General features: G+C 51.2%; 9 protein-coding genes and 1 pseudogene across 9 annotated transcripts in view; 5 read left to right on the top strand and 5 right to left on the bottom strand.

The window, feature by feature from the left end:
• SF3B4 (splicing factor 3b subunit 4) overlaps positions 1-3,834 on the top strand; it is a 5,341-nt gene extending 1,507 nt beyond the window's left edge. The window contains exons 3-6 of the mRNA XM_062192162.1: positions 1-278; positions 590-796; positions 3,082-3,255; positions 3,455-3,834. The exon at positions 1-278 is cut by the window's left edge and continues 265 nt beyond it. Of these exons, the coding sequence (XP_062048146.1) occupies positions 1-278; positions 590-796; positions 3,082-3,255; positions 3,455-3,642 (847 nt within the window). The 3' untranslated portion in view covers positions 3,643-3,834. The remainder of the gene's footprint in view (positions 279-589; positions 797-3,081; positions 3,256-3,454) is intronic.
• A 5,708-nt stretch (positions 3,835-9,542) lies between these two features.
• Positions 9,543-21,040, top strand: SV2A (synaptic vesicle glycoprotein 2A). Its single transcript, XM_062193530.1, has 13 exons — positions 9,543-9,610; positions 12,868-13,815; positions 14,758-14,938; positions 15,712-15,863; positions 15,974-16,107; positions 16,669-16,758; positions 16,959-17,069; positions 17,252-17,340; positions 17,950-18,114; positions 18,318-18,451; positions 19,267-19,473; positions 20,017-20,176; positions 20,512-21,040. Exons 2-13 carry the CDS (start codon positions 13,194-13,196, stop codon positions 20,693-20,695), a joined length of 2,229 nt encoding a protein of 742 aa, XP_062049514.1. The 5' UTR covers positions 9,543-9,610; positions 12,868-13,193; the 3' UTR covers positions 20,696-21,040.
• A 5,898-nt stretch (positions 21,041-26,938) lies between these two features.
• Positions 26,939-28,079, bottom strand: BOLA1 (bolA family member 1). The gene is made up of 2 exons (XM_062192161.1): positions 27,980-28,079; positions 26,939-27,630 (listed from the first exon to the last, which is right to left on the bottom strand). Exon 2 carries the CDS (start codon positions 27,625-27,627, stop codon positions 27,214-27,216), a length of 414 nt encoding a protein of 137 aa, XP_062048145.1. The 5' UTR covers positions 27,628-27,630; positions 27,980-28,079; the 3' UTR covers positions 26,939-27,213.
• Positions 28,080-42,725: 14,646 nt separating this feature from the next.
• LOC133760948 (histone H2A type 2-B) lies at positions 42,726-43,118 on the top strand. Its single transcript, XM_062193529.1, has one exon. The coding sequence runs from the start codon at positions 42,726-42,728 to the stop codon at positions 43,116-43,118; it is 393 nt and encodes a 130-aa protein (XP_062049513.1).
• Positions 43,119-43,263: 145 nt separating this feature from the next.
• Positions 43,264-43,703, bottom strand: LOC133760947 (histone H2A type 2-C). Its single transcript, XM_062193528.1, has one exon. It carries the CDS (start codon positions 43,666-43,668, stop codon positions 43,279-43,281), a length of 390 nt encoding a protein of 129 aa, XP_062049512.1. The 5' UTR covers positions 43,669-43,703; the 3' UTR covers positions 43,264-43,278.
• Positions 43,704-43,974: 271 nt separating this feature from the next.
• LOC133760141 (histone H2B type 2-E) lies at positions 43,975-46,034 on the top strand. Its single transcript, XM_062192160.1, has one exon. The coding sequence runs from the start codon at positions 44,003-44,005 to the stop codon at positions 44,381-44,383; it is 381 nt and encodes a 126-aa protein (XP_062048144.1). The 5' UTR covers positions 43,975-44,002; the 3' UTR covers positions 44,384-46,034.
• An 11,129-nt stretch (positions 46,035-57,163) lies between these two features.
• Positions 57,164-58,045, bottom strand: LOC133760137 (histone H3). Its single transcript, XM_062192155.1, has one exon. It carries the CDS (start codon positions 57,682-57,684, stop codon positions 57,274-57,276), a length of 411 nt encoding a protein of 136 aa, XP_062048139.1. The 5' UTR covers positions 57,685-58,045; the 3' UTR covers positions 57,164-57,273.
• Positions 58,046-58,404: 359 nt separating this feature from the next.
• Positions 58,405-58,957, bottom strand: LOC133760138 (histone H2A type 2-A). Its single transcript, XM_062192156.1, has one exon. It carries the CDS (start codon positions 58,934-58,936, stop codon positions 58,544-58,546), a length of 393 nt encoding a protein of 130 aa, XP_062048140.1. The 5' UTR covers positions 58,937-58,957; the 3' UTR covers positions 58,405-58,543.
• A 3,982-nt stretch (positions 58,958-62,939) lies between these two features.
• Positions 62,940-66,226, bottom strand: LOC133759191 (histone H2B type 1-C/E/F/G/I-like; annotated as a pseudogene).
• Positions 66,227-66,370: 144 nt separating this feature from the next.
• Positions 66,371-66,947, top strand: LOC133760139 (histone H2A type 2-A). The gene has a single exon (XM_062192158.1). It carries the CDS (start codon positions 66,405-66,407, stop codon positions 66,795-66,797), a length of 393 nt encoding a protein of 130 aa, XP_062048142.1. The 5' UTR covers positions 66,371-66,404; the 3' UTR covers positions 66,798-66,947.
• Positions 66,948-67,245: the final 298 nt, after the last annotated feature.

Genomic DNA, 67,245 nt, shown 5'->3' with positions numbered 1-67,245 from the left:
TTATGCCTTTATTAATTTCGCTTCATTTGATGCCTCGGATGCAGCAATTGAGGCCATGAATGGGCAGTACCTCTGTAACCGCCCCATCACCGTGTCTTATGCCTTCAAGAAGGACTCCAAGGGTGAGCGCCATGGCTCCGCAGCTGAACGACTTCTGGCAGCCCAGAACCCGCTCTCCCAGGCCGATCGCCCGCATCAGCTGTTTGCAGATGCACCCCCTCCACCCTCTGCTCCCAACCCTGTGGTATCATCACTGGGATCTGGGCTTCCTCCACCAGGTAAAGCTTTTGGTTCAAAAATATGTTTGTCTTGGGGCTGCAGTGAGGAGAAAAAAGAACCTGAAAAGGAAAGATCTCCTGAGTCAGTGGGTGATGAGAAGGGAGTTGGGAGGTGGTGGGAGGGGGGTGAAGAACTGTCGGGCTTCTCCAGGGAGTTAGGATTATTTGAGTAGTGCAACGTGGCTTGTGACCTTAGAGCACTGGGAGGAGGGGAAAAGAACTCACCCTGCATAGACAGGTCAAACTGGGACAGGTTCTTTAAAGGCATTCTTTGCCCACTGCCATTAATCTTTCTTCTGATTTCTATATAGGCATGCCTCCTCCTGGCTCTTTCCCACCCCCAGTGCCGCCTCCTGGAGCCCTCCCACCTGGAATACCTCCAGCCATGCCCCCCCCACCAATGCCTCCTGGGGCTGGAGGACATGGCCCTCCATCAGCAGGCACCCCGGGAGCTGGACATCCTGGTCATGGGCACTCACATCCTCACCCCTTCCCACCAGGTGGGATGCCCCATCCAGGTAGGTGTTCTTGGCTGGGAAAGGGAGGGATGTGCGTGAGCAAACAAAATGCTCTCTTTAGTTTACTCCCTGCCACCTGTCCTGTTGTGTAAGTCTGTCTGCAGAGTAGCCTGTACTTGCTGTTGTCGTTCCCTGTTGTTTCCCTTCTCTCTGACTCGACCCCAGAGCGGTGGCCTAGGGGATACTTCAGCTTCTTAGATGGTTCGCCCTCTGCTGTACTTGAAACTAGCTATGTCCTCCTGTTTGAAATTCTTGTCTCTTTTTTCATCTGTTGTTTTTTTTTTTATTCTCCACCTGACACCTCAGTTTCAGTCAATTTGATAAACTCATTTTTCTCTGGGTCTAGATTAAGTATACACTGATGATGTCTCCTAGTCTGTATCTCTAGTCCGTGATTATTAACTATCTAGATCTATAATCCTGTTGCTCAGTGGAAAGATCAACTTTTGTACCTCTCCCCTTCAGACCTTTCTGTTTTTAAAAAAATATGTATGGGGGCCAGCGCTGTGGCACAGCAGGTTAACGCCCTGGCCTGAAGCTCCGACATCCCATATGGGCACCGGTTCTAGTCCTGGCTGCTCCTCTTCCAATCCAGCTCTTTGCTATGACCTGGGAAAGCAGTAGAAAGTGGCCCAAGTCCTTGGGCCCTTGCACCTGCATGGGAGACCTGGAGGAGGCTCCTGGCTGCTGGTTTTGGATCGGCACAGCTCCGGCCATTGCAGCCTATTGGGGAGTGAACCATCAGATGGAAGACCTCTCTTTCTCTGCCTCTTCTCTGTGAAGAAAAAAAAAAAAAAAAACCCTAGGGAGTCCAAACGGACTGCACACTCACCACTGCCTCTCTACTGAGCCACCCGCCTGGCCTGCCCAGGTGTAATTCTCTCTATTCAACCTTGTAACCTCGCTCTCCCCCAGTCCCAGCAACTGGGCACTCCGTCTCTTCCGTTCAAAAAAAAAAAATTTATGTAATTATTTATTTGAAAGGCAGAGTTACAAAGAAGGTGAGACAGAGAAAGAGAGCTTCCATCTACTAGTTCAAATGGCTGCAATGGCCAGGGCTGGATCAGCCCAAAACCAGGAGCCAGGAACTCCATTTGTGTCTCCCAGGTGGGTGAGCAAGGACCCAAGTACTTGGACCATTGTCTGCAGCTTTCCCAGGCTCATTAGCAGAGATCTGTAGTGGAGTAGTCAGAACTTGAGCCTTTGCTCCATGTGGGATGCTGTAGTTATAAGCAGCTGTTTGACTTGCTATGCCACAGTGCTGGGCCCTCCCCCTTCAAACCTATTCTTCAAGTCTTCTGTATTTTTCAGGTGCATAATTCATGAGTCTAGGAACTGTGTTTTATTATTCCCTGTCACCTCACTTTCTGCTTTTAAATATTAATTTTATTTATTTGAAAGGCAGAACTACAGAGAGATCAATCTTCCATCTGCTGGTTCACTCCCCAAATGGCTGCAACGTCCTGGGCTGTGCCAGGCCAAAGCCAGGAGCCAGAAGCTTCGTCTGGGTCTCAAACTGGCGCCCATGCAGGATGCTGGCATTGTAGACAGCACTTAACCTGCTGTGCCACAGCACTGCACCCTTGCCTCACTCTTCATACGAACTCTCAGACTTGTGGTATCTGCCTCCCCTGCCAGTGCCCTAGTGCAAGCTCTTAGTTCCTTGTTATTTCACACTTAACTATGCTGATCTCTTGCCATTTTGATTACAGTTTTGTCCTGAATCTATTTTCACAGATTTTTTTCCGACAGGTATTCAGATACCCTTTCTCAAAATTCTGTTGCGCCCTTCTACCTGCAGAGTAAAGCTTCCCCACACACTCAGTACCGTGACTTTCAGGGCGTTTCTTGATCCGGCTCCCGCCATCACCCCCATAGCCACTGCTCCGGATTATTGCTGAGTTACTGCTATTTCCCGAGACGAGAGGTTCTGTGCTCTTTAACAGGCCTGTGATTCCCACACGCTAACCTTTCCGCCTTGGACAGTTTGTTTCCATGTTCTCATCCTCCTGAAACATTCTTGTCCTTCAGGTGGTTGTTGGGCAGCCTGTCCTGTCAATGGAGTCATCCCTCCAGTTGGTACACACTTGTGCATTACCATTCCAGTGCCTTGGTCATTGAGGAACCATGACGTGCGGTAGTTGTCCTGTTGGGGTGGGAGCAGGGACAGGAGCGCTTTGTATTTTCTAGCCCCTTCTCTTCCTGATGTCATTTTCTTTCTCGTGTTGCTCTCTTCTCCATCTTTGTTCTCTTCCTGATTTTCCCCTTGTCTCTTATTTTCACAGGGATGTCTCAGATGCAGCTGGCCCACCATGGCCCTCATGGCTTAGGACACCCCCATGCTGGGCCCCCAGGCTCTGGGGGACAGCCACCACCACGCCCACCTCCTGGAATGCCTCATCCTGGACCTCCTCCAATGGGCATGCCCCCCAGAGGACCTCCGTTTGGATCTCCCATGGGTGAGTGGGCTGTAGCCTCCTCCTGTCTACATATGTATCATTCTCACAGCTTTCTTTGTCAGCTTTCCCATACCCTTTCCCGTGCCTTTTCTTTTCTTTCTGATGTTTCTTTAAGTCACTTTTTCCTCTTCCCACAGGTCTCCCAATATCACTGTCTCCTGTAACTCACTGCTACTAATTTCTGTTTCCCTTTTTGCAGGTCACCCAGGCCCTATGCCTCCACATGGTATGCGAGGACCCCCTCCACTGATGCCACCTCATGGGTACACTGGTCCTCCACGGCCCCCGCCCTATGGCTACCAGCGGGGCCCCCTTCCTCCACCCAGACCCACTCCCCGGCCTCCAGTTCCCCCTCGAGGCCCACTTCGGGGCCCTCTTCCTCAATAAATTCCAATTCTCCTTCCTATTATTTTCAGCTGAAGTTTTTTCGATTCCTTGGACCAATCAGAGTTGCTGTAGCTAACTTCTCTGAGCTCCCCGTTTTTAATGTAATTTTTCCCCAGAAGACTTTTCCTTTTTTATGTTGGTCCTAAGTGTTTTGCAAATGCACATGGAAAATAAAACTGTACTTGTTTATTCTTTGTGGTGTTATCCTTGGCAAAGTAACTTTTCTCTTTTTCTCTAAGACGTGTCGGGTATTGTGAGAGAAATGGATTCTGTGATGTGCCGTTGGAATAGCTGGTGTCTGAGGTGCCCTGGAGTGGCTATTTCCTTGCATAGAGCTTATCTAATTTATCTCATGGGGTCTCAGTATCTCAAGCATAAGAGTGTTATAGTAAGATGAGAAAAGAAGTAAGATGCCTAGAGATAGGCTGGCATAAATAGCAAGTAGAATGCACAAAGCTGTTCATTGTAACACTCTTTGTGGTAAGAGGAGATTGGTAACACCTCACATATCCATCTGGTAAGGGACTGGTTGAATAACTGGTAAATCCATACCATGGACTACCAGGCAGCTGGAAAAGGAAAGGGGAAGATCTTTACGTCCTGTCTGGTGAAGGAAAGAGTGCGAGCAGCAGGTGTGTCTGGTGTGGTGCGTGTGTGTGTGAAGACAGTTTGTATACTAAAATCCATGTCTATGCACCTAATTTAAGAAGATGGAATAATAAAAGCTGAAGGAAATCAGTACCATTGTAAGGAGGGAAGGGATATAGGGAAGCTAGATTTCTCTATGATGTCTTAATGTGGTTTTCGTTTGGAACCATGTAAATGTATTAATAACAGAATAAATTGTGACAGCATAAATGTTCATTTTCTGTTACCACTGGCCACTTTAAGTAGTTGCCTCATTTCTATTTTTGTTTCATTCTTAGTTCTTCCAAACCTGATTTCCATCATGTTTAAATCTGCTGAGAGACTTCAGTCACTAGATCAAACCCATGGCCTCTACCTGCCTTCTTGCCCCTTCTGGCTTTGGTAACTGTGACCCTTTCTAAACTAGTCAAATCTTGAGCCTGACTTCTTGCTCTCTTGCGTCACTTTTGTTCATTTATTTTAATGGTACATACAAAGGCTCCATTCTGCATAGCTCAGGATACAAAGATAAGCAAGAGGGGTTGGTGTTATGGCCAGTGACCTCCATGTGTGACACCAGTGTGGTTTGAGTCCTGGCCTGCTTCTGATCCAGCTTCCTGCTAATGTGCCTGGGAAGGCAGCAGATGATGGCTTAAGTACTTGTGCCCCTGCCACCTACCTGGGAGACCTGGAAGGAGTTCCTTGCTCCTGGCTGCGCTTCGGCTGTTGTGATAATTTGGGGAGTAAAGCAGCAGATGGAAGATCCCTTACAAAAAGTAAGGTAGTTATGTCAAAAGTAACATAAGACAGGCTGGCAATGTGGGTAGTGCTTTAAAGCATGGCCTAAGGTGCCAGCATCCCATATGAGCTCCAGTTCGAGTCCTGGATGCTCTACCATTTTTTTTTTTTTTAAAGATTTATTTATTTATTTATTTGAAAGAGTTAAAACAGAGAGAGAAATCTCCCATCTGCTGGTTCACTCTCTAAGTGGCCACAATGGCCGGGCTGGAGCTAAGCCTATCCGAAGCCAGGAGCCAGGAGCTTCTGGGTCTCCCACGTGGGTGCAGGGGCCCAAGGATTTGGGCCATCTTCTGCTGCTTTCCTAGGTGCATTAGCAGGGAGCTGGATCGGAAGTGGAGCAGCTGGGACTTGAATTGGTGCTGCAGGCCAGGATTTTAACTCACTGCCGTTTTAACTCATTGCTGGCCCTAGATGCTCCAGTTTCAAACCAGCTCCCTGCTAATACGCCTAGGAGGGCAGTGGAGGGTGGCCCAGGTCCCTGGGCCCCTGCACCCACGTGGGAGACCATGATGAAGTTCTTGGCTACTGGCTTCTGCCCTGTGAGATCTTTTGGGGCACAGCCTGTCAACCTTTTCCATGTCATATATCCCAGTCCCAGCACTCTTGAACCTTCCACATGGAGTGAGGATCACACCCTCAGTTGTGACCATTTGGGGGAGTGAACCAGCGAATGGAGGATCTCCGTCTCCTCTCTCTGTAATCTGCCTTTCAAATAAGTAAATCTTAAAAAACAAGCAAACAAAAACTGACACTGTTATTGGGACAGAATACTTTGAGAACATGAAGAAAGATTCTACCTAGCAGGAAAGTCCAGGAAAAGTTCCTAGGAAGAAAGTGATCAGTGAATTTAATCTTGAAGGTAACGTTTCCCAGGTGAAGATGATGGAGAAGTTTCTGACCAGAAATGGGTAGAAAAATAACAACACTGCCTGGTGTTGGAGTCAGGCTGAGGTCGGAGCCGGTTCAGATCGTAGCTTTTTTTTTTTTTTTTTTTTGACAGAGTGGACAGTGAGAGAGAGAGACAGAGAGAAAGGTCTTCCTTTTTTTTTGCCGTTGGTTCACCCTCCAATGGCCACTGCGGCTGGCGCACCGCGCTGATCCGATGGCAGGAGCCAGGTGCTTCTCCTGGTCTCCCATGCGGGTGCAGGGCCCAAGCACTTGGGCCATCCTCCACTGCACTCCCTGGCCACAGCAGAGAGCTGGCCTGGAAGAGGGGCAACCGGGACAGAATCCGGCGCCCTGACCGGGGCTAGAACCCAGTGTGCCGGCGCTGCAAGGCGGAGGATTAGCCTATTGAGCCACGGCGCCGGCGCAGATCGTAGCTTTTCAACTCTTCCACAGTGAGGTACAGAACCATTGGAAACATTGAGGTAAAGGGAGGAGAGCACTTGGGGCTGCAGGTTATTGGCTCGGAATTCCAGCTGCTGTAGCTTGATGTGCTTAGTAGATACTCAGGCAGTGTGTCGAGAAGGTAGACAGCGATTCTGAGTGCGGGCTTGATGGGGAGATCTGGACTGGAGGGAAATGTGGGGAGCAAGTGTTTAAATAGCATGGTCGTAGGACTGCCTGAGTGGAGAGAGACGAGAGTAGGTGAGAAGGGTCACAACTAAGCCCCTAGGCCCTCTTCAGGGGGCCCAGGTAAGGGGGCTGTGGTGCCTGAGGAAAATGATTATCTTCCCCCAGAACTTAAAAGTGTTTCTTCCAAGAGTACAAGATTTCTATTTTAGCAAGTAATGAATCAATAATGGGGAGCAGCGAAGTCCGCTGGAAGAGGAGAAACGGCTCCCTCCTCGCAGGACTTGGCTATAACCTAATTGCAATATTAACATTTAAATAAAGACTGTATCAACCTCAAGGGCCAGCAAGGAAGGCCTAGTAAAGGCAGAGTCCCTGAGGCCCAGTGGGCAGAGCCGTTGCAAGTGCCAAGTACCACCCTGGAAAGCGCGCTTTAGCCATAATTTTTACAGTGGTCCAAGAGCATTGGCAAGGCTGCCCGCAGCACAGAGGTGAGGATAGAGAGTTGTTGCCAGGAAGTTTTCTGGACCCATTGGCATTTGGGGATTGTGGGGAAATGAGGCAATTCAAAGATGGCGCCCAAAGCAAGTAAGGTGTATCTGCGGGGAAATGAGACACACGAGGCAATTCAAAGATGGTGCCCAAAGGAAGTAAGGTGGGCGGTATTCAAAGTCATTTACCACCAAAGCTGATTGGCCGAGCAGCATCAGGGGAGGTGACGACAACTGATGACCAGTGTACAGACATATGGCTGGTCCTGTAAAAAGTCGCCCTGTAAAATGACTTTTTAAGTAATTGGTTGGTCCTTATGCCCTGCCCCAGTAATCCTGCCATCTTGTGTTTTAAAAGGCATTGCTACTTACGCAGTAAATGAGTTCTTGCTTACTTGACTTGACTCCCCGCTGTGTCTGACTGTCCCCTGGATCAGGGAGCTGGGGAACGGGCGAGTGGCGCACTTAGCTTTCTTTGGACCCAGTCCATCCTCGTTTGGGTGGACTAAGACCCTGCAGGGGGATGGCGAGATGCCATTAAAGATACAGATACTCCAGTTCTGTCGTCGGGCATTTATACGTCGACATTGTCATTCTGATTTGGCTTCAAGGAGAAAAGCCACGTAGACATGAATTTTCAGTCTGAGTTGACGGTAAAATTTTCATGGTGGGCTAATCCATGTTGTGGCCTTACATTTTAGTAAATGGTGAATTTTGTTCGCATTTTTGTTCGTATTTACAAGATCCAGCTTTGGAGCCTATAAAACGCAGGCCTGAATCTCTCTCAGTGGTAAATTCAACATGGCAGATGCCCCTGTGAGATCTCTTGGGACACAGCCTGTCAATCTTTTCCACATCATATATCCCAGCACTCTGAAACTTCTGCATGGAGTGAGGATCACATATTGTTAGATGTGAAAAGGATCGGATGAAGCATCCAGCCCAACCTCCCCACTTCCCAGATAAGAAACTGCATTTCGTAGAAGTAGAGAGCTTGGAACTGGTGCATTTGGCACAAGGGTTGAGCCACCACTTGGGATGTGTGCATCCCATATTGGGGTGCCTGGTTGAGTCCCAGCTACTCGACATGTAATCCAGTTTCCAGCTAATGTTGCACTGTGGGAGGCAACAGATGATGGCTCAAGTACTTGGGTCACCCGTGTGGAAGACCCAGATTGAGTTCTAGGCTCCTGGCTTTGGCCTGGCTGAGCCCTAGATGTTGACAGGCGTTTGGAGAGTGAACCAGCAGATGGGAGATCTCTCCCTCCCCCCCCCCCACCTTTCTTTCCTTCTCTGTCCTTCTGTTTTTCAAATAAAATGAATAATACATTTTCAAAAATTAAAACTATATAAACTAAAAAACTATAGGAAAAAAAAATAGAGAACTTGACCAAGAGCTGATAGCTTGTTAGAAGTGAGAACCCAGGTCAGGCCAGCTTATGCTGAGGCCCTGCCTGCAATAGGCTCGCTCAGGATGTACAGCCCCAAACCACCCCTGTAGCCTCTGGTTGTCATGGTCCCCGAGTGTCCCCGAGTGTCCCCAAGTAGCATGTCCAGTTTATTGGTACAGGGGCAAAGGAAAGATAGAACTGAAACGAATTCACGCTTGTCTGCCTGCAAGTGGGGGGGGGGGGACTGTCTGCCTGCAAGTGGGGGGTGGGGGGGAGTGAGAGTGAGAGCGAGAGGGAGAGATAGAGAGGCCCGGGCTGTGATGGAGGGAGGCAGTGAAGCAAAGAGGAGAAGGGTTTTGTGGGGGCTCCTGTTTGAGTCCTTGGAGCATGAATGGCAGAGGCACTCATTGCCAGATCTGCAAAAAGCCCCTTCGCTTCTGCAGCCCCCACCCCTGCTGCACCCAGTGCCCGGAGGAGGGGGCCGAGGGAGGACGTCTCTCCTGGAGAGATGGCAGGGCTCCAGCAGGCTTGGCCTCCGGCTGTGCGCGATGAAAGCCACACCTTGTTAGCCCAGCCATCTCCAAAACACCCAGGTAAAGGTGGAGCCAGAGCACTCTCCTTAGGGGAGGGGGCTGTGGGAAAGGGGTTTGCCGTGGAGCCGTGGAGCCGAGGAGCCCGTGGAAGGCAGGCGATTTGCAGAGAGCAAGAGCCTCTGACCCTCGTGGGTTCTGCCACACTGGGTCGGGGGCGCCCAGGAAGGGGCTGCCTTCTCCCCCACCTCCCTGTCTATGCGCTCCTCTTGGCGTCACGATTTCTGTCTTTCCTTACTTCAGGGTTGCCTGGGAAGGGGCTGCGAAGGGCTGTTGGGCATTTTCGGCTATAGCCGCGACAGCCTCCTCTAGCCCATCATCTTTCTCCACCGTGCCCTGGGTCCCTCCATCCTCTTTGCTTCGCCCCCCCAACAATGGTCTCTCCCGCCGCTCAGTGGCGCGGGGAGGGGGGGGCGCGGAGGCGGGGCCGGGGGGGGGGCAGGTCTGCATTGCCGCTTCCCCCAGTGCCCGAGCAGTCGCCGCTGCCGCCTCAGCCCGCCGCCCGGACCCCCGCCCTCTCCCGGGACCAGCTGGCCGGGGGAGCCCAGCCCAGGTGAGACCCTGCTCGCAGCCTCTCATCTCCACCCCGCCCTGCCAGAAGCATCCTTGCCTTGCCTTGCAGCCATTTTACCCTCGGATGCTTTGCTAACGGGGAGGGTGACAGTCCCCGCTCCAAGGGTGGGGTGGGGGGTGGTTTGAAGGTAGATGTTTATTTCAGCGGTTGGGCTGTTCAGGATAGAAAAATGTATGTGTATGTGTGTGTATTTATTTATGTGTGCATATATATGGCGAAATGGGAGGAAGGGGTATATTTTTTCTCCATTCGCCAAGTCCCTACCTCCTCTGAAGATAAGTGAGGTGGGGGGGTTGTTAAGTGGGGTGGGGTTCCCTCAAACTCCAATTCCCCCCTCACCTCATCCTCCCCTCTTTCTGCCCCCCCACCATGAATGAGAAATGACCTTGGCTGGGGCCAGGGAATGGATGCTGCCTTGGTCAGCTGGCCTGGACCAGGCTGGGTGGGGGCATGGAGGGAAGGGGGCCAAAGAAAGCCCCACCGGGGGGGGGGCAGAGACGGAACAGACCAGGTGTTGGGGGCACGGATGGGGTGGGGGAGGGGGGTTGAGTGATGGTGGGCACTTGTCCAGAGCAGCCTCAGGGTGCACAGGTGCTCAGAGGAGCAGTTCTGTGGGTTGTAGGGGCTCGTCCTTTGTACCGGAGCTGAGGAGATGGGCGCAGTGGGGGTGGGGCGGGGGGGTCAGCGCAGAGGCTGTGTCTGTGCCCGGGGGGTGGGGGGGTCCTCCCGCATCCCTGCCCCTCTGCCTGCCTCCCCGTGTGCATTCCTCCTGTGCTTTCTCAGCTGACACTTTCATTTTTTTCTCTCAGGCTGTGGATGCTCCCCTTTTCCTAGCCCCTGGGGTAGGCTGTGGGCAGGAGACGCAGCCTTGTTCTTTGGGTAGGGGCTGAAGCCCAGTCACCCAGTTGCAATTGGGAGGGGGCTCCAGCACCTCCTAGCCCCCCCCCCCCCATGCCACCCTTGCATTTGATAAGTGGCTGCTTCCTACTGACCTTGTCACTGGGACTGGAGGGGACTGGGTGACAAGGTCTGGATGGCCCTCCAAGTCAGGGGCTTTGACTGGGGAGTGGCGGCTCTGGACCCCCTTACCCAGGGCTGGGCAGGTTGTCCTGAAAGGAAGTGTTTGCCCAGGAGTCACCACCCCCTTCTGCCCTCTGCAGAAAATCTCCTGGGCACGTTTTTCCGGTCAGGTGAAGCCAGTCAGCCTTAAAGGGCTGTGCAACCCTGAGTCTCGTCTCCTCCAACCTCTGCCTCCCCAAGTCTTGTCTCTCTCCCACAAGGCTCAGCCACCCTGTGCTGCTTTGGGGGCTAAAAATAGCATGACTGCCTCACCAGCTCAGAGAATGTGTCTCCTTTCTCTGCCTCCTGGCCGGGTGGGCCCTGGGGGAGCTGCGGGGCGGGCGTCGCCGCCAGGACTCTCAGTGTCAGCAGAAACAGGGCCAGCTCCTGGTGGTCCCTCTGCCTCCCTTGGGGTTTGAGGGGCGATCTCGGTGGGGAAGAGAGGGAAGGCCGAGAATTGCCACACACTGAGGGGATCCCCCAGCTCCCTGTCTTTCATGGGGGATGGTAGGGCCCTGAACCCTGGAGGAAGGAAGGTGATATGGGGGTCACTGCTCTGGGTACCGTGGTCCAGTGCTTACATTTGTCCTGAGGGGGGAAGGCTCTGCTTGCCAGTGCTTCTCTCTGGAACCACATAGCATTACCCTCTGCTAGGGAGCCGGGTGCGTGTGTTTGTGTGTGTGTGTGTGTGTGTGTGTGTGTGTGAGAGAGAGAGAGAGAGAGAGAGAGAGAGAGAGACACTGAATGAAGGCCCTGGGTGGGCAGAAGGAGGAAGGATAATTCTAGGGCTGTGATCTCTGATTGGAATCTGGGCCTGCTTCCTCTCTTCTACGAAGGAAGGGAGGGTTATCCCAAGCCTCCTCCTGAAAGGTGTGTCGTCCAAGGAGGCCCAAGGCCCCCTTAGCTGTAGGCCAGCCTCCTACGCAATGCGGTATTTGTGGACTCCTTTTCCTTGACTCCTGGAGAAGAAGCAGAAAGGATTAAGGAGGATTAAGGAGGGAGGCCCTGGAGGAATGAAGTACAAGCATAGACCTCAGGTCCTCATGATGGAAACAAATGCGTTTGATCATATAGTTATTTATTTGAAAGGCAGAGAGGAGAGAGAGAGAGAGAGAGATCTATCTTCCATCTGTTCCATCTGTTGGTTCACTTCCCAAATGTCTACAACAGCCAGGATTAGAACAGGTGGAAGCCAGGTGACAAGAACTCAATCCAGGTCTCTAACATGGGCGGCAGGGACCCAGGTACCTGGGCCATCATCTGCTACCTTCCCAGGTGCTTAGCAGGAAGCTGGATCAGAAGCCAAGGAACCAGGACTGAAACCAGCACTCCGATATGGGATGCTGGCTCCCGAAGGGTAGCTTAACTCACTGCTCCACCATTGCCTGCCTCAGTGCTGGTACCCTCTCTGTGGCTGCCCTTAAAGGGCATCCAGAGACAGCTTGTGTTTTGGTCCTTGTGACAGAGGCTGGGGCATCTCACTCCATTGCCATCACCAACCAGCAATAGCCACTATTTATCCATCACTTTCTATGTGCCAGGCTCTGTGGTAAGGAGTTTATTGCATTGTGTCACTTAAGCCTTACTTTCCCCTTTCTAAATAAGAGGAAACTGAGGCTTGCATGCTCAGAAGCATGCCTGTGGTCACTTAGCTGCTTAGTGCTAAACCCAAGCCTGCCTGACCAGGTCTGCCAGGCTCTTAGCCACTCGGCTATGCTGGGAGGAGACCCCTCAGTGGGAGGCCTACACACGTGTAAGCAAAGGCTGTGGAAGTCCAATCTTCAGATGCCCACTGTGGACTGAAGACAACAGTAGGAGGCCTTCTTCTCCTACTCCTCTTCCCCAAGCTCTGCCCCCAGCAAGCAGCCCAGACCAGAATAGCACGGGGAATTCTGGTTCCTCGTATTTTCTGTTTTGTTCTTTGCAGATCGATAATAAGGCAAGGGGTCTGAACTGGGTGTAGGGCAGGGGATCAGGGAGCGGGCTCAGGGGAGGTGACTGCGACTCTGTAGCATTCCCCATGGTTCTAGTCCCCAAGGTCAAAGGAAAGGGACCTACACTTGAATGACCCATGGATGGCCCAGAGAGTCACCCCTCGTTACCGAGTGGGGCCCTGAGCAAGGAGGCCAGCCCTGCACCACAAGACTTCCTCTCCCTCCCCCTTGTTTTTTCCTTAGGTCTCCGGAGGCCCCTGGGAGAGAAGTAGGCAGCCCTGCCTGAGCTGTGGCCCTGCACCTTCTCCTCACCACCTGGCTCCTCTTCCCCTCCCCTGCTCCCCACTCCTCTCCCTGCCCCAACCGCCCTGCTGAACCAGGTGTAGACGGAGGCTCTCTGCTCTCCCCTCCTAGAGACTCACTGGCCAGGTCCCGTTCCCCCTGTTCTGTGTACCCAGATCCTGGAACACAGGGGAGAGGGATCCTTTTGACTCCACAAGTCCTTAAGCAGAAAGACTGAAGACCGCGGAGAGCAGGGGCGTGCTGGTGAGCTGCCCCACAGCCCCATCATGGAAGAGGGCTTCCGGGACCGGGCAGCTTTCATCCGCGGGGCCAAGGACATCGCCAAGGAGGTGAAGAAGCATGCGGCCAAGAAGGTGGTGAAAGGCCTGGACCGGGTCCAGGACGAATACTCGCGCAGATCCTACTCCCGCTTTGAGGAGGAGGACGATGACGATGACTACCCTGCCCCCGCTGATGGCTACTACCGTGGAGAAGGGGCCCAGGACGAGGAGGAAGGTGGGGCGTCCAGTGACGCCACTGAGGGCCACGACGAGGAGGATGAGATCTACGAGGGGGAGTATCAGGGGATCCCCCGGGCAGAGTCAGGGGGCAAGGGCGAGCGCTTGGCAGATGGGGCGCCCCTGGCTGGAGTGCGGGGAGGCTTGAGTGATGGCGAGGGTCCCCCCGGAGGCCGGGGAGAAGCGCAGCGGCGGAAGGAGCGGGAAGAACTGGCCCAGCAGTACGAAGCCATCCTGCGGGAGTGTGGCCACGGCCGCTTCCAGTGGACGCTCTATTTCGTGCTTGGACTGGCTCTGATGGCTGATGGTGTGGAGATCTTTGTGGTGGGCTTCGTGCTGCCCAGTGCCGAGAAAGACATGTGCCTGTCCGACTCCAACAAGGGCATGCTGGGTAAGACGCCTCGGGGGTATTCCAGCTCTTTCCTGCCTCCAACTCTGTAAACACCCTTCTTCCTGGTAACTGTTCCAGCCTTACCGCTGAGCTTCCTGGGGTCCGGTTCCCAACATGTTTCCAGAGGGTTCTGCATACTCTCCCCGCTGGTCCCTGACCCACCCTCTTCTGGGGGTTGGGTCTTGGTGAAATCGCATTTGACAGAGGGGCCTGGGCCGGTGGCTGCGTCGTGGTCTGCTGAGCCCTGCAGGAGGCAGCCACGGTGGCATGAGTCACCATTTACTGTTTCTTCATAACCTTCTCCCTGCTCTCCTGTTCCCCCTCTCTCCCTGGTATACATTGGGAGGGTCAGACTGGGGTGATGCAGGTAGGAGGAGGGTCCTGAGACTCTCCCAGGCTGAGGAAGCTGAGCACACTGTCTAAAAGAGAGAGAGAGAGAGAGAGAGAGAGGGAACACCTTTGGTTCGCTCACTTTTTTTTTTTTTTTTTAAGATTTATTTGTTTATTTGAAAGTCAGAGTTACAGAGAGAGAGGGAGAGACACAGAGAGAGGTCTTCCATCTGCTGGTTCATTCCACAGATGGCTACAATAGCTAGGTCTGGGCCAGGCAGAAGCCAGGGACCAGGAGCCATGAGCTTCTTCCAGGGTGGCAGTCGCCCAAGCACTTGGGCCATCCTCTGCTACTTCCACATGCGCATTAGCAGAGAGCTGGATCGGAAGTGGAGCAGCCAGGCCAGGAACCGGCGCCCACATGGGATGCGGGTGCCACAGGCGGTGGCTTTACCCGCTACGTCACAACAACATCCCTCACACACTCTTATCTGGTAGCTTCCAGAAGTTCTTCAGCGCTTAGATCCCTTCAGCTGCAGTTTAAGCGCCGGTGACCCCAGCTGTGCGCTAGTGGGAGAACTGAGGTTATCCTGTTTCCCACCCCCATTCCAGGGCTCATCGTCTACTTGGGCATGATGGTGGGAGCCTTCCTCTGGGGCGGTCTGGCTGATCGCCTGGGTCGCAGGCAGTGTCTGCTCATCTCGCTCTCAGTCAACAGCGTCTTCGCCTTCTTCTCGTCTTTTGTCCAGGGTTATGGCACTTTCCTCTTCTGCCGCCTCCTTTCCGGGGTTGGGTGAGTGTTCAACTTCCTAAGCCCCTTGGAGGCAGTGCTGTGCCCTGGCCACTGTTGTACCTTCAGGGCCTCTTACAGTGCCAGGCACACCAGGTGTGTTGAATGAATGAATGAATTCCTTTCTTCCCCCACCGTCTTTCCCCGTTCAGGACCTGTTTCTGATGCTGTCCAGAATGCCAGTTCCTGCCTGGTCCCCTCCTAGCTCCTCCACACACTTCCGGTTCTTTTCTAAGCCTGCCTCCCTGAGGAGGCCTCTGGGTACCTGTGGACCCTAGAATCGCCCCTCCCAGAGTCAGCATATTTCCTGCATTTGGCCCAAACCTTGCACATGCCTGCAAGAGCCAGAACCAGAAGGCTGGGGGCACAGGCACCTCCTGTCGCCCAGGCAGCAGCAGGCACCCCCTCCACCCTGCGTCCACGCTGGCTTCCGGCTTGTTCTGTACCACTGCTCTCAGATCCCCCCCACCCCCCCAGCTTTCTCTTCTTTTCTGCGAGTGTCTTCTTTCTCTCCCAACGCTGAAGTCATCTTCAAGGTTGGGTGCTTGTTCCTGCCCTCTCCCGGGGATCTGCTTGTGTTCTGCAGTCCCAGGGATTCGTGCTTGATGGCTGGTGGTGGTGGGGGAAGGAGGGGCTCAGTGGGCGTTATATATGAGACGGAGTCTCTTCCAAAGGTGCAGGAGAGGAAAGGGGCTTGGGGATCCGGAGTGTGGGGTCAGGGGGTCAGGAAGGACGGTGGCCACTGTCTAATGCTGGATCCCTGAAATGCCCTCCAGGATTGGAGGGTCCATCCCCATCGTCTTCTCCTATTTCTCGGAGTTTCTGGCCCAGGAGAAACGTGGGGAGCATTTGAGTTGGCTCTGCATGTTCTGGATGATTGGTGGCGTGTACGCAGCTGCGATGGCCTGGGCCATCATCCCCCACTACGGTGAGTGGCCGCCAGGAGTCTCCCAGACTCCCCCTCCTCTCTCGTGCTCCCCATGGAGGGAGCCCCCACCCCTGGGTTCCCTATTGACAATGCGACTCTGTCTCTGCCAGGGTGGAGTTTCCAGATGGGCTCCGCTTACCAGTTCCACAGCTGGAGGGTCTTTGTCCTCGTCTGCGCCTTTCCTTCCGTGTTTGCCATTGGGGCCCTCACCACACAGCCTGAGAGCCCCCGCTTCTTCCTGGAGGTGAGCGGGCCTGGGCTGGGGTAGGGTGGAGAGGGCAGTGGGGGCTCCTGTGTTTAAACACCCACCGTGGGCTGCTTGCCGTCTCCACTGGGTCCCTGCTCTGGGGACTTTCTCTTGCTTCCTTTGGCTGAGAATGGATCTCCAGAGCAGTTCTGCGGGTGGAGAAACCAGGTGGGGCTTAAGATTTTGCAGGCAGGGGCCTTGGGCCTGGCCCTGACTTCACAACTCAAGAGAAGTCCCTGCCTCCTGCCCCTGTGCGTCCTGCACCATCTCAGTCCAGCAGGGTTGGGCTGCTGCCCCTTCTCCACCTCCTCGCCCGTCACTTCCCTGCTCTCTCTACTGTAGTGGGGGTCCCAGGACCTGCGCTTGCATTTGTCCTCTGGGTCCTCTGCCCCACTCCTGCCCGGGGCTGGTGTGGGATCTTTTGGAGGGCATGACACATGCCCACAGGTCGGGATTGGGGGTGGGAAAAGCCAAGCTAGAGGGAGGGCAGGAGGGAGCCTATAACTCTGGGTCAGGGAGAGGCTGATCTTGGTGTGGGGCTTACATTTGTGGCTCTAGAACGGGAAGCATGATGAGGCCTGGATGGTGCTGAAGCAAGTTCATGACACCAACATGCGAGCCAAGGGGCATCCTGAGCGAGTATTCTCAGTAAGCACCACTCCCACCCCCCATCTCCAACCCCTTCAGCCCCAGCCCCAACCTGGATCTTCTGTGGACATCTCAGAGCAGACCCCGCCTCAGTGAGAGTCTCAGGGTATCATGTATGTCCCCGCCTCTCATTCACTACTGTAGGGGAAACCGACTCACCTGTAAAGGGGGCAAGTACAGAGTGGTGCTCTTGACCCTAGGTAACCCACATCAAGACGATTCATCAGGAGGATGAATTGATTGAGATCCAGTCGGACACAGGGACCTGGTATCAGCGCTGGGGGGTCCGGGCCTTGAGCCTGGGGGGACAGGTAATGCAGAATGGGATGGGGGCGAGGAAGAAGGGAGTGGGAGGGCTGGAGGGAAAGGTAGGGCTTGAGCCTGCGTTTGGGGGTGAGGGGTGAACTGAAGGCAAGTGTAGGGCAGAAAAAAGGAGCTCTATGGGTGCTAGAAGTGAGCCCCGCCTCCCTCTGCCTTTGCTGGCTTCTTGTAGGTCTGGGGAAATTTCCTCTCCTGCTTTGGTCCCGAATACCGGCGCATCACTCTGATGATGATGGGTGTGTGGTTCACCATGTCCTTCAGGTGAGGGGGGGCGGGCGCTGCAAGAGGCGGGGGGAGGGGCATGTAAATGAAGGGGGTGCAGAAAGAGGGAGGGGGTTGCTCAGATCCCCTATGCTGCTCCCGCCAGCTCCTCCACTTTGTGTGATCAGTCATCAGATATGGGTCACAGGCTGAGCGGCATGACGTTTCTGTTCTGTGCTGGGATGAAACCAGCGTCTGTGGTCTTGATTCTCATGGAGTTTACGTTTGGTCTGAGTTAGGTTAAAACCAGCAAAGAGGCAGTGTGACAAGTGTCCCGGTGGGGGGAGAGGGGAGTGCTGTGGGAGCACCTGGGGGCTGGGGGCCGGGTATTGGAACAGTAGCAGTTAGACAGGCTGAGTGGCTGAAATTGCGGGCTGGGAAGAGGGCTGTAGGCCAAGGGAGGAGCAAATAGCTGGGAGATAAGAAAGAGCCTCTGGTGGCCTGGAGGAGGCTGAAGACCTCACAGCCAGAGCCTTGGAAAAGGGAGGAGTGCGAGAGGCGGGGCTGGGAGTGAGTGGGTCCTTCGAGGAGCTGCCCCAGCATCCTCCTCCCTTTGAGCCGCCTGGTTCTTGTCTCTGAGCTCGGATTCCGTCCCCCTTGCTTCTTCAGCTACTATGGACTGACTGTCTGGTTTCCTGACATGATCCGCCATCTCCAGGCGGTGGACTATGCGGCCCGCACCAAAGTGTTCCCCGGGGAGCGCGTTGAGCACGTGACTTTTAACTTCACCCTGGAGAATCAGATCCACCGAGGGGGGCAGTACTTCAATGACAAGTATGTCAGGGACACTGCCCCTGCCCTGGCCCTTCTACCCCCGGTCTCTTTCATGGGTCTGGGAGTTCAAGATGAGGCATTTTTTGGGGGCAAATCCCTATGGTTTCTCCTCAGTGCTGAGCGCCTCGTTCACCCAGGGAGTGGGTGCTGGAGGAGGGTGTGAGGATGAGGGGGAAGTGTCTCTTGTCACCTTGACCTTGCAGGTTCATTGGGCTGCGTCTGAAGTCAGTGTCCTTTGAGGACTCCCTGTTTGAGGAGTGTTACTTTGAGGATGTCACATCCACCAACACATTCTTCCGCAATTGCACGTTCATCAACACCGTGTTCTACAACACTGGTAAGGCGGGGTGCCCACTGGGCGTTGGACCAAAGGGTTGGGTGGATGCTGGTGGTGGGAGAAGAAACCACTCTCACTGACCAGCTCTGGTTCTCGAAGGGCCCTCTGGAGTTCCGGGGGAAGGTGGTATGGCAGTCTGATAGTTCTCACCAATTGTTAAGAAGATCTAGTGGAAATTAGACATTTTCCTGTGATTATCTGACAAAAACAAGTTTCTTTGACCTTGGCTGGGATTATTATAACTTAGTGTGGTGATAACTCCAAACAGGGTCCTAGGGAGAAAGAAAAATAATAAAATGGATATTTGGTGGGGAAAAGGTTGGGGACCGTTGCATTAATCCACTTCTTTAGCGGCGATTCTCAAACTCTGAAATTGCAGTTTTGTGAGCTAGACTGAGGGTTGCCATCATGGAGTGGAATACTGGGTGGGCTTTTCCTACCATGCAGAAAGAAAAAAGAGTGGATAGGAATTTTTGTTACTTTTAATATTTTTCCCAGAAAAATTTTCCTTAACCCATGGCACTGCCACTGCTTTTATTCAGCTAGGGCAGACTGAAAGAATGAATAAGAACTGAAGACTGTCATTGGGAAAACTTGGAAGCAGACACCCCGTTTGATTGATCATGGTCATTTTCTGCTATAAAGGTTTCCTGTTCCCATGGTGATATTATTTCATGTTTTACACTGAGTTCCCTGAATAATTCTGAGAGCGCCTCATTGCTAACCCCCACAATGCAGAGCTCTGAGCCATATGCCGTAGTGACCTCCATCTCCCCTTGGCCGTGACCCCTGCCCTTCTTGGCTTTCGCCCCTAGACCTGTTTGAGTATAAGTTTGTGAACAGCCGTCTGGTGAACAGCACATTCCTGCACAACAAGGAGGGCTGCCCGCTGGATGTGACGGGGACAGGCGAGGGAGCCTACATGGTGTACTTTGTCAGCTTCTTGGGGTCCCTGGCTGTGCTTCCTGGGAATATTGTGTCTGCCCTGCTCATGGACAAGATTGGCAGGCTCCGGATGCTTGGTAAGGAGGAGAGGCTGGGTGGTGGTGTCAGGACTGCTGGGGAGAGGGTGCTGCCTGGGGGAGGCCGGCCCCGGGCTCCTCACTTTGGGCTGCGGAAGAGATTGGTGTCCGAGTGTCTCAGGTGTTGTAGGATGGGATGGGTCCTGGCACAGAGGCTTCTCTGGGGTTAGGGGAGGTAGGCAGAATAGCAAGTGGTTGGGGCACAGGCTTTGGGGCCAACCACAGGTTTGAGCTTTGGCTGCACCACCTACCCTGGGCACCTTACTGAATCCCTTGGCACCTGGCTGGCTGATCTGCAAATGGGGGTGGTCTTAGTGCCTGCCCAGCGGACTGGACCAAGACATGGAAGCAGTAAGCAGCTTGGCCCAAAGGTGGCATTGACTCGGTGGCTGTTACTGACATGGTTTGTAAACAGGTACTTATCAGGGAGGTGGAAGGCTGAGTGCAGAGTCATCCTGGGCAGTCTCACAGCTGGCCGGAGGCCAGGTGGGCTGGGGGCTTTCACTGTGGTCACACTTGCACTCTCTCCTCTCCCGGCTCCAGCTGGCTCCAGCGTGATGTCCTGTGTCTCCTGCTTCTTCCTGTCCTTTGGGAACAGCGAGTCAGCCATGATTGCTTTGCTCTGCCTTTTTGGGGGGGTCAGCATTGCATCCTGGAACGCGCTGGATGTGCTAACCGTCGAACTCTATCCCTCGGACAAAAGGTAGTTGGCGTTTGATGGGGATGGGGCAGCGGGTTTGGGGCCCTCCCTGGGGGAGTGGGGTGATGAAGGGGGCTGAGTGGGAAAAGCGTTCTGAGGGGTGAGAGGACACACAGGTCCACCAGGCCTCATCTCACAGTGGCAGCTGTTGTGTCCACTCTTTGCCGTCTGCACTATTAACCTCACTTTCTCCTTTCTCCCCTACTCACAATCTATCTACATCCCCCCTACATCCTTCTCCGTCTCTCTTGAACACTGCCTTCCATCTTCCTCCCCTTCACGTCCTTGGTCTCCCCCGGGGCCCTCCGCTTGCTCTGCCCCGGGCGACTCCTGTGCAGGACCACGGCCTTCGGCTTCCTGAACGCCCTGTGCAAGCTGGCGGCCGTGCTGGGCATCAGCATCTTCACGTCCTTTGTGGGAATCACCAAGGCCGCCCCCATCCTCTTTGCCTCAGCTGCCCTTGCCCTCGGCAGCTCTCTGGCCCTGAAGCTGCCCGAGACCCGGGGGCAGGTGCTGCAGTGAGGGCGTCTCTGGAGCTTCAGGGGTGGCAGGCACACTGTGAGACCAACTCCTTCTTCCCCTCCCTGCCCTGCCATCCCGGCCCCCAGAGCCCTCGCTTCCCACTCCCCTGTGTTTGGTGTCTTCGCTGTGTGCGCGCGTGTGCATGTGTGTGACCCCCATGGGGAGGGACCATAGGGAAGTTTCCTTCACCCCAGCTCTGGGGTGAAGCTCCACTCCCCACCCTGTCACCCTGGACTTTGCACAAAAGAAGGCTAAGCCTCACCCTTCCCGGCCCAGTGTTAGCGAGGGCCCCTGCTTCCCTGCTCCAGGGGCTGGAGAACAGGCCTCCTGCATCCCACTCCCCACCCCCCCACCCATTCCCTCTGCCTAGGCCCTGGTGAAGCCATGAGTATGCAGTTCCGTTGGGGGCTGGGGCTTGGGTGTAGACCGTGGACCAAAAGAACTTGCCGAGCTGGAAGGGCCTTGAGTGGCCTCTCACGCCTCCAGTGGGATGCTGGAGGAGTAGCAATAAACCTCAGCCCCCTGGCCTCCACTTCCCCTCAACGTGGGCTACAAAGATGAAGCCTGAGTTTTATGAAACTAGCTGATTATTTATTTATATATTCAGTTCTGAGGCAGCTCAGCAGGACTGTGTGTGTGTGAATGTGTGTACTCCTGTGTGTGTGTGCGCGTGCGCTATGGGGCGGGGGTGTCACTATGCTGTCCTAAAATAGAAGCCAAGGGTAATTTCAGCAGACACACACGCAGCCCTGCCTCCCACAGTACCTCCCCTAACACTGTTTCTGTGGCCAGCCTGGGAGCCTGGGAGGCAGGAGTGCTAGACCGGCTGGAGTAAGAGCCCCGCCATCCAGCGAGATGGGAGGGCACTGGGCAAGGTCTGTCTCTTTCCTTGTTCTTAAGAAGCACAGGCTGGCTGCTGTGAGAGGCTCCACCTACCACAGCACAGACAGAAACCGAGCAGCTGCCCTCCCACGCCCCCAGCCTGTCCCCACAGGGCCAGGAGAGCAGGGAGAGAAAGAAACCAGGCACATGGTCAAACCAGCAGATCAAAAAGCACAAGGAGCTAGGGCAGGGGCGGGAAATGGGGCACCCAACCCCTGTCAACTCCTCTAAAACCGGGAGAGGTTGGGCAGTAAATGGGGGACCCCCCAATGCAGGGACCAGAAGCCTCAGTTTCCCCATATCACCCTTCCACACAATAGCCTCTGTAGGTTAGGCTACCCCAGCCCCACCCAACTCTGTGTGGCTGCTTTCCCTGGTGCCCTCTCCCGGTCCCACTGTAGCTGTGATGTGTTGTAGTTTTTAGCCGTTTGTAAAATGTTAAAGAAAAACAAATGTGAAAAGGAAAAAAAAAGTGAAAATAACAAAAAAGAAAATCCAAATCACCCTCCTCATGCTGTGTCTGGTGCCCCCACCCTGTGGTCACTCTGCCCATTTTGTAACACTGCACCAGGTGGTGTCTGTGCTCCAAGGACTGCCTCCTCCCCCAGCGCCCCCTGTGCGAGTGTGTGCCCTCTTCGCCGACCCCTCACCTGCTGGACGTAGCCCTGCCCCTGCACTCCCTGGGAGGGCCCATCCATCTCCCTTGCTCTCCTGGGGAACCCTACACCCAACTCTGTTGATGTGAATAATGAAATGAGAAATACTGATGACAAATAAAACAAACAAATCCTGAAAATCCCAAATGGCTGTGTCTACTCCTTGGCTGCTCCACCTATGACAGTGCTAGGAGGGAAAAATGGCAAGACAGAAAAACCTGGGGCCGGTGCAGAGGCACTGCTCCAGCTGCTCCTCTTCCCATCCAGCTCCATTAATGGCCTGGGAAAAGCAGTGGAGGATGGCCCAGGTACTAGGGCCCCCGCTACCTATGTGGGAGACCTGGAAGGAGTTCCTGGCTCCTGGCTTCAGCTTGGCTCAGCCCTGGTTGTTGCAGCTGTCTGAGGAGTGAACCAGAAGATGAAAGATATCTCTCTCTCTGTCTCTCCCTCTCTCTGTGTGACTCTTTCAAATAAATAAATAAATAAATAAATCTTGGCTGGCGCCACGGCTCACTAGGCTAATCCTCTGCCTTTGGCACTGGCACACCTGGTTCTAGTCCCAGTTGGGGCGCCGGTTCTGTCCTGGTTGCTCCTCTTCCAGTCCAGCTCTCTGCTGTGGCCAGGGAGTGCAGTGGAGGATGGCCCAAGTCCTTGGGCCCTGCACCCGTATGGGAGACCAGGAGGAAGCACCTGGCTCCTGGATTCGGATCGGCACAGCGTGCTGGCTGTAGCGGCCACCTGGGGGGTGAACCAACGGAAAAGGAAGACCTTTCTCTCTGTCTCTGTCTCTCTCTCTCTCACTAACTCTGCCTGTCAAAATAATAATAATAATAATAATATTAAGGAAAAAAAACACAACAAACCTCTCCAAAATCACATGGAGTATTACATTTATTACTAAACCTTGCCCCCTATCCCGACCTTTCCACTTAATATATATATGTGTGTGTGTGTGTGTGTGTATATATATATATATATATATATGTATATTTACTTATTTGAAAGGCAGAGTTAGAGAGAGTGAGAGAAACAGAGACATCTTCCATCTGCTGGTTCACTTCTCAAATAGCCACAATGGCTGGGGCTGGGCCAGGCTAGAGCTTCATCAGGGTCTCCCATGTGAGTAAAGGAGCCCAAGCACTTGGGCCATCCTCTGCCACGCATTAGCAGGGAGCTGGATCGGAAGTGGAGCAGCTGGGACTCAAACCAGTGCCCTTATGGGATGCTGGCATTGCAGGTGGTGGCTTAATTCGCTACGTCCCAGCACTGGCCCCATGACTTTGCATTTCTACACTGTGTCTGGTGTAGTCTCCCAGATTTGAAAACTTGGAGTAATGTTTCTTAAGAATTCAACTAAAACCCTCCAAATCTTTAGGTGTGTCTTTTAAAAATAGTTTCCAGACTCCATCCTTGACTTGTGGAATTACAATCTTTTTTTTTTTTAAAGGGAATAGACCTTGGATCTGAATTTTTAACAAGCTCCCTTGGGGTTTCTTATTCCTAAGGGAATCTCTGCCTGCTGGTTACCCCTTACTTCTCTAGTCCTTTTGTGTTCTAATCTGATTTTTTTTTTGACAGGCAGAGTTAGACAGTGAGAGAGAGAGAGAGAGAGAAAGGTCTTCCTTTTTCCATTGGTTCACCCCCAAAATGGCCGCCACGGCCAGCTCGCTGTGCCGATCCGAAGCCAGGAGCCAGGTGCTTCCTCCCAGTCTCCCATACGGGTGCAGGGACCCAAGCACTTGGGCCATCCTCCACTGCCTCCCTGGGCCACAACAGAGAGCTGGACTGGAAGAGGAGCAACCGGGACAAAATCCGGAGCCCCAACTGGGACTAGAACCCAGGGTGCTGGCACCGCAGGCGGAGGATTAGCCTAGTGAGCCAAGGTGCTGGCCCTAATCTGATTTTTCAAATGATAATTCTCAGCAAAACTCCTTCCTTTCCATTCCCACAGCTAAGCTCCAATTCAGGATTCCATCTTTCGTCTCTCTTTTTTTTTTTTTTTAAAAGATTTATTTATTTATTTATTTGAAAGTCAGAGTTATACAGAAAGAGAAGGAGGCAGATAGAGAGAAGTCTTCCTTCTGCTGTTCACTCCCCAATTGAACAAAACGCTGGAGCTGTGCCATTCTGAAGCCAGGAGCCTAGAGCTTCTTCCGGTCTCCCACACAGGTACAGGGGCCCCAGGACTTGGGCTGTCTTCTACTGCCTTCCCAGGCCATAGCAGAGAGCTGGATTGGAAGAGGAGCAGCCAGGACTAGAACCGGCACCCATATGAGATGCTGGCACTGTAGTCAGCCTTACCCATTACGCTACAGCACTGGCCCCTACTTTTTTAAGATTTATTTATTTGAGGGGCCGGCACTGTGGCACAGCAGGTAAAAGCACGGGCCTGAAGTGCTGGCATCCCCATGGGCACCGTTTCTAGTCCCGGCTGTTCCTCTTCCGATCCAGCTCTCTGTTAAGGCCTGGGAAAGCAGAAGATGGCCCAAGTCCTTGGGCCCCTGGACCCGCATGGGAGACCTGGAAGAAGCTCCTGGCTCCTGGCTTCAGATGGGTGCAGCTCCGGCCGTTGCGGCCATCTGGGGAGTGAACCAGTAGAAGGAAGACCTCTCTGTCTCTATCTCTCTCTGTAACTCTCTCAAATAAATAAATCTTAAAAAAATTTTATTTATTTGAAAGGCAAAGTTACACAGATCTTTCATCTGCTGGTCCCCTCCCCAAATGGCCTCAACAGCCAGGGCTGGGCCAGGAACTTCATCTAGGTCTTCCCATATGAGTGGCAGGAGTCCAAGCACTTGGGCCATCTTCTGATGCTTTCCCAGACATATCAACAAGGAGCTGCATTGGAAGTGGAGCAGCTGGGTCTGGAACCAGTGCTCATACGGGATGCCAGCACCACAGGTAGCAGCTTAACCTGCTGCACCATGATCCTGGCTCCCCATGTTGATTTCTTGAAAAAAATATTTTCATTTTATTTGGAAAGTGGAGAGACACACACGGAGATAAATCTTTCCATCTAGTGTACTCCCTGAATGCCAGGCTGAAGTCAGGAGCCTGGAACTCAATTAGGGTCTCCCACATGGGTGGCAGTGACTCAAATACTTGTGCACACCAGCGGGAACGAGCCCAGGCACACCAGTATGGGATGTGGCTGTCCCCAGAGCCATGTGAACTCACTACACCAAATGCCCGTTTCCCCACCTCATGCTTTGTCTCGTGCTTCCAATAACCCACTTACATTAATAGGTCATTCTGCCTCAAAACACTCTAAATTCTAAGCCAGAAATGATCAAGGTACGTTAACAAAGCTTTTTCTCTAATCTCCACACTGATAATCAGAAAATTGCATTTGTGGACATTATTTAGCTTCCCTCAAAAACAACTCAACATTTGGAAAGCTCCTAAGGGTTACATGTGGGACCAGTATTGTGGTGCTGCCCGCTAACTGGCACCCCGTATCAGAGCAGGGGTGGGGAGTCCTAGCTGCACTGTTTCCCATCCAGCTCCTTGCTAACGTGCCAGAGAGGCTGCAGATGATGACTCAAGTACTTCGATTCCTGCCACCCATATGGGTGACCACTCATATGGGAGACCTGGCTCCTGGCTTTGGCTTAGCCCAGCTTTGACCATCGTGGCCATTTGGGGAGTGAATCGTTGGATGGAAGATCTGTTTGTCTTTCCCTCTCTTGCACTTTTTTTTTTTTGACAGGCAGAGTTAGACAGTGAGAGACAGAGAGAAAGGTCTTCCTTCTATTGGTTCACCCCCTCAAATGGCCACTACGGCCGGCACTGCACTAATCCGAAGCCAGGAGCCAGGTGTTTCCTCCTGGTCTCCCATGCGGGTGCAGGGCCCAAGCACTTGGGCCATCCTCCACTGCCTTCCCAAGCCACAGCAGAGAGCTGGACTGGAAGAGGAGCAACCGGGACAGAATCTGGCACCCCAACAGGGACTAGAATCCTAGGTACTGGTGCCACAGGCGGAGGATTAGCCTAGTGAGCCGCAGTGCCGGCCTACCTCTCTGTCCCTTTGCTTTTCAAATAAATGAAATTCATTTAAAAAAAATGTAAAGAGCTACAAAAATGTCTATCTTCCGTAATCCTTTCTAGGTTGTTATCCTCTTTTCACTGCAACAGGGGTTTAAAAGATGAGACGTTCCTTATAAACAAAATTTAAGTACTTTTCAGAAATGGTCAGAAATCAAACATTCCCTCAATATCAAATTAAAAATACCTGGGGGCGGGTACTGTGGCACAGAGGGTTAAAGCCTCAGCCTGCAGTGCTGGCAACCTATATGGGCACCGGTTCGAGCCCCGGCTGCTCCACTTCAGATCCAGTCCCCTGCTAATGCGCCTGGGAAAGCAGAAGATGGCCCAAGTGCTTGGGTCCCTGCACCCACATGGGAGACCTGGAAGAAACTCCTGGCTCCTGGCTTTGCATCCGCTCAGACTAAAAATGCCTGTGACCCCTGCCTTGTCCAACAACTCACTACCAAGTCCAGTTTCCATGCCATTACTCAGGTTCTTCCCACTGTTTGCAATCCCTTTCTTCTTTTGGTTTAATTCTGGGCTTTCCTTTGAAGGTCCAACCAGGTCACTTCCCCCATGAAGCCCTTCACTACCACCCCGGTCTACAGGTATCTGTCTTCTCACCTGTAGCCCTCACTGATTCACGGAGCATTAGGAACACACACAGCAATGCACGTGGTACGGTAATTTCTGTTTTAATGTACAGAATTGTTTGTAACTCAAGTCTGGTGCAGTTTCTTAGTTATAACTTAACAAGGAGCAATTAGGCAGCACTTCCAGGACAGCCCAGGGCAAGAGCTGTAGTGAGAGAATCTGCTCTTTCCGCGAGTTAGCGGACTTGACATGCGCAGTCTTCTCCACGGGATAGATACGTGGCATACTGCGTGGTCAGGAAAAAGGTCCTTTGTTCTCTCCCAGCCCATTTTGATCCTGGTCTTCCACCTCTCTTGGGGTTCAGGGAGTTTCTCGAGTTTTCTTGCTTCCACCCAGGCAGGGGGGGCTGGTGTCCAGCTGAGGGTTCTCCTTCCACTGGGCGGGGGTCCGTGCCTGGATGGCCAGCGCGTGGACAGGCCCGGCCAGCTCCTCGGCCAGCGCTGCATGGACCAGTCGGTGCCGCTGCAGGGGGCTCAGTCCTTCGAAGCGGGAGCTCACCACGGCCACGCGGAAATGCGTCTCGCTGCCGGGGGGGACCGCGTGGCCGCCGCTCTCATTGCGCAGCTCAAGCACCTCGGGGCTCAAGGCCTGCTCCAACTTTGCACGGATGGCGGCTTCCACGGGACCAACAGGCCCAGATCCGGCGCTGGCCCGGGACAAACAGACGCGGCCGGCCATGGAGACCAGCTGTCGGACCAACTGCCCCCTCAGCATCAGCTACGGCAGAGACGCGGACACGAGGAGTGAGGGCCAGGGCCGAACCCGAACTCCCGAACCCCACCCCCAGCAAGTCCCCACCCGCCTCCTGCAGGGAGCCCGCCCAGGCACCGACAGGGAGACCCGAAGGGAACCGGACTCTGCCTCTTTTCTGTGACGTGGGTTAGTCTGACGGCGGGCGGTGGAGCTACAAGAGGCTATCAGGCCCGCGCGCCAGGCGCGTTCATTACGAAGGGAATTTAGATGGAGTGGGCCTGAGGTTGCAAAACCAGGGTATGTGCAACTCCGTGGTTTTGGTTGTGCGAGTAACCCGGTGTCCCCTCTGAACCCCAGGCGGGGGCACTTCTACCTGCAACTCAGCCTCGGCAACCGCAATTCCCGCTCGGGGCCGGACTCCCAGCGTTCTAGGGGGAAATGCAGGCCCAGCGTCCCGAAGCAAGCTGGGAAATGGAGTCCTCGCTCGCGGCAGCAGAACGGGCAGCGCCACGCACTGGCCCGAGGGTTCATGGGAATTGTAGTCTCCGACATCTCCTCCTCCCCGCCCCGCCCCTTGAGGAACCCGAGCAAAGAAAAAAGGATTTCCCGGGAGCGGCAAGGTGGCGGAATAGGAAGGGAGCACATTGATAGTTCAGCAAGACACACAGGTTAATAAAAGTGGAGATACTGCAGGGTCAAGGAAGAGTAGGGGAAGAAACAGCAGCGGAAACTCTTCCGGAACTAGTGATTCACAGTGGACCTGCGTGGAGAGCGTGGGAGCCCAAGTTCGGGACACCAGCGGCAGACTCAACACACCAGCGCTGGAACGCGAGGTGAGCCGAACCTCAATAGCCCGAGACACCAGCGGGCAAGCGGAAAGAGGAGACTAGAGGGAACGAGGCTTGAAACTCCGTGGGGAAAAGTTCACCAGGCTAACTAGAAGAGAGAGAGGGAAAAAAAAAAAAAAGTGACCGATAGGGACACGAGTTTCTCTCTCTCTGCTCACCCCTCAAAGGCGAGCAAGACAAAGAGCAGGCGCCATTTTGGACATACGTCATAAGCAGGGCGACCTCAGGTCTGCACCGGCCCTGAGCCTAGCAGAAAAACCTGACTCTGGGGGGAGGGGTGAAATAACAGGAGATTAGCATCTAACTTGGCAATCCAGTGGGAGACTGCAGGAGAATTGGAGCCCACACCGAGGGCAGCAGAGATTCCCTGTGTGGTCCTTGGGAAAGAGCTTCCGATCTCTGGCTCCTGTGGGTATATCATTCGCCTGCTAACTACCTCCAATTACGTTCAGCTGTGCGGAATTACTTCCCTTTTGAATCAAAAAAAAAAAAAAAAAAAAAGAGAGATTTACCACGCCTAACCTGGGAGTGTCATCTTTGACACACCCTCAACCCTGAGGAACCAAACACAGCTCTCAGTCCACACTTATCTCAAGCCTCTAAGGCTCCACCAAAAGCAGACAGTCCTCTTAATATAGAGCCATAGTGTAACAAGAAAAAACACCACAGTGAAGAAACCAAATATCTCCAACATGCCATACAACAAACGCAAAAACCGAGGTAACAAGAACAAGGAAGACACTATGACGCCCCCAAATGAAAAAGACACCCCAATGCAAGATTATGAAGATGATGAGATAGAAGAAATGCAAGAAGTGGGTCTCAAAAAATTGATAAGAACATTAATAAGTTCTCAAAAACAAATTCTTGAACTACAGAAATCCTTAATGGACAAGATAGAAAATCTCTCTCGTGAAAAGGAAATATTAAGGAGGAATCAAAATGAAATGAAACAACTACTGCAACAAGAAACTCTGATAGTGACAAAAAACCACAATGGAATGAAGAACTCAATAGATCAAATGACAAACACATTAGAGAGCCTTAAAAACAGAATGGGCGAAGCAGAAGAGAGAATATCAGACTTAGAAGACAGAGAACAGGAAAGGAAACAGGCAAACCAAAGAAAAGAAGAAGAAATTAGAAATCTAAAAAATATTGTCGGGAATCTACAGGATACTATTAAAAAACCTAATATTCGGGTTCTAGGAGTTCCTGAAGGCATGGAGAGGAAGAAAGGATTAGAAGGCATTTTCAGTGAGATACTAGCAGAAAATTTCCCAGGTTTGGAGAAGGACAGAGGCATCTTAGTACAGGAACCTTATAGAACCCCTAATAAACATGACCAAAAGAGATCCTCACCACGACACATTGTAATCAAACTCACCACAGTGAAACATAAAGAAAAGATTCTAAAAGGTGCAAGAGAGAAACGTCAGATTACTCTCAGAGGATCTCCAATTAGACTCACAGCAGACTTCTCATCAGAAACCCTACAAGCTAGAAGGGAATGGCGAGACATAGCCCAGGTACTAAGAGAGAAAAACTGCCAGCCCAGAATATTATATCCTGCAAAGCTCTCATTTGTGAATGAAGGTGAAATTAAGACTTTTCATAGCAAACAGAAACTGAAAGAATTTTTTTTTTTTCCACTCATCCTGCCCTGCAAAAGATGCTTAAAGATGTGTTACACACAGAAACACAGAAACATGGTCACCAATATGAAAGAAGGTAAAGGAAGGAAACCTCACAGCAAAAGATCACAGGAAGCTCAATTTCTCTTTGACATAGAATTAAACTCTGATGCTCTGTTAAAGCAATGTGTTAAAGTAATCTAAAAACAAAAAGCAATTCAAATCAATTGGCAATCTACAAAAAGAGTTAAAGATTTTAAAAGCTATTATTAAAATTGCTATATTGGTCTATTATGCTATGTTATATGTGTGTACATATTGTATGTCCACATAGGAAATTTTATTAAGAGTTTTATTTTAAATGGCTTATAGATAAGATTGTCCATAAATTTAAGCTGCTAAAATGAATCAAAGATACATTTTAATTTGTGTGACCTGAATCTGTGTATCATGTTTTAAACTTGTTGGTAAAAAGAAACTAAAAACATTTTAGATGGTTGTGCTTAAGTTTACTGGTTAAACAAACTACACCATGTTAGATATTTAAGAGGTGTTTTCAAATACATGATTCTTAAAATTTATAGAAGGCATTGGACCTTCTGGTAAATGTTTTCTTAAGTTGTTATCTAATGGTTGAAACGGTTTGCTAAGTATTCATGTGATATTGCTATTGTCAGCGAGCGATCTAGGACTTGCTCCCTCATTTCTCTATTCTAAGCCCAACTTGTTCTTTCATTTCTCTATTCTCTTCAAGGTAGGAAACTAATTCTATTATGAAGGAATCTGTAGGACGTACAATTTAATCTTTAGACCTTATAAAAGAGATGGCTAACATTTTTCTGTAATAGCATAGCCAAAATAAGAACTTAAATAATAATCTCATAGCTAGATTCACTTCGCCATCAGCAAAGTATGCAGTAAGTAGAAAAAACCTCCCTTTCAGACAAAGGGAAAGAAAGTTTTAAAGTGAGAATATAATTTTCCTCATGGGCATTGTCTACCTTAGAAAAACTACTACAGAACATGCCTGTGACTATAGACTTGTAGTTCAGGCCACCGAAGATTAGAGATGGGACATGGGCACTCCCTTGACTTGCATCCTCTGGTCTGCTTTAACACAAACCAGGAGGAAAAGAAAGCTAGGCATCAAGGGCAAGGGGTGGCAGGCCTATTAATGGCTGATCTGTACAGTGATCTGCCCTCAAGGAGACCCAACAGGCCAGTCTACTGCAGTGGCTTTCAATGTGGTAAGCCTGGGCTTCAGCAGAAGTCAGCTTGTGAAGAGCCCTGGCAGCTCTGCCAAGAGTTGGATCACTGGAAATGGACCTGCCCTGGAGTCGAAGGATGCCCAGGTCAGAGCCACAGATCTTATTGGCTCTAAGCTGAAAAGCCCTTCACTCAGCCCAACTTCCAAAGTGACCACTGCAGCTGAGGGGATGGTCAAGTAGGGTCAGCAACATTGCAGGCAGAACTGTAAATTTCTTGTTAGAGATGCCACCTGCCTTTACCTGGCCAGCTCTCCTCCCAGGCCAGCCAAGTAATGAAAGTCAACAGAGTGCCTTCCCCTAGGAGGTTCACACCTCCCTTAGGATATACCCCATGTGAAGAGATAGATAGGTCTGGGCCTCTTAACTTACAAGGCCTGAAGCCCACCAGATTATTATCAAGCCCCTTCTATCAGGTTCTATTTGCCTCTCAATCAGAAAACTTAATTGTAGCTTAGCACCTTTCTTAGCTCCTCTAATAATGACTCTGTCCTTTGTTCTAGACCCTGTCTAGCACACTTAAGCCTCATTCCTTTGTAATCATAACCTCTACTCTACCACCAATGGCTCTACTCCCAACCTGTGTGTCCTGATGGTCCTCTTCCCCACTTAATGCTGTATAATTGTTCAAACCTGGTAAATGCCACTCTTAGGATCATTGGTTACTATCCTCACTCTGTCTTTTATGACCTTGTCTAAATATGATCAGAGTCGGCAAACTTGGAAGGCTTCCATAGCCTTGGCAACTCATGACGACAGCCTAGGGTGGTTACTGGCACCATAAACTAGAGTGTCAATTTGTTGGGTCAACAACAGGAGCCACTGTGCAGTTGCTCCTCATGTGGTATCTCTGTCCTTAATGTGCTGTACATTGTGATTTAATGCTATAACTAGTACTCAAACAGTATGTTTCACTTTGTGTTTCTATGTAGGTGCAAACTGTTGAAATCTTTATACTAAATTGATCTTCTGTATATAAAGAGAATTGAAAATGAATCTTGATGTGAATGGAAGGGGAGAGGGAGCGGGAGAGGGGAGGGTTGTGGGTGGGAGGGAAGTTATGGGAGGGGGAAGCCATTGTAATCCATAAGCTGTACACTGGAAATTTATATTCATTAAATAAAAGTTTAAAAAAAAAAAAAAGAAAAAAAAAAGAAAAAAAAAAGAAAAAAGGATTTCCTGCGGTGAGAGTATGCGATGTATTTTATTGCCAACAGATCTCGTGGATCATCTAGCCCCACTCCTTTATTTTACATACAAGAGAACGGAAGTCTGTTGCATTTATTGAGTACACGATTGCTGTGTGCCGGAATAATGTTGGACCAATGCTGGGGCGTAGACCAGGCCCTGACCTAGTTTACAGAATCCTGAAGAAGATGGACAAATGAGTTGCAATACCAAGTGCTAAGTGTTCTGATGAAACGAAGCAGGGGAAGCTAAGGAGGCGCGTCGTGGGGGTGGGGTGGCAGGCCCAGCACACTTCCAGGAGGAGATTAGGGGAGCAGAGCGGGAGAGATGGCACGAGAGAGCTCCTTTCCCCTGCAGCCAGGCTGTGGTAGCTCCACGTGCACAGGTCAGGAGGAGAGAACTTTGAAGTTCCTTCCAGAGCCGTTACTGTGGGTCTGCAGGGAACTGGCCCAGGGAGCAGCGATGTTAGGGAGAGGGCAGTCTTTTGGGTGGGCCCATGTGGGCCTTGTCGCATGATTTTATCTAAGCCCAGGAGCAGTGGGAAGCCACAGAGGGTTTTAAGCAGGGGGTGCAAGAAGATGAGATTTTTTTCCAAGATGAAATATAACTTTCACATTTCTTTAATTTTGTTTTGTATCCTTAATATTTTACATATTTATGTGCCTTCTCAGTATTGCTCCCCAACTTCTTATTTATTATTTTTTAAAATATATTAATTTTTAAGAATTTTTTTCTTTATTTGAAAGGCAGAGAGAGGAGGAGAGAAACATACGTGGGAGAAACATACATGGGTTCACTCCCCAAATGGCTGCAACAGCTATGGTAGGGCTGGGCCAAGCTGAAACTGGGGTCGAGGAGCTTCCTCCAGGTCTCCCAGATAGGTGCAGGGTTGCTTTTCCAGGCACATTATTAGGGGGCTGTATCAGAAGTGGAGCAGCTGGAACTGGAACCGGTGCCTATTTCGGCAGAGGCTTAACCTGCTATGCCACAACACCATCCCCCAAGTTCGTATTTTGGAAAATTTCAAGCACAAAAAAGCTGAATAGTCCAAAACAATGCCATCTAACTTCCATGAAATTCACCACTTTTAATTTATATATTATATACTTATATGTTTAATCACTTCATATGTAGTTTTAAAATGCATTTATATACTTTTTCAGCTGAGCAACTTGAAAATAAGTTGCAGATGGATGACATTTCATTGCTAAGTTCTCCAACATGTATTTCCTAAGAACAAGGATATTCTATGTAAACACAATACCTTTATCATATTCAAGAAGTTTAACATATAATAACACAATATTTTCCCTAGCCTTTTAAAAAATTTAAAACTTCGAGAAAGTTTGCAAGACTAGTACTATGAGCGACTCATTTACCTTCTGGTCAGTCACCTTGATTTATTGATAACACGTTGCCTGACTTGCTTTTCAATATGTACGTATGTGTGTAATAGCAGTAATAATAAATATTTTTGCTGAATGACTTGAGTTAGGGGCATTTTTTTTTTTTATTTTTAAGTTAAAATTGTTTGGGAGGTAGCAGGGTGGGGCATCCCCTATTCTCTAGTTTATTCCCCAAATGCCCACAATGGCTGGAGCTGCTGGAATTGAGTAAAGCTGGAGCTGGGAGTTCAATCCAGCTCTCCCACACTGGTGGCAGGGACCCAACTGCTTGAGTCATTACTTGTTGCATCCTAGGCTTGTCTTAGCAAGAAGCTGGAATTGGAAGCCAGAGCTTGGACTGAAACCCAGGTACTCTAATATGGGACACTTATTCCTACTCCGTCCACGTGTGAAATTCTTTACATTTCTCTGCTATGTATTTTCAACATATATCTCTAAGAGCAAGGACATTTTCCTATATACCCCCAATGCCATTTTCACAGCTAAGACATTTGATATTCATACAGTATTACTAAGATAGAGTTGACATTCGAGTTTCCCCACTGGCCTCTATTTTCTGCCATGGTTTGAATATGTCTCTTCAAAATTAATGTTGAGGGGCCCGTGCTGTAGCACAGTGGGTTGAAGCCCTGGCCTGAAGTGCTGGCATCGCACATGGACACCAGTTCTAGTCCTGGCTGCTCCTTTTCCGATATAGCTCCCTGCTATGGCGTGGGAAAGCAGTGGAAGATGGCACAAGTCCTTGGGCCCCTGCACCCTTGTGGGAGACCCAGAGGAAGCTCCTGGATCCTGGCTTCAGATCGGCGCACCTCCGGCCGTTGTGGCCATCTGGGGAGTGAGCCAGCGGATGGAAGACCTCACTCTCTGCTCTACCTCTCTCTATGACTCTGTCAAATAAATAAAATAAATCTTTAAAAATAAAAAAAACCAAATTAATATTGAAACATAATCACCATTGTATTGGTTTTAAGGGGTGGGACCTGTAGGAAATGATTAGACCCTGAGGGCTGTGTTTTCATGAGTAGATTAGTGCCTTATAAAAGGGCTTGATGGGGCAAGTTTATCCCTTCTTTATCCCTTCTTCCCTGTGCCTGGGTGGCACCATTTATGAGGAACTGGCTTTCGCTAGATCCTGAACCTGCTAGTGGTTTGATCTTGGACTTACCAGCTTCCAGAACTGTGAGAATACATCTCTGTTCTTTGTAAGCTACCTGGTCTGTGATATTTTGTTATAGAAGCACAAATGGGCTATGACAGTGCCCTTTATAAAGTTTAATTTTCAAAAATACAATCAGGGATCATGTATTGCATCCAGCTGACATTAAATTTTATTTTGCAAAGAGCATTGGCTTCAGTGCGGAGAATGGATTGCAGAGGAAACAACTATGGAAACAGAGAGACCAGTTGGAAGAGAACAGTTGGGAGGTTAGTGAATCAGTGTCGTTGAGAGATGCTGACTTGGACCAAGGTGATGGGAATTGTGATGGAAAGAAATTGTGGCTACAAGATATACTTGTATATTAAGAAAGTAAAATCCATAGGATGTAGTAATAGGTTAGCTATGGGAAGAGAATTTTCAAGACTAATTACCAGGTTTGTGCGTCTGAAATTACAGATAGTACAAATAATTTCTACATATCTTTCATATTGATACTCAAATTACTCAAATATTAACATTTTATCAGGTTTACTTTATTTCTATATATATATATAATTTTTGTTGAACCACTTGAAAGTTTCAAAGATAAAGCCCATTACCTCTAAACCACCAGTGATGATTAATTTTATGTTTCCGCTTGCTTGAGATATGAGTGCCCAGCTATTTCGCCAAACATATTCTTGGTGTTTTGAATGCAACTAGGTCTAAGTAAAGCAAATTGCGCTCCCTAATGTGAGTGGGCCTCATCCAATCAGTTCAATAGAACAAAAAGTCTGACCCTCTCCTGGATAAGAGAAACTTCCTCCTGTTCAGTTGTCTTGGGACTGGACCATTGGCTTTTTCCTGCTTTCAGTCTAAAAACTGAAGCACTGCCTTCTCCTAGGTCTTGAGCCTGGCCTCTGGACTGGAAGTGCACCATTCTCAGGCCCTGGACTTGAACTGGAGCTATACCACCCACTCTCCTGGGTCTCCAGCTTGCCAATTCACCCTGAGGATCTTGGGAAACTGGGGACTTGCTATCCTCCATTATCAAAGAGCTAATTCCTTAGAATCAACCAATCTAGTATCACCTATTGATTCCGCTTCTCTGGAGAACCTTGACTAGTATATATTTATATACATATCTTCTGAAAATAAAAAGGATTTTTGGCCGGCGCCGCGGCTCACTAGGCTAATCCTCCGCCTTGCGGCGCCGGCACACCGGGTTCTACTCCCGGTCGGGGCACCGATCCTGTCCCGGTTGCCCCTCTTCCAGGCCAGCTCTCTGCTGTGGCCAGGGAGTGCAGTGGAGGATGGCCCAAGTCCTTGGGCCCTGCACCCCATGGGAGACCAGGAGAAGCACCTGGCTCCTGCCATCGGAACAGCGCGGTGCGCCGGCCGCAGCGCGCTACCGCGGCGGCCATTGGAGGGTGAACCAACGGCAAAAGGAAGACCTTTCTCTCTGTCTCTCTCTCTCACTGTCCACTCTGCCTGTCAAAAATTAAAAAAAAAAAAAAAAAAAAGGATTTTTTTCCCAATTATTCCCTGGAATATAATTGTTACACTCTGGAAATTAACATGGTTATAGTATTATAATTTAATCTACAGACATTACTCAAAATTTCCAACTGTTCCATTCATGTCTCATATGTAAAGCGAAAACAATTTAAGCTACCTCATGTATGATCAAACAAAACAAACACCACTAAACACTAATCTGTAACATCAGGTTGGGATGCCTGACAAAGTACGTAGTGTTTCTCCCCATGATGATTACCTCAATATTTTTTCATAAAAAAAAATTAGTTTGTGGGGCTGGTGTCATGGTATAGCGGGTAAACTGTCGTTTGTGATGCCAGCATCCCATATGGGCACCACTTAGAGACCAGGTTGCTCCACTTCTGATCCAGATCCCTGCTAATGCACCTGGAAAAGCAGTGGAGGATGACCCAAGGGCTTGAGCCCCTGCACCCACGTGGGGAACCTGGATGAAGCTCCTGGCTCCTGGCTTCCGCCTGGCTCAGCCTTAGCCATTTTGCAGCCATCTGGGGAGTGAACCAGTGGATGGAAGATCTCTCTCTCTCTCTTTCTCTCTCTCTTGTTATAACTCTGACTTTCAAATAAATAAATAAATATTTTAAAATTTGTTTTTGTTGAGGTCTAATTTACCCATAAGTAATTTATAAACCTTATAGGTACAGCTTCATTTGCGTAAGTACACCTATATATATCATGAGTTATCCACATACGTGGCAGTAATTTGTTCACTGAACTGGCGCTGTGAAGGACAGTGCACAAATCCTGCTGCATGCTTGTGCACATATTTTGTTGGAGATGAACGTTCATTTCTGTTTGCTTATATCCAGAAGTGGAATTGCTGGGCTGTAGGATAAACCCAATGTTTATTTTTACAATGACAAATTCATCCAAAGAAGCTTTTGGGATACCCCTGCTTTGTTGGTGGCAGGTGCCATTCACAATGTCTGACACTTATCAACTCTTTTAATTCTTATAATAGCCCCATAAAGTAGTTACGGTTATCACCCTTGCTTCACATGAGGAAGCAGAGACTCTTAGAGGTTGGCTAACTTGCCCCTGGTCTCAGATCTGGAAAACAACCCAGAGTCAGGCTTCAGGCCTTAATCAGGGCTCTTAACTTCTCCAGAGAAACAGAACCGTAGGACAGATAGGGAGCTAGAGAGGTGCAGAGACAGGAGGAGATTTGTTAGGGGGACTTGGCTCGCGAGCTTATGGAGGCTGGGCAGCCCCATGATCTGCGGGCTGGAGAACCAGGGATGCCAGTGGTGTTTTCCAGTCTAAACCCAAAGGCCTGAGACCCAGGGAAGCCCAGAGTGTAAGTGTGGTTTGGAGCCTGCAGGCCTAAGAACTGAGCTGATGCAGAGAGGCCCGACCTCAATCTGAAGGCCCAAGACCCAGGAGTGCGATGTCCACGGGCACGAGAATGAGTCTGTCCTGCCTTTGTCTTTTTGGTCTTTGCTAAGGCCCATGGTGGACTGGATGGTGCCCACCAGCATTGGTGGTGGTGGTGGGCCCTCTTTTCTCAGCCAATTCAGATGCTAATTTGGAAATACCCTGGCAGGTATACCGGGAAGTAATGCTTTACTGCCTGTTTGGCTCAGTCAAGTTGACACATAAAATTAACCATCACAGTCTTCTAATCTGGCTTTGGGATCTCTAGGGTTCCTGCCTATTTACTGGTTTCTTTACATTTATTTGAACAAGTCTGTTGCGTCATGGTATATTATTTTTATTTAATTGATGAGCTTCTATTGTATGTGCCATCATTCTGTCTGCCACAGTATACTATTTATGGTGGGCACTTGCAGAACAGTAGTTAACTAAAGAGAAATACTTTAGGAAAGAAAATGCTGATTTCCTAAGAGTATAGTCTTCATACCAGACACATTTAATTAGCCTATTAAGAGCCAGACTGAAGGAATCAAGAGCTACTGATTAAAAAATTCAAGGAAGAGTTGGTCTCTGCCTTGAAATAGTTACGGAAAGGAAGTGTGAGCAACATTAAAGCAGAGTGGGAAATGCTATCGGCAGATGTGCACAGAGATGGGCCTCACCAAGGCTGTGTGGGAAGAGTGAGGCATCCTGAAGGGAGGGGTGTCTGGGATGAAACCGGACCAATGAAAATTTTGCTAGCTCAGGAGAAGGATGACACAGTAGAGGCAGCCACGTGTGCAGTGGCAGGGGGCTGTGCAGAGGTCTTACTCCTCCCGTGAACGGTGTGCGTCTCAGCCTGGAGGGGGTGGGGTGGCCAGGGGAAATGAGAAGTGGGATGGTGTGGGAATTGTAGTCAGGAGCTGCAATGCAAAACAAATGTTTAACCAAATTGCCTGGGAAGAAACTCAGTTGCCTATGGTGAAAAATCCCAGAGGTAGTAAAGGAAATAAGATCCAGCCTGTTGGTCTGCGATGGCGTATGCTTTTACAAATGGCCTGCTCTATTTCATTTTATAATAGTCTGGAAAGACTGCTGGGAAAGGAGCTCTGGGGAGCAGTATATACTAATTGAATCTGGTATAATCTGTAGGATATTTGCCCATTTAGACCTATCTAATGAAGTTTGGTATGGAGTCTAAAGTATTGAATCTAATATTCTCTCTCTCTCTCTCTCTCTCTCTCTCTCTCAGAAAGCAAGTCTGGATAAGTGACTTCATTAAGCCTAAAATAGAATTAGTGAAGAGTATATTCTTTGAGTCAAGCAGACTTGGTTACTAATCATGTCTTCTTTTTAAAAAAATTTTATTTATATATTTAAAAGGCAGAATTAGAGAGAGGGAGAGAGAAGGAGAGACAGAGAGGTCTTCCAATTGCTGGTTCACTCCCCAAATGGCTGCAATGGCTGGCCAGGGCTTGGCCAGGTCAAAGCCTGGAGCCAGGAACTCCATCCAGGTCTCCCACATGAGTGACAGGAGCCCAAACACATGGACCATCTCCTGCTGCTTTCCCAGGCACATTAGCAAGGAGCTGGATGAGAAGCGGAGCAGCTGAGACATGAAGTGGCGCCCATATAGGATGCGGGCATGGCAGGCAGCGGCTTAACATGGAGTGCCACAGCCGTGTCTTAATCAGCTGCTGTGTGACCTTTGGCAAATGCCTTAATCCTACTGAGCCTCAGTTCCTTTTCTGTGAAACAGTTATATCTGCTTTGTAACATAGACCTTGTCAGTAAGCTTCAGCAAATCTCCTTTCCCTTCACTCTTCCTCACAGCACAGAGCACCAAAATAGACAAACAAAACAGAGCTCAAATAGAAAGGGAAGGGGCCGCTGTTGTGGCACAGCAAGTTAAGCTTCTGACTGCAACATGGGCATCCCATATGGGTGCTGGTTCCAGTCCTGGCTGCTCCACTTCTGGTCCAGCTCTCTGCTAATGGCCTAGGAAAGCAGCAGATGGGCCAAGGGCTTGGATCCCTGCACCCACAAGGGAGACTCGGAGGAAGCTCCTGGCTCCTGGCTTCAGTCTGGCCCAGCCCCAGCTGCTGTGGCCGTTCTGGGAGTGAACCAGCATATGGAAGATCTCTTTTTATCTCTCTCCCTCTGTCTCTGTAACTCTGCCTTTCAAATAGATAACATAAATCTTTTTTTTTTTTTTTTTTTGAGAGAGAGAGAGAGAGAAAGGGTGGTCGTCAGCCTCTCAAGCAGGGCCGTGTGATGGGGTCCCTGTTACCTGGGTTTTATTCTCAGCCTGGTAGGGCTGAAAAGTTGACATTATCAAGTAATTGCCTAGCTTCTTGGGGAGGCATCCACACTAATAGAATACTCAGGAAATATACTACTGACTCAGAATGCAAATTCATTGACTTCTGGTGATTGATGTATCTTCCCATAACTGGCTCTCCCCTTCTCAGGCTCATGTTTTTATCCTGGAGCAGAATAAGCAGAAAGTTGTTCACCGAGCACAGACTCTGAGCTCTTCAGAAAGAGTTCACCCAGGCCTTGAGAAAAGGCTGTTACTGCGGGCATCAAGACCTCTTCTCAAGCAGCTCAAGCCTTGTGGCTACAAGACACACACCCTCCGGATTGGACAAACAGCGTATTCCTCTTATAACTGCTTGTGAGACCCACACTTTCCTGCTAACATATTCATCTTTTCAAATGATATAATCAACTGGGTTTGACTTGTTTCAGTTATAGTCTACTATTGAGGGAACACCCTCAACACTTTTGACTGGACCTCCATGTTCCCCCAATCTATGCCTGCACTCTTACGAGGGGTAATCGCCACAGTTGGCTGGTACTATCTGATTTAACTCACATTTAACTCAGACCTCGCCAGATTCGCTCCACGTTCTGGAGATGCTTCGTCACAGACTTCTCTGTACTAGCCTCCACGACCTGTACACGCCATGCCCAACGGCACACACGCAATGCATGCTGGTTGAATAAGGGTGAGGATACCAAAGAGAGCTTCAGAAAAAGGCTTACAGGCCAGAATTTAAGTGTGTCCTTTTCTCCAAAGCATTCCACCTCCTGCCCTTATAGGCTCCTAAGGAAAGAGTGAAAACAGAGTCGGGGGTGTAGAGCTCCCTGAGACGGGAGCAGGAGACAGAGAGTTCCTGCAGGGGCAGCTGGAGGGCGCCTGCCGGTCTGTGGAGCCTGACAGCCTGTGGAACCTCATGGCCAAGTTCCAAGAGGGTGGTGAGGCAGACGAGGGAAGCGAGAAAAAATGGCCGAGGAAGTTACAGTAAAGACGTGCTGTTGAGATGGAGGGGAGAGTAGAGTAGGTCCTAGATGTTAGTATAATTCAGGGCAAGAGGGCAAGCAAAGATAGGAGAGGTTGTTTGCACGAGTTTGCCGTTTGGCTAGGCGGCAGTTGAGGTTTTTTTGTTCTTTAGATTTATTTTTTGTTAATTTGAAACACAGAATTACAGAGAGGTAGAGAGAGAGAAGTCTTCTGTATGCTGCTTCACTCCCCAAATAGCTGTAACTGCCAGAGCTGAGCTGATGGGAAGCCAGAAGCCAGGAGGAGCTTCTTCCGGGTCTCCCACGTGGGTGCAGGGGCCCAAGGACTTGGGCCATCCTCTGCTGCTTTCCCAGGTGCATTAGTAGGGAGCTGATGGGCAATGGAGCAGCCAGGACTTGAACCGGTGCCCATTTGGAATGATGGCGCTGCATGCAGGCCGGGGCTTTAACGCGCTAGGCCACAGCGTCAGCCTCATGAAGTTGAGTCTGAGGTGCTTGCTGGGACCAACAGGGCGAAGCATCCAAGAAGCAGACAGAAGGGACTGAGCTTCTGAAACAAACTAGTGCGTTAGTTGAAACGGGGAAAATGTCGGGAAGAGTGGCCTGGGGATAGGCAGAGCAGAGTCAAAGCGGAATCGCGTTTTTAGGGATGGCAGAGGAATAGGCCCAGGACAAGCGAAGCCAGAGAAGTAAGAAACGTGTGTGTGTGTGTGTGTGTGTGTGGTGGGTGGGGGGACACATGTTGAACGCCTAGGGGACGAATTCTAAGGCGGCCTAGGACGCCTCCTGGAGGTCACGAGTAGGACAGCAGACCAATTCTGCCCGTTAGCCAAACCCGATTCCGAGGGGCACAGGCGGGCGGCGGAGGGAGGGCGAAGCCACTCTGAGGCCAGCGGCTGCACTGAGCTGACAGGACACAGCCGCAATAGTGTTTACCGAGAGAGTCCGGCAGTGACGAGGCAGGAAGGGCGGGCCTCGGAGGTCATTAGAGCTCAAGGGACACTCGGCTTCAGAACCCCGTAGCCTTGCGGGGGAGGGCTTTCCCTCTACAGTCCTTTGGGGGTCTTTTATGGAGTTCCCCTACTCTAATGTGGAGTAAAAGAAACCCCACATGTTGCCACTCGGTGACAAAGAAAGCATTTTTTTTTTTTTAAACCTTCTCTCCTTAAAAATCTTGGCATGCAAATAAGGGGCTTTAATGTGGCTCTCAGCGATTGGTAGGTAGACACAAAAGCCGTCATTTCCTCGCAGCCGCAGGATGCAAACCGAAAGGCCGAGTGCCGCTTTCCTATTGGCTGCCGCTCTCGGCCAATCAAACCGCCTCCCTTCACCCCTCCCGGTAGCTCTTATAAATTACATCAAATTGCCTATCCTTTCCATAGCCTCTCCTAGAAAAACAAGCTGGAATCAGGTTTTTAGCCGTCATGTCTGGACGCGGAAAGCAAGGCGGCAAGGCGCGCGCCAAGGCCAAGTCGCGGTCGTCGCGCGCCGGGCTGCAGTTCCCGGTGGGCCGGGTGCACCGGCTGCTGCGCAAGGGCAACTACGCCGAGCGCGTGGGCGCCGGCGCCCCAGTGTACCTGGCGGCCGTGCTCGAGTACCTGACGGCCGAGATCCTGGAGCTGGCGGGCAACGCGGCGCGCGACAACAAGAAGACGCGCATCATCCCGCGCCACCTGCAGCTGGCCGTGAGAAATGACGAGGAGCTCAACAAGTTACTCGGAGGTGTCACCATCGCGCAGGGCGGCGTGCTGCCCAACATCCAGGCCGTGCTGCTCCCCAAGAAGACGGAGAGCCACAAGCCCGGCAAGAGCAAGTGATTGACTAGGCGTGACACCACTCCCGTCCACCCAAAAGGCTCTTTTAAGAGCCACCACAGTGTCAAGCGGAGGGCTGATAACAAGCAGCGCGTTAGCTCTTTCTTTGACAACTTGGGTGGCTCTAAAAAGAGCCTTTGGTCTTTGGTTCAGGTCGTCAAGTTTATTTGCTTTTGGCTTTGTGGCTTTCGGTTTTCTTGGGCAGCAGCACGGCCTGGATGTTGGGCAGCACGCCGCCCTGCGCGATCGTCACCTTGCCCAGCAGCTTGTTGAGCTCCTCGTCGTTGCGGATGGCCAGCTGCAGGTGGCGCGGGATGATGCGCGTCTTCTTGTTGTCGCGCGCCGCGTTGCCCGCCAGCTCCAGGATCTCGGCCGTCAGGTACTCGAGCACGGCCGCCATGTAGACGGGCGCGCCGGCGCCCACGCGCTCGGCGTAGTTGCCCTTGCGCAGCAGCCGGTGCACCCGGCCCACCGGGAACTGCAGCCCGGCGCGCGACGACCGCGACTTGGCCTTGGCGCGGGCCTTGCCGCCTTGCTTGCCACGACCGGACATAGTTAAGGAAAAGAAACTACACCCAGCTAGGGCGCAGAACCTCGCAACAAAACAAGATTGAAGGACACCCACGAAGAAAGCCTTTATAAGCTTCCCTGGGGGTGGGGTCAGGAACGAGCTTTTCATTGGTCCCAATGTGGCTTCAGAAACAGCCAATAAAGCCGAGCTGTTGTCATTACGCAGGCTTTTACCGAAAACGCAACTTTCCTGCACGGGCCAATGGAAACGAAAGCGATTTTGATCCCTAATTTGCATAAGATGGTTATAAGAGGATTAGGCCCGCCCATCCTCTTATTCCTTTTCCCCGCTGAGCCGCACTGGTGTGGTGTTTATCATGCCCGAGCCGGCCAAATCCGCGCCCGCGCCCAAGAAGGGCTCCAAGAAAGCTGTCACCAAGGCGCAGAAGAAAGACGGCAAGAAGCGCAAGCGCAGCCGCAAGGAGAGCTACTCCATCTACGTGTACAAGGTGCTCAAGCAGGTGCACCCCGACACCGGCATCTCGTCCAAGGCCATGGGCATCATGAACTCGTTCGTCAACGACATCTTCGAGCGCATCGCCGGGGAGGCGTCGCGCCTGGCGCACTACAACAAGCGCTCGACCATCACGTCCCGGGAGATCCAGACGGCCGTGCGCCTGCTGCTGCCCGGCGAACTGGCCAAGCACGCCGTGTCCGAGGGCACCAAGGCTGTCACCAAGTACACCAGCTCCAAGTGAGGCCCTGCCGTGCCGCTAACCCACAAAGGCTCTTTTCAGAGCCACCCATCTGATCGGGAAAGAGCCGTGTTCACTTAACGCCCCCTTAGTCCCTTCGCACAAGTAAGTTACTGCAGCCCAGACGTAGTGGGGGTGGAGTACTTGGCATTCTCTAAGACGTTCCGACCCCGAGGTTCCCGGCGCGGGATTGGACTTGCGTTGAGTGCCAAGTGCGTCTTCACTCCTAACAGCGCCGGTGGCCCGCCTCTACCCCTCCGCGTTGCGGCAGTGGCCGGGCGGCTTTGTTACACACGCTGGGCCGTCTTAAACCCGAGCGGCTGATTGCAGCTATGGTTTAGGAAGACTGCAGGACACAAGTAGGCGCGTCCGGCGGCCGCTGTGTACAGCGGCCGCTTAGCACCGAGAGCGGCGGGGTGGCCAGCTCGGCGCGGGGAGGGCTCGGCCTGCGGGTGACCGGTGCTGTGCCCTGGGGCGGAGCCCGCGCCGCCGAGGGCCAGACTTTTCCTGATTGGGCGGCATGAATATTCAAAATTCGCGCCACTCGAAAATTCTTAAAGACTTTGTTTTCCGCCTCTGACGTTGAAGCTTGGAGAGTCCTAGGATTCCTTAAGTCCAAAAATAATTTTTGCATTTAATGCTCTGTGCTGGGAAGCCTGCCCCAGGTCACTGCCAGACACGGGTCGTTTAGCTCGGGGATTAAAAGCCACTGCCCGCGACATCGGCTCAGGAGCCGTGCCCTTTGGCCCTGTCTGCTGTGTGTTTTCATCTTCGTCCTCGCAGCTGGCTGAAATTCGCTGGCTCATTTGCTTTCTCGTTAATGGTCTTTCTTCAAACCGGGACAAAGGCCCTGCTGGCCTGCTTTTCCGCCGTATCTCCAGCACCCATCAGCGCCTGGCACGTAGCGGACACAAACGGCTTGAACTGATATCGATGGATTCGTTTTTCTATCCCGCCAATTTCGTAATCGCTTCCGTGGGTGGGGGGTGGGCGCTGTTTATTTCCATCAGATGTGAAGATACGATGAAGATGGAAATGTTTTTGTAGCTCCTTGACCAAATATGTCGTTAATCACCTCAGTGCAACTGCTTTGGGGCCGGCGAGGGGTGGGGGGAGGCCCGGTGCCAAGATTTTTTTTTTTTTTTTTTTTGCATAGGGAGGAGGCGGCAGTAGCGGGTCTTCCCCACAGGCTCCCCGCTTTAGGGTGACCTGTTTTAGGTTTCCGTTCAATTGAGAGCAGTGGTCAGCGGGAAGAGCCTTCACCCTCTGTTCACACTGGGAGGAGCTTTCAGTTCATCCCCACCAACCGGCTGCTTTTTCAGGAGGCCCTAACAAGCAGAGCGGACAGAGCTGCAATATCCCTCACACAGCGAACGCTGCCTTTGTCTTCTCCGATGTGATCACAGTTGTATTTTGGTCGTATCTGATGCAGTTATGCAATACCGAATCTTCCTGTCTGAGCCTTGATGGTGCCAGGGGAGGCCCTGAGTGCTCAGTAACTGGACTCTGCTCAGGGCTCCTGGAGTTGATTGCAAGGGTTTCGTGAACCCAGATGTGCTCCACATAGTAAATCATAGGCTGAGATCTCGCGCCTGCTGCGCATGTGTTTTCAAATCTGTGTAGATGCTGTGTTATTAATAAAGTGCCCAACTCATTTTAAGGCTTTGCTATATCCTTTTATCGGCCATATATGAAGTGAAATTGACAGGGACAGTCACCACTGGGTACATGTGTGGAAAGGCTGGAGAAGGAATATTTAGAAGCCGTCAGCCAAACTCTTACCCCAGATGGGCAATGGGGCTGAAACAGGCTGTCACAAGGCTTTCCTCAGTGCTTAGTCCTTGCAAAATACGTGAGCATGAAGAAGAAGAAGCACTACAAACAACGTGGAAGACATACAGTCCTTAACCAAGCTGGGCTAACACCGACAGACACTTAACGTGTGTTCCCGATTCATGCACAACATTCACTCATTCTCACAAGAGCCTCCTAAGGTAGGTAGACTTGTCATCTCCCACTGGACAGGGAGGGAAACTGAGCCACAGAGCGGCCTTTCCTCAGAAACTGCCAGGAGAAAAAGCTCCTTGTTTAGTGCTAAAAGGATGTAAGAAAGCAGGGCCACTCTCTGAGAACCGCTGGATTTGGGGGGAAATAGCTGTGCTTTAAAGAAAAAAAAGCCACCTGTTGTATCATCTTCAGAATGCGCCCTGGATGTGAATCTGGGCGTGGTGGGGGCTGGGAGTCCCCATTCCGGAGGCCGCAGCTCACTCAGTTCAGTTTGTCCCCACAGAGTGGGCAGTTCTGCACTCCCCCTTGGGCATGGCCACTGGGGAGGCAGCGATGGTGAGAAGGGGAAGGCAGTCTCAAGGAGTCATCACAGATGAGATTACTCTCCTAAACAACCTCGGACGTTTCTCTCTGCTGCCCAGAGACCTTTCAGCATGTGCTTACCTTGGGGCTTGGCAAGTGATTGTACTTACTGAATGGCTGACCGTGAGAGTTCCCCCGATTCTCTGCTAAATGACTTACAGGCACTGCCCACAGTCTTCACAGCTGCCTTAGAAAGACAGGCTCCATGACCAGCAGCCTTATTCTACAGATGAAAGAAACAGGCTTAGAAAGCCTAACTGCTCCAGAATAATTCAGCAAGCGCTTGGAACTGCAGTGCGAAGCACACCCCCTAAAGCCTGGTTTCAGCATCTATCATCTGCCTCTCGGTTCTCGCACAGGTCTGTCTCCCACTGTTCCACCATGGGGGTTTTCTGCTCTAGTCAAAATGGTCTGTTTACCTCGTGCTGAACCTGCTGGCTTTTTCCCAGGTCTGGCTCGGCCAGAGTTTGCTTTCCAGTCAAGGCCATACCTTCTAAGATCCAGCTCAAATACCATTTCGTAACTCACTTTTCTGTCAGCTAACAACTTTGTTGTGAAATTGGCATGCAATAAACTGTGTACTTAAATTACAATGTGCTGAGTTTTGAAAGCATCGCCACAATAAAAATAAAGAGCGTGTCCATCACCTCCCAAGTTTCCTATAATCCTTCCCTTCTGTTTCCTCCACCAATGTTCTTCTTTGCTCCATCCCCATCCTCAGGCAACCATGGTTACTTTGTAGATGGTGTGCGCTTTCTGTATTTTATATAAATGGAAGCACACACTGTATTCTTTGTGTCTGCCTGCATTCACTCCGCACTATTGAGATTCATTCATACTGTTGCAGGTCTCCTAATTCATTTCTTTCTTTTTCTTGCTGAGTAGCATTCCATTGTAGGGTCACACTGGTTATAACCCAGTCACCTTTTGATGGACAACTGTGTTTTTGCTAGTGCTTTCTCCACTTTTTAATGCAGTCTAACTTTGTCATGTTGGTTTCACAGACGAGGGTGGGATGAGGTGTATACACAAATGCCTATTCTATTCTAGCGCGAGATAAGGTTTCACCTCTTCCCCTGGCTCAAAATCACTCTAACCCATTCTCCATTCTGCTGTGAAAATCATCTTTGACAGCCAGATTCAACCTCATCACTTACCTGGCTCACAAACCTCCCTTGGCTGGCTTCACAGCGTCAGCATGGCCTTCAAAAAATAATAAAATAAAATATAATAAAAAGAAAGTGTGAAACTTCAGTGGCAATGCCTGTATTTTACCTGGCTTCACAGTGTGGGCTGCGAAGTCCTGTGTCTTTAAGAGGGAGACTCTTGAATCCCAACGTGGCTCATCAGTGATCAGGGAGTAAGCTCCGGAGTTCTGTCTACATTTTAGAGACTGACCCTTCACTGAGAGAATGTCTCTCTGACTGATGCGACCAGGTTTGATGGTTCAATGAATATATGTGAGTGAACAGTGTATTTACTAATTTTGTTAATGCTTATTACCTATTAATACTATTTTAAATTTTATTTACTTATGTATTTTTTTTGAAAAGCAGAAAGATACATACATACACACACCCACACCCATCCACACACACCCCCCCCCCACGCACACACACAGACACAGAGAGAGCTTCCATCTGCTGGCTCACTCCACAAATGCCTACAACAGCTGGGACTGGGCCAGGTTGATCAAGAGCCAGAAACTCAATCTAGGTCTCTCATGTGGGTGGGGGGGACCCAAGTACTTAAGCCATCACTTGCTACCTCCCAGGGTGCACATGAGTAGGCAGTGGAGTGGAATCAGGAGTGGAGTCAGGACTCGAATCCAGGTACTATGAAATGGGATGTAGGGTCCCAAGTGGCATTTTTTTTTTTTTTTTGATAGGCAGAGTTTGACGAGAGAGAGAGAGACAGAGAGAAAGGTCTTCCCTTTGCTGTTGGTTCACCCTCCAATGGCTTCCGCGGCCTGCGCGCTGCGGCCAGCGCACCACGCTGATCCAAAGGCAGGAGCCAGGTGCTTCTCCTGGTCTCCCGTGGGGTGCAAGGCCCAAGCACTTGTGCCATCCTCCACTGCACTCCCGGGCCACAGCAGAGAGCTGGCCTGGAAGAGGGGCAATTGGGACAGAATCCGGCGCCCCAACCGGGACTAGAACCCTGTGTGCTGGCGCTGCAGTCGGAGGATTAGCCTATTGAGCCGCGGTGCCGGCCTCAAGTGGCATCTTAATGACTGTGCCTGCCTGGGGTGTAACCTTTTTTTGTGTAACTTAGTAATAACTCAAAATTCCCCTTTATATGTACACACAAAACAAAGACCCCAAAATGAAAAACTTTAAGATAAGGAAGGTGCTTGTCTAGTGATGCTTAACAATCTAAAGAATTATCTTTTAAATTCTTGATAATTGAGAAATTCAAACATATACACAGATGGCACTGGGTGCATTGTCTAACTTCAACAATGACCCACTCAACCATTCTGCAGCATTTTGAAGGCAATCCCAAGCGACATGTGATTTCTTTTCTTTTCTTTTTTTTTTTAAGTTATTTATTTGAAAGGCAGAGTTATAGAGAGAGAGAGAGAGAGAGAGAGAGAGAGAGAGAGAGGTCCTCCATCTGCTGGTTCATTTCCCAAATGGCTACAACAGCCTGGAGCTTCTTCTGGATCTCTCAATGGATGCAGCGGCCCAAGGACTTAGGCCATCTTCTACTGCTTTCCCAGGCCATAGTAGAGCGCAGGATTAGAAGTGGAGCAACCAGGACTCACTTGAACTGGTGCCCATAGGGATGCTGGCACTGCAGGCGGCAGCTTTACCTGCCTCATGTGTCATATCTTTTAAAAATACTTTGTCTCGGGGCTGGCACTGTGGTGCATCGGATTAACACCCTGGCCTGAGGCACCGGCATACCATATGGGCACCTGTTTGAGACCTGGCTGCTCCACTTCCAATCCAGCTCTCTGCTATGACCTGGGAAAGCAGTGGAAGATGGCCCAAGTCCTTGGGCCCTTGCACCCGCATGGGAGACCAGGAGGAAGCACCTGGCTCCTGGCTTCGGATCGGCACAGTTCCGGCTGTTGCGGCCAACTGGGGAGTGAACCAGCAGATGGAAGACCTCTTTCTCTCTGCCTTTCCTCTCTCTGTGTAACTTTGACTTTCAAATATATATATATTTGTCTCTCCCTCTCTCTGTATCTCTGCCTCTTAAGTAAATAAATGAATCTTTTAAAAAAATACTTTGTTGTTTTGGGGCCAGTGCTGTGGTGCAGTAGGTTAATCCTCTTCCTGTGGGGCCAGCATCCCATATGGGCACCGGTTTGAGTCCTAGCTGCTCATCTTCCAATCCAGCTCCCTACTAGGGCCTGAGAAAGCAGGCCGTGTAAGAGACCCAGAAGCACCTGGCTCCTGGCTTCTGATTGGCACAGCTCTGGCTGTCGTGGCCATTTGGGGAGTGAACCAACGGAAGGAAGACCTTTCTCTCTGTCTCTTCCTCTCACTATCTATAACTCTACCTCTCGAATAAATAAATAAAATCTTAAAAAAAAATCTTTGTTTGGAAGCCAGTGCTGTGACGTAGCAGGTAAAGCTGCCACTGGCATCCTTTATGGATATTGTTTTGAGACCAGGCTGCCCCTCTTCCAATCCAGTTCCCTGCTAATGCAGCTGGGAAAGCAGTGGAAGATGGCCCAAGTACCTGGGCTCCTGTACCTACATAGGAGGCCTGGAAGAAACTCCTGGCTCCTGGCTTTGGATCAGCTCAGCTCTGGCTGTTGCGGCCAATTGGAGAGTGAACCAGCGGATGAGGACCTCTCTCTCTGCCTCTCCTTCTCTCTCTGTGTAACTCTTTCAAATAAATAAATAGATCTTTAAAAAATTACTTTGTTTGACTCTGAAGCCAAAAATCCAACATACAGTGATTGGTTGATATGTCATCTAACTGTAACGTTTCCTGTCCATCTCCTTTTCCTTGTAATTCCTTTGTTGAGGAAAATGGGTCTTTTTCACCAGTGGAATGTAGACTTTGCTGATTGCTTCCCTCCCGCGTAGTGCATCATGGCCCTTTGTCCTCTGTCTCCTCTCGGTGCTGGAGGCTTGTGTAGATTTGCATTCACTTTTCAACCCTGACAGGACCACTTCATGGGTGGCACTTTTGTCTTTTTTCATCAGGAGACATAATGGTTACCTGCTTTGTGTTTCTGTTGTACTTTTTATTGATAGATAATTATTCATATTTACGATATAATATGATGTTTCAATACATATACGTTGTATAATGATTGATGAGGGGAGTTAGCATATCCATTGCTGCAAACATTTATCATTTCTCTGTAGTGAGAACATTAAAAATCTTAGGATACTCTACTACTATTGCTAACCACAGTCACCCCATTGTGTAGCAGAACACTGGAAGCTAATCCTTCTGTCTAACTCACATTGTGCCCACGGCCCACCCCTAGGTCTCACTCTTCTGTGCACCGTTCTATTCTCAACTTCTAAGAGATCAACATTTTTGAATTCTACATATGAGTGAGATGTGTGGTATTTGTCTTTCTGTGCCATGGGTTCATCCATGTTGTCTCAAGTGACAGGATCTCAACCTTTCAATGGCTGAATAGTATTCCACTAATGTATATAGAGCCCATGGTCTGTATCTGTTCATCTGTTGACGGACACCTGGGTGGATCTGATACCTTGGCTATTGTGAATAGTGCTGCAATAGATGTGGGAGTGCAGATGTCTCTTTGAAAGACTGATTTCTGGGATTGCCAGCAACTGCTTTTCTTTTTGTAATAATAGAAACTGCTGATTCTCAGTTTGTAATTAATTCATCAGTGATTATAAAATGATGATATTCTGTCATCCTTGTTCATATATGAGTATTAGCTAGAATATTTCAATAAAGAGAAGGTAGTAGTATTTTTAGCACTAGGTGTCTCAAGACAAATATGTCTATTAGGTGGCAATAAATTGGTAGGGCTCCTTTTGGCATAAATAAGAGGATCTCTGTGTGTCAGTGCATCCCTAGGTATACTCTGGTGTGAAATGAAATATTTTTCTGGCATTTCACACAACTAGTAATAATGACTTCTCTTAAGGAGAACTTGATGGGACCAGAGGGAGGCTTTTACTTTCCCCTTTATATCTTTCAGTACTGTCTGAATCAATGTGCAGTCAAAAACACTGATAGTAGAAGTTATATGGGAAACAGGATTATTAGTTATTAAAAAACAAAGTGATGTGATGTAAAAACATTTTTGGTGAAAATAATGTATTTAAAATACCCATCCTAGTGCCTGGCCAGCTAGTAAAACCTCAGCACAATTTAGTTAATTATGAAAACAGTTAAAGATACTCCAGCAACGCAAACAGTAATCAATGTAAACAAACTATAACAGCAAGATCCTGAAAGTCCCTGGGGATTATGGACTCACTTGTGGGCCTGGGCCTCTACTATTCCCAATCTTATTAAAATGTAATCACTTAAGGGGCGGGCACTGTGGCAGCAGCCCATATGGACTCTGGTTCGAGTTCTGCTGTTTCACTTCCAATCCAGCTCTCTGCTATGGCCTGGGAAAGCAGTAGAGGATGGCCCAAGTCCTTGGGCCCCTGCACTCGCGTGGGAGACCTGGAAGAAGTTCCAGGCTCCTGGCTTTGGATGGGCCCAGCTCCAGTCATTGCAGCCATATGGGGAGTGACCCAGCGGATGGAGGACCCCTTCCCCCCTCCAACCTCTGCTTTTGTAACTCTGCCTTTCAATGAAATACATAAATCTTAAAAAAAAAAGTGTAATCACTTAAAACTGTGAGCACCTACTCTGCAGGAGGCACTCTGGAGAGATCCCCTCCCCTCCACTCCTCTCTCTCATCCCCTACCCTTCCCTTCCCTGCATCTGTCAACTTCATTAATGAGGCCTTGGTCACAGGTTTGGTCAGCAGACAGGCCGGGAGGGTTGTCAGGCTCTTTAAGGAGGACTGGAACCAGGTGTGGATTGAGAACAGACAGGACCAGCGCTGGAGGGTGGGTGTCGTTCTTGAAAGTCAGGGGCACTATTTTGGGAAGGTTATTCTGACCTTGCAAGCTTTATTTTGACAGAGATGTGTGGGCTAGATAGAAGAGGGGGAGCCCGGCACCTGGAAGCTGGTGGGGAGGCAATTGCGCTGCCTGTGGTGGAGTTTTAGTCAAGAACAGGGAGAGAAAAGACTGGATAAGCAAAAGTTGTTTTGAATGAAGGAGGCAAAAGAATTACATTGACTGTTTTTAATTTTCTTTTAAAAATTTGTATTTGGAAGGCTGAGGAAGACACACACACACAATCTTCCCATCTGCTGGTTTATAGCTGGGGCTGGGCCAGGCCAATGCCATGAGCTGGGGGCCCAGTCTAGGTCTCCCATGTGGGTAGTGGGAACCCAACCATCTGAGCTACTGCTCTCCAGGGTACACTTTTTTTTTTTTTTAAGATTAGTTTATTTATTTGAAAGTCAGAGTTACACAGAGAGAGGAAATGCAGAGAGAGAGAGAGAGAGTCTTCGGTCTTCTATCAATTGGCTGCAACGGCCTGAGCCGTGCTGATCTGAAGCCTGGAGCGAGAGCTTCTTACGGGTCTTCCACATGGGTGCAGGGGCCCAAGGACTTGGGCCATCTTCTACTGCTTTCCTAGGCCATAGCAGAGAGCTGGATTGGAAGAGGAGCAACCGGGACTAGAACTGGCACCCATATGGGATGCCAGTGCTTCAGGCCAGAGTGTTAACCCGCTACGCCACAGCACTGGCCCCAGCCAAGCAGTGTCTTAACCACTACTCCAGATGCTTGTGCCTATGTGAATTTTCTGCTGATGTTTAATAAAGTATCACAGCCAGTGACGTGGCTCACTTGGTTAATCCTTCACCTGTGGTGCCGGCATCCCATATGGGCACTGGGTTCTAGTCCCGGTTGCTTCTCTTCCAGTCCAGCTCTCTGCTGTGGCCCAGGAAGGCAGTGGAGGATGGCCCAAGTGCTTGGGCCCCTGCACCCTCATGGGAGACCAGGAAGAAGCACCTGGCTCCTGGCTTTGGATCAGCGTATCTCCGGCTGTAGTGGCCATTTGGGGGGTGAACCAATGGAAGGAAGACCTTTCTCTCTGGTTCTCTCTCAGTGTCTAACTCTTATCTGCCAAATAAAAAAAAAGTATCAAGTTTAGTAGCTTGGACAGCACTCATTTATTATCACATAGTTTTTGTAGGTCTGGGCAGGGCTTCAGTTGGATTGCTTCAAGTCTAACAGGACTGAAATGAAGGTGTGCAAAAGACTGCCTTGTCATTCGCTCTCTGGACAGGGAGTTCAAATATCACTTCCTAGAGGACAGCTTTCTCAATTTGTGCCGCTGGCACTGACCCTCTGTCTCAGCTGCCAGAGCTTAGCCTGCGTTTCTCTCGGCCATCTGTCCACGTTGTCCCCTTCCCATAACCACAGACATCAGGTTGTGTACGTGTGTGCACAGAGATTCAGAGAAATATTACAACTTTTAAAATCAGAAGAGGATTTTTATTGTCTTCTTTATAGTTTTCTCTGGCCAATATTTTTCAAACTCTAGGTTGCAATCCGTTAGTGGGTTACAAAATGAATTTATGAGACTTGGTAGATTTCACTTTTTCTTTCATTTCACCCTTTTGTAAGAAGAAGAGAAAATAGCAGGGTACATCACAAATAGTATTATTTTATGACACTGTTGTAACTTACATGTTTGTATGTGACCAGAAGGTGATGTACAATGGATTTTTCTGGCTATGGATTGATTTCAGGTGGGGTCTATTGTACATATAGTGATATCATATCATCTTCTCCTGACACACTGAATCTCATATGATAAGAAAAGCCAAGCACAAAACCTTGGTTCAAATTCCACCTTGGCCACTTTGTAGCTGAGTGACCTATGTTCTTAGTGTCTCATCTTCACGGGAAATTTCCTTATCTGTAAAACCGGAGGCAAAAAAGCTCTTTCTCCTTTCCAGGGTTGTTTTGGATTCAAAGGAGAGGACATCCGTGAAAGCCTTGTCTGGGTCATGAGGCACCCAGGAACCCAATTATTTTTCCTGCCTCAGCCACACAGTGCAGATACATCTCTAGATGCCAATTACCTAGAGATGCAATGACTTACCCGTTATTTTCCTTTGTGTATATCTTATTTTCCGCAATATGACTGCACTATTCCCAAGGGGAAGCTCTAGGCTCCGTATTCAACACATGCTTATTATAATATTAACGAAGTGGCTGGTAATTATTAATTGCCTTGTTGGGACTCTTCTCTAAGTACTTTGTATGGGCTGTATTCATTTTTTTTTTTTTTGACAGGCAGAGTGGACAGTGAGAGAGAGAGAGAGAGAGAGAGAGAGAGAGAAAGGTCTTCCTTGTGCCATTGGTTCACCCTCCAATGGCCGCCGCGCTGTGGCCGGCGCCCTGAGTTGATCCCATGGCAGGAGCCAGGTGCTTCTCCTGGTCCCCCATGGGGTGCAGGGCCCAAGCACTTGGGCCATCCTCCACTGCACTCTTGGGACATAGCAGAGGGCTGGCCTGGAAGAGGGGCAACTGGGACAGAATCCGGCGCCCCGACCGGTGTGCTGGCGCCGCTAGGCGGAGGATTAGCCTGTTGAGCCACGGTGCTGACCGACTGTATTCATCTTATGGCATCCCTATATTAAGAGGTATGTACATTTCTTGTTTCCATCTGACACAGACTGAGACACTGAACCCCTGTTCTAGCGCTGTGTCTATTCTCTCCCAGCTTTTCCCAGGTAGGTGGAGGGAGGCCACAGTCCACTAGTGGCCTGGACAAACCATGGTGGACCACAAGTGGGCCCAGTCCAATTCAATCACTTGCCCAGGGTCTCACCTTCAGACGCCATAGTTGGATCCGTCCATGACTTTGGCACATAAATGTTTTTAGGGGTTGGGGAGCCAAATCCTGTTTAAATTATGGCACTCAGGTTCTTAAGTTGTTCATATCTGTAAAGTCCCGCTGCTATATATGGTAACATACTCGCAAATTCCAGGACTAGGATGCAAGTATATTTGGGGTACTATCGCTCTGGCTACTACAACTGTTTACCTCTCACTAAAGCATGTTCCTTCGAAGCTGATCAAATTGAGGGGGTTGCTGGTGGGGGACTCTGCCCTCAGCCAAGGCCACTGGAAGCACACTAATCGTGAGCCTTAGCCGCTGTGGGCAAGGGCAGTTACCTGTTCACTTCAGGGGCCAGTCTTGAGAAGTTCCTTCCAGAACCCAGGCTAGACCTGCTGCTCTCTGGCCTGCAGATTCCTGAGAAGTCCCCGAATGCTGGGAGAGGCCTGGGGACCCTGCAGTTTTGAGCAAGAATTCAAGTCAGAGGACTCGGATCCTTTCCCAGGCATTTCCTGATCACCTGCTACACACCAGGCACTACCAGAGGCTGACCTACACAAACGCCTACGCGGAAGGCGCTCGCTCAGTGTCTAGCGCTAACAGGAAGGGAGGATTCCAGGAGGAAGTAACAGGTCTGCCAGTGAGAACCTGAGAACGCTGAGCGAGTGGCAGGGGGGCAGCACAGGACTTCGTCCCGCAGGCTGAGCGGTGCGCCCGCGAGACAGGAAGGCCCCTGCACAGAACGGTGTCTGCCAAGTCAGGGGAGTTAAGGCTGTTGGGCAGAGCCCGGACAAACCTGTGCAGCCGGGCGAACACTCTCAGCTTCCTAAGGAGCATTTGGAACATCTATCTACTTGCTTAGCGGGGTGGCAGTTACAAATAAAAACATGAAACATAAAACATGGTGAGTAGTCACCGAGCTGTGAACACCAGTCATCATGTCTGAACTTGAGTGCAACACGGTGCTGGGATGCCAACGGGGCCTCACGGGACAACTCTACCGGTGGTCCTTACACGACCCCTCTCCCAGCTGGCCTCAGTCCTGCAACACACCCATCTGCATTTCAGCTCCTGCTTCTAACCCGCCTGTGAACAATAAGGCCAAATCCCCAGGAGCGCCGGAGGCACTAAAAAGAAGTGGTAAGCAGAGCCAGCAGCTGAAGTTTGTGGAAGGCGGATCCGGGTCTCAGACCGGAAATCCGCAGCATGGGACCAGGCCTCTCCTAGTGGACCGGCAGAATGGGGTGGAGCCGGGGCGGACATCCCAAAGCCGAAGCCGCGGTTGAGTCAGACGCCGTTCCCGCGCACGCGGGCGCGCCCCAGACAGCGAGTCCGGCGCGCACTCCAGGCGGCCGTTACCGCCCAGGACAGGGCGCGAGCGCGCGCAAACCGCCGTGCCAGGGTCGGAAGCGGCGGCAAACGGGCCGGGACCACAGGCGGTAGCGCGAGCCCCAGCGCCTTTCAACGGCTGCCAGGGGACAGCGGGGCCCGAAGCCGTCGCTCAGCACCACCCGCACCAGCCCCCTCTCCACCCGACCCGACCCGCCCCGCCCGCCGGGGCCCGAGCGCACAGCTGCTTTCACGTGGTACGTGGGTGGCTCTGAAAAGAGCCTTTGGGCCGAGGATGGAAACCGGAGACGAGAGCGCGCTGCCTAGGCCCGCTCGCCGCGGATGCGGCGGGCCAGCTGGATGTCCTTGGGCATGATGGTGACGCGCTTGGCGTGGATGGCGCACAGGTTCGTGTCCTCGAACAGGCCCACCAGGTAGGCCTCGCTCGCCTCCTGCAGCGCCATGACGGCCGAGCTCTGGAAGCGCAGGTCCGTCTTGAAGTCCTGCGCGATCTCGCGCACCAGCCGCTGGAACGGCAGCTTGCGGATCAGCAGCTCGGTGGACTTCTGGTAGCGCCGGATCTCGCGCAGCGCCACGGTGCCCGGCCGGTAGCGGTGCGGCTTCTTGACGCCGCCCGTGGCCGGCGCGCTCTTGCGGGCCGCCTTGGTGGCCAGCTGCTTGCGCGGCGCCTTGCCGCCCGTCGACTTGCGCGCCGTCTGCTTCGTGCGGGCCATGCTCCCCCACCTGCGACCTCGCTCACCGGCGCGCCAACGCTATCTCGAGCCGGCCGGCCGCCGCCGCGCGCTTTATAGGCGCCGTCTCTGCCCGATTGGGCGGCAGGACTTCGAAGTCCCCGCGCTGCTCGCTCATTGGCGACGACGTCACGCGCCCAGGCGCCGCCCATTGGCTCGGGCGGAGGCCCTCCGCCCGCCCCGGGCCGTCCAAGTTTGCCCGCGGCGCCTTCCCGGGTTCTCTCTGGGTGCACGTCCGCTCCCGGACCCCGCACAGCCGAGTGGCGGTTTAGGAAGGCTGCGCGCCGGCCCCGCCGCCCAAAGGGTCGTCCCCGTGGGCGCTGCGCGGGCCGAGTGGGAGCTCAACCTCGCGTTTGTGTCCCTAGCCCGCGGGCCGCCTCGCTGCATGCCCAGGGTCTCGCGTGCTCCAAGCCGGCCCTGAAGCGGGCCAGCACCCCCACCCGTGGGCAGGGGCAGCGGCCCGTCCCCAGGGCGCAGGACTGGGGCGTGGAGGGGGGCGGCTCTGTCATAGACCCCCTCCCTGCGCGCGGGGAAGGAAGGTATCCTGCCCTTCGACAGAGGCTGGGGTGGGGGCTACGTCCCCACCACCCTACGCACGGCGGGGTCCGGCGAGAGCCGCAGTTGCCGAACTCGCGCCTCCGGGAGGGGTCGGTCGAGGCCGGACAGCGCACCCACCTCACCCGCGCCCACCCCCGCTCCCTTCCCCACGAGGCCCGGGCCGGGCGCGACCGCGGGCGAGCGTGTCAGCAACTCTTTCTCGGACGGGGTGGGTGGCTCTGAAAAGAGCCTTTGGTTTCGCGAGCGCCCCTCGCGGACGCGGGCCGGGCTCCCGCCGCCGGCCTCACTTGCCCTTGGCCTTGTGGTGGCTTTCGGTCTTCTTGGGCAGCAGCACGGCCTGGATGTTGGGCAGCACGCCGCCCTGCGCGATCGTCACCTTGCCCAGCAGCTTGTTGAGCTCCTCGTCGTTGCGGATGGCCAGCTGCAGGTGGCGCGGGATGATGCGCGTCTTCTTGTTGTCGCGCGCCGCGTTGCCCGCCAGCTCCAGGATCTCGGCCGTCAGGTACTCGAGCACGGCCGCCATGTAGACGGGCGCGCCGGCGCCCACGCGCTCGGCGTAGTTGCCCTTGCGCAGCAGCCGGTGCACCCGGCCCACCGGGAACTGCAGCCCGGCGCGCGACGACCGCGACTTGGCCTTGGCGCGCGCCTTACCGCCCTGCTTCCCACGACCCGACATCACTGCCACGCTCACGCCACACACCGGCTGCCCAGACACCCGCCGACTCGCCCGCCGCCGCGCCGCTCCACCCTTTTATAGCCAGGACGCCGATCGGCCACCGCCCGCTCCCATTGGCCACGGCGGCGTCCCGGCCTGCTGGCCAATCGCCGGCCTCGCCCAGAATCCGCTCATTTGCATGAGCTCCGCGCCCGCGGCGGAACCCGCGAATCACCACGCGGCCCCCTCGGAGCCTTCATTTGCCTACCCGGCCGCCGCCTGGCCTGTGGCGGCGCCCGCGCCCGCGCCCGCGCCCGCGCAGGGCTCCGAGAAGGCCGTGCCCGCCGCGCGGGAGGAGGACGGCGAGTAGCGCAGCCGCAGCCGCAGCCGCAGAGAGCCGTTCCGTCTACGTGTACCAGGCGCTCTGGCAGGTGCGCCCGGCGCCGGCGTCTCGTCTATGGCCGCCGGCATCCCCAACGCGCCGCCAGGCCACAAAGGCTCTTTTCAGATCCCATTGTCTCCGCGAACTGCGCACCACCCACCACCGGTAGTACCTGTCTTCTCGGATGCTGCAGAGGCGCACAGGTAGTACCTGTTATGTGGTGGATGGAGAGCTGGGGGACCGGGGGACCGTAGCTCCCGTAGCTCGTTGTATACATAGGATAGTTCTGTCAAAGGCGATGATATGCACCTGATACCCTTTAGCCTAAGGCTGTCTAGAAAGAATTGTGCGGAAACACACTAATAGTGCTGATCGTGTCCAGGCACAAACACTGCAGTGTACCAGGTACCTTGAGCCTGGCGAAGCCATTTTTAACTTACGTACTCGTGTTTCAGCTTGCTATTCCTTTTGGATACACTGAGTCAACACAATCGCTTATATTTAAGAAGCTAAGCAAAAGCGGCTCCGGTGGATAGTAAACCTTTTCACTCAGGTGCTGAATTTCCCAGCGTTATTTTTTATCTTCGAATCTTCTGGGTAAGGGCTGGAAGAGCAAAGAGGGTTTATTTATGCTCAAGGATTTCAGCATATGGGAAAGAGGAACTCCTAGTTATAGAATGTCCTTAAAACTGTGCCCCCTTCATGGAACAATTCATTCTTCTCTCTAGAAAATTAGATAATAAAAAAGGGCCTTGTTCATATTTATGACAGGAAACCCTCAACAAGCAGTGTTTCCTAAAATGGTCCAAGGCCATTGTGCAGTGGGGGGAGGGGCAGGGTTTCCTTTCACTTCAGGCCGTTGTCTCATACTCAGCAGCAGTCAGCACAGGCTGAGACACGGTGGACGAAGTAGTGAAGTTCAAAAGGTGAAAAGGCACAGACAGCCATGGGCAGAGGTGAGGAGTGGAGAGGGAGAAAAGGGGTGAGGAACGGAGGAGGGTGGGTGCAGCCCAGCACCTCCCTTAGTCTTATGACCTCCATGGAATCCAAGTGGAACTGAAAACACATATTTATATGGCGCTTTTCCCCATGTCCCAGCATCCTGGGAAAGAGGTTTTCTGATAGACAAGTCAGCTAGAATTACATGGTGTGGGGGGGTTGTGGTTTATGACCTGCAGCTCAGCTACCTACCTCTTCCCAGGTAGGCTGGACCCTGAATCTCTTGAAGTGCACACACACACACACAGAAATACATATTCTCTAACCACTGTATAGGTCCACTGAACCCGAATCATTGGATGTGAGGCAAAGATGAACAATGCATGGAAACATCAGGTGATTCCCATGTTTTGTAAGCACTAAGCTATGTGGTTATACAGCTGCCACATTCCTTGATAAGAAGCTGTTCATACTTTTCATTCACCACCCCAGAGGTTTTCCCCATCCTTCCCTAGAATTGTTTGTAATGCTACATACAAAATTAGCCTCATTCAATCCCTGAATTCAGGGCACCACATACAGCAAAAGGCTTTATACATTGAGGGGTGGGGTGGGTGGATATATTTTGAAAACAGGTCAAATGAAAACAGAAGAACAAGTACTGAAATAAAGGCATAAACTGCCTAGGTAAATGCTAAGCATACCGTAACAATATTCTTAACACCGTAACAAAAATTCTTATGCTATGTTGAAAAGCAGCAGAAAAGCAAGTATAGAAGCGTAGAGAATAGGAAGGAGGCTGCAGAAACACAATTCAGAGGAGAGCCCAGTGGTAGCAGCAGAGATGGGGAAAAGGCAGGTTTTGGTTGCTTTAAGTGAGATCAGTGAATTAAATGCAACATATGACACAATGAGGAATCAAGGATTACCACAGGTTTTTGTGCTGACACCTGCAAAGAGCTGCGGTTTACTAACATGCAGAAGTAGGTTTGGAGAGAAAAGCCTTTTAGACTCCTGGTGGCCATCACAAAGAAGAAAGCTGGATATACAAAAATTTGGAGCTCAGAAAAGAGAACAATTTATGACACCTGGGGCAGGCGCTGTGGTGTAGCCGGTAAAACCACCGCCTGCAGTGCTGGCACCCCTATGGGCACCGGTTTGAGTCCCAGCTGCTCCACTTCTGATCCAGCTCTCTGCTAATGGATCAGAAGTAGAGAAGCTGGGTCTGCAACCTGGGCTCCTGAAATGACAGCATTACAAGCTGTGGCTTCACCTGCTGCGCCCCGTCCTAGCCCCCATCCAACTTCAGTTTCAACCTCACACGGAACAAGAAAAACAAAGTCAACGTCATTTGTGGCGTCACTGGTCTTGGGCAATCACCTGTCACCACTGTCTGCAATTAGTATAATAAAGTATTTTCAACAACGGATGGAATTCAGAGTTCCAGCTAATATCTGGATGATCGCTTTCAACATATAAGACTTTATTCAGTAGAACTTGGGAAGGGCATGAAGTCTACGTATATGCTTTGTATGTTGAAATTTTGTCAATTAACAAATTGACTTACTGCCAAAGTAAAATGTCAAAACTGTGAAAGCTCCTTCTAATAATTTTTAATGTCTTTGATTACAACTCTAAAATATTTTCCAACTTTTATTTTGAAACTTGCAAACTTCCAGAAAAATACTAAATAATGTAGCATGTCTTAAAAATAAGGAGATTCTCCTACATAACCTTAATACCATACTATGTACCTAACAAATATGGATTCAACAATATTAACTGACACAGAATCCATTCAAATTTCTCCAGTTGTCAAAAAGTCCCCACACAGCTGTTGCATTAGTTTCCTATGGCTGCTATAATAAATTGACAAAGTTGGTAGCTTAAAATAACTCCACTGTCTTACAGTTCCGGGAAGCAAAAGTACAACATCGGTTTCACTGAGAAGAAGTCAAGGTTGTGCTCCCTCCAGTAGCTCTAGGGGAACACAGTTTATGGTCCCTTCCTCAAAGCCACCATTGTGCACCATCTTTAAATGTGTCTCGGCTTCCGCCACCTGCCTTCTCTGTTTGACCTTCCTGCCTTTGCTTATGAGGACTCTGGTGAGCACAGCGCATGCCCCCCCCCCTCCCCCGGATAAAGTCCCTTTAGCAGTATAAAGCCAGCACAGGCTGTGGGCATCAGAACATGCTCATGTGTGAGGGCAGAAGTCAGCCTACAACTGCTGACAACCCTTAGGGGCTGAATTCTAGCCCCTAAAGAGAACTGTTACAACACAACCTCCAGTGCCTTAGAATCTTGCCTTATTTGGAACTAGGTCCCGGCAGGCAAGTTAAAGTGCATAGGGTAGCCTTGGAGCAGTACGACTGAAATCCCCAGAAGACAGACATACAGGAAGGGAGAGGCAGACTGGAGTTGTGCAACTAGAAACCAAAGAATCCCCAAGGCTGCACACATGGAGAAGACAAGCAAAGGCTCTTGCTGCTTTGCAGGAGTATGGCCCTGCCAACAGCTTGGCTTCACACCTCCAGCCTCCAGGACAATGAGAATAAATTTCTGTTGTTTCAAGCTAAGCAGTTTGTGGTACTTTGTCATGACAGCCCTAGGAAAGTAACACAAGTACTATACTTTTTAAAAGAATTGTAATTTATTTTTAATTTTTAAATAAAATTTCAGAATTTTTTTTAAAACCTCATGTCTTCTATGATGTAATATTAATCTTAGGCCTTGGTGAAACAATGATTTTTTTTTTTTGACAGGCAGAGTGGACAGTGAGAGAGACAGAGAGAAAGGTCTTCCTTTTGCCGTTGGTTCACCCTCCAATGGCCGCCGCGGGTGGCACGCTGCGGAGAGAGAAAGGTCTTCCTTTTGCCGTTGGTTCACCCTCCAATGGCCACCGCGGGTGGCGCGCTGATCCGAAGCCAGGAGCCAGGTGCTTCTCCTGGTCTCCCATGGGGTGCAGGGCCCAAGCACTTCGGCCATCCTCCACTGCACTCCCGGGCCACAGCAGAGAGCTGGCCTGGAAGAGGGGCAACCAGGACAGAATCTGGTGCCCAGAGCTGTGATTTTAACACTTGGATTGATTGAGTCCATGAACCACCTACTTCTGTTTTTCCTTATCCAACCTATTTGATTTTTTGAGATCTTTCAATATGAAAGGTCTGTTATCTTTCATTTAGAGAACACATTTATTTTTATTTCTGAAATACTTGGAGATTCAAAATGGTTTAAGTGCATGTTAGATACACAGCTTCATCAGAGGTTCAAAGGCACAGCCAGGCTCTGCACGCGGCTGAGCTCCAGGAGCGGCTCGGTCTGCATCCCCCCAGGTTGCCCTCCTCTTCACATTGTCCGCTAGCCTTCCTGCTTCCATGTCCGCACCATTCCATCTTGCTGCCGCCTCTTGAAAGCAATGAAACTTCTCTCCCACAAGCTTTCATCCTGCACTCCCCTATTCATTTACTCACTTCCAGTTCCAAAATGTTGAAAAAAAAAAAAAAAAAAAAACAACTTATGAAAGTTAAATGTGAATTAGTTTGCTCTAGATCCCTGAACTAATCTCAGCAGCAGAGGAAAGTTTGGGACAGCATTTAAAGCAGCCAAGCCAGAGCTAAGAACTGTGGGTAAAATCTGTTTTCTGGGAGACATACGTGGCAGTCCTACTATAGAAAGAATAACTACAGCAAGTGTTATCGACTACTGTTAGACTTCATAACAAACACGCAAGAAATGAAGTGAGGAAAATAAGGCGATACCCCTTATTCCCTCGGCCGTTTGGGTTGGGAGGTAGCCTTTAAGGGCCTTTGTGCTGCCTTTACTCAGTTCTAAATGCATCTGTACAATGGCCAACTCCACGTATGCACTTCAAGCCTGACACCCAGCCATGATTAAGTCAACGCTGGGACCTCGTCGCTGCCCCAACCCACACCTCTTCCCAGGATTCCATCCTAATTAACAGCATCACTGCCTCTCGACCCAGTTGTTTCTCTTCTACCAAGGGTTTCTCTTCCCTATATTCTACTGCTCAGCAAAACCTAGCAATTTTACCTACAAAATGAAACCCTAATCACACTTCATCTCCATCACAACCTCTGTGCTGCAATCCAATAGTCTTGTAGGGCCAGTTCTTGCACTTTAGCGTGCATCGGAATTACCCAGAGAGCGTAACATAAATTATCGGGGTTTATTATCTTTAATAAATTCTCAGGCAGTGCTGATGTTGCTGACTGAATCGCTGCTCTGGCTCATGAATGACTATCAACAGTCTCCTGACTGGTCTCCTTGCTTTCCATTATGGCCAACACAGGATCTGTAATGCCAAAAGCAAATGTAGGATTAATGTTATTTCAATACCTTCTTTAAAGATTTATTTTATTTGAAAAGCAGAGATACAAAAGGGAGAAAGTGGGAGAGAGAGTAAGAGAGAGAGAGAGAGAAAGCGCTATCTTCCATTTACAGGTTTACTGTGGAAATGGCCCCAAAGGCCAGAGCTGGGCCAGACTGAAGCCAGGAGCCAGGAGCTTTTCCCAGGTCTTCCACCATGTGGATGACAGAGGCCCAACCACTTGGGCCATTTTCTGTTGCTTTTCCAGGTGCCATAGCAGGAGCTTGATTGAAGTGGAGCAACTGGGAATCCAACCAGTGTTCTTATGGAATTCCAGCCCGGCAGGTGGAGGCTTAGCCTTGAAAGGTCACAGCTCAGACCCTCAATGCCTTCTTTAAACAGTTCATAGTCTGCCAAACACCGAAAATAAATTTCCAAACCAATCAACGTCCCTTTTACCATATTTGGGCTCTGTCTGCTGCTCAAGCATTCCAAAGTCTGGCTTCAGGTCTGTGCTTTGTTGCCATTGCATGGAAACATTAAGTTGAACAAGCTCTTCTGAGTGATCATTTTTTGGGGAAAACACCAGGTGCCAGGTAGGTTTTATGGTATTTGACATGAAAAGGCAAACACAGCACCAACATTTATCAGTTAATTCCTAGGCCTCAAAACTAACCTATTTCCTCGGTAGTCTAACAAACATGGGAATAGAACAGATTTATGGAACCAAGACATACACTTAAGGAATTAGTACTAATTTAACTAACTTAAACTGAATCGCTTTCAGCTCACACATAATAGGCACAACTTAAGTTCTGCAGTATTCTAGCAAAGGAAAACACGAGATCACATTATCTCTACTTACTTCCTGCAAATTTGCCTTACCGATACTACAACAGCACCTCACTGCCTAATTCAACGTTCTGATGGTTACCAGGCCAGCCAAATGCCGGTTTTAACAACAGTATCTCAGGCAAACCTAAACCACACTACAATTCCTCAGTTTTTTCACCAATCGAGGTACCTGTATCCATACTAGTGAATCTCAAAACAAATAGCCACACAAAACAAAACAAGCAAAAATATCCAAAAGCAAAGTATGAGTTGCAAGCCAGATAACGTAAACTTGAGAAAGTGAAAACAGAAAACTGGGAAAAGACGGGAGGAAAGACAGCCTCGTTCTTGGGGAAGGCGAGTGGCTCTGAAAAGAGCCTTTGTGGGCTAGCGGCGCGGCAGGGCCTCACTTGGAGCTGGTGTACATGGGGACGGCCTTGGTGCCCTCGGACACGGCGTGCTTGGCCAGCTCGCCGGGCAGCAGCAAGCGCCCGGCCTTCTAAACCTCCCGGGACGTGATGGTGGAGCGCTCGTCGTAGTGCACCGTAACGGCGATGCGCCCACACGAGTTGGGGATGCCGGCGGCCATAGACGAGACGCCGGTGCCGGGCGCACCTGCCAGAGCGCCTGGTACACGTAGACGGAGCGGCTCTCTGCGGCTGCGCTACTCGCCGTCCTCCTCCCGCGCGGCGGGCACGGCCTTCTCGGAGCCCTGCGCGGGCGCGGGCGCGGGCGCCGCCACAGGCCAGGCGGCGGCCGGGTAGGCAAATGAAGGCTCCGCGGGGGCCGCGTGGTGATTCGCGGGTTCCGCCGCGGGCGCGGAGCTCATGCAAATGAGCGGATTCTGGGCGAGGCCGGCGATTGGCCAGCAGGCCGGGACGCCGCCGTGGCCAATGGGAGCGGGCGGTGGCCGATCGGCGTCCTGGCTATAAAAGGGTGGAGCGGCGCGGCGGCGGGCGAGTCGGCGGGTGTCTGGGCGGCCGGTGTGTGGCGTGAGCGTGGCAGTGATGTCGGGTCGTGGGAAGCAGGGCGGTAAGGCGCGCGCCAAGGCCAAGTCGCGGTCGTCGCGCGCCGGGCTGCAGTTCCCGGTGGGCCGGGTGCACCGGCTGCTGCGCAAGGGCAACTACGCCGAGCGCGTGGGCGCCGGCGCGCCCGTCTACATGGCGGCCGTGCTCGAGTACCTGACGGCCGAGATCCTGGAGCTGGCGGGCAACGCGGCGCGCGACAACAAGAAGACGCGCATCATCCCGCGCCACCTGCAGCTGGCCATCCGCAACGACGAGGAGCTCAACAAGCTGCTGGGCAAGGTGACGATCGCGCAGGGCGGCGTGCTGCCCAACATCCAGGCCGTGCTGCTGCCCAAGAAGACCGAAAGCCACCACAAGGCCAAGGGCAAGTGAGGCCGGCGGCGGGAGCCCGGCCCGGCCCGCGTCCGCGAGGGGCGCTCGCGAAACCAAAGGCTCTTTTCAGAGCCACCCACCCCGTCCGAGAAAGAGTTGCTGACACGCTCGCCCGCGGTCGCGCCCGGCCCGGGCCTCGTGGGGAAGGGAGCGGGGGTGGGCGAGGGTGAGGTGGGTGCGCTGTCCGGCCTCGGCCGACCCCTCCCGGAGGCGGGAGTTCGGCAACTGCGGCTCTCGCCGGACACCGCCGTGCGTAGGGTGGTGGGGACGTAGCCCCCACCCCAGCCTCTGTCGAAGGGCAGGATACCTTCCTTCCCCGGGCGCAGGGAGGGGGTCTATGACAGAGCCGCCCCCCTCCACGCCCCAGTCCTGCGCCCTGGGACGGGCCGCAGCTGCCCCTGCCCACAGGTGGGGGTGCTGGCCCGCTTCAGGGCCGGCTTGGAGCACG

Source organism: Lepus europaeus, chromosome 5 (genome assembly GCF_033115175.1).
Source record: "Lepus europaeus isolate LE1 chromosome 5, mLepTim1.pri, whole genome shotgun sequence".
Lineage (NCBI taxonomy): Eukaryota > Metazoa > Chordata > Mammalia > Lagomorpha > Leporidae > Lepus > Lepus europaeus.
Note: the sequence above shows the minus strand (reverse complement) of the source record. Positions and strands in the feature narration are given on the sequence as shown.

Bases quoted from the DNA above. Each gene is read 5' to 3' on its own strand.
- SV2A (XM_062193530.1), top strand. From the start codon at position 13,194: ATGGAAGAGGGCTTCCGGGACCGGGCAGCTTTCATCCGCGGGGCCAAG. The intron at 17,070-17,251 runs GTAATGCAGAAT...GGCTTCTTGTAG, and splicing joins CCTTGAGCCTGGGGGGACAG to GTCTGGGGAAATTTCCTCTC. The intron at 20,177-20,511 runs GTAGTTGGCGTT...ACTCCTGTGCAG, and splicing joins CTCTATCCCTCGGACAAAAG to GACCACGGCCTTCGGCTTCC.
- BOLA1 (XM_062192161.1), bottom strand. From the start codon at position 27,627: ATGCTGAGGGGGCAGTTGGTCCGACAGCTGGTCTCCATGGCCGGCCGC.
- LOC133760948 (XM_062193529.1), top strand. From the start codon at position 42,726: ATGTCTGGACGCGGAAAGCAAGGCGGCAAGGCGCGCGCCAAGGCCAAG.
- LOC133760947 (XM_062193528.1), bottom strand. From the start codon at position 43,668: ATGTCCGGTCGTGGCAAGCAAGGCGGCAAGGCCCGCGCCAAGGCCAAG.
- LOC133760141 (XM_062192160.1), top strand. From the start codon at position 44,003: ATGCCCGAGCCGGCCAAATCCGCGCCCGCGCCCAAGAAGGGCTCCAAG.
- LOC133760137 (XM_062192155.1), bottom strand. From the start codon at position 57,684: ATGGCCCGCACGAAGCAGACGGCGCGCAAGTCGACGGGCGGCAAGGCG.
- LOC133760138 (XM_062192156.1), bottom strand. From the start codon at position 58,936: ATGTCGGGTCGTGGGAAGCAGGGCGGTAAGGCGCGCGCCAAGGCCAAG.
- LOC133760139 (XM_062192158.1), top strand. From the start codon at position 66,405: ATGTCGGGTCGTGGGAAGCAGGGCGGTAAGGCGCGCGCCAAGGCCAAG.